General features: G+C 48.1%; 3 protein-coding genes across 4 annotated transcripts; 1 reads left to right on the plus strand and 2 right to left on the minus strand.

Annotated features, from left to right (window-relative positions):
- Positions 1–19,263: 19,263 nt before the first annotated feature.
- LOC112873069 lies at positions 19,264–20,209 on the minus strand. The gene is made up of 3 exons (XM_025936097.1): positions 20,085–20,209; positions 19,572–19,910; positions 19,264–19,387 (listed from the first exon to the last, which is right to left on the minus strand). The coding sequence occupies exons 1-3, from the start codon at positions 20,207–20,209 to the stop codon at positions 19,264–19,266; spliced, it is 588 nt and encodes a 195-aa protein (XP_025791882.1).
- A 146-nt stretch (positions 20,210–20,355) lies between these two features.
- On the minus strand, positions 20,356–20,778 carry LOC112873070. Its single transcript, XM_025936098.1, has one exon. It carries the CDS (start codon positions 20,776–20,778, stop codon positions 20,356–20,358), a length of 423 nt encoding a protein of 140 aa, XP_025791883.1.
- Positions 20,779–30,798: 10,020 nt separating this feature from the next.
- LOC112875641 (thaumatin-like protein 1) lies at positions 30,799–33,538 on the plus strand. 2 transcript variants are annotated; one of them, XM_025939567.1, is made up of 3 exons: positions 30,799–31,086; positions 31,201–31,910; positions 32,893–33,538. In XM_025939567.1, exons 1-3 carry the CDS (start codon positions 31,029–31,031, stop codon positions 33,295–33,297), a joined length of 1,173 nt encoding a protein of 390 aa, XP_025795352.1. In that variant the 5' UTR covers positions 30,799–31,028; the 3' UTR covers positions 33,298–33,538. The 2 variants fall into 2 exon arrangements, with proteins under 2 accessions (XP_025795352.1, XP_025795351.1); XM_025939566.1 differs by having other exon boundaries at positions 31,201–31,897; positions 32,889–33,538.
- Positions 33,539–71,500: the final 37,962 nt, after the last annotated feature.

Below are 71,500 nucleotides of genomic sequence, written 5' to 3' on the forward strand. Positions count from 1 at the left end.
TCTTGTGGAAATTTTTTTGACATGAAAGCAAGCCAGCGCTACATGAGACCACTCATGTGTTGCATCTTATTGTCCATTGCATTTACTTTCTCTTTGTACCTTATTTCTTCCTCAGTTTGAGTAACAAAAGTAACACCTTGAGAAACTTGTACTTGACTCCAATACTTGTCATCGTAGTATCCACGTGGTTTTACCTCCTTAGCAACTACCTCATTGAACACCTCATTGAAATCTTGAGCTGATAGAGTTCCATTGTTCTGCTTCCTTTTTTCTAACTCATCACTAGACATTTCCTATTGAAACAAGTATTTTGGAAGGTCACTAGATTGTAAACTGAATTTCAGATCAAACATAATTAGTGAGGAGCAGAAAATGTACAATTAATGCTTCCACTTTGTTGGTAGTGTATCTGCCATTATTTTTTTTATGAGCCACCTCCCATACTTCAAGCCTATTAACCTTTCTTTTCCTTTCATCTTCCTACACAACAAAGTAATTAGCATATTATTTGTAATCTCTATTAGGTGATTGTGAATATAATAATTAACATTAGATGAATATTTTTCACCATATGTTTTTTCAGCCTAGCATGGCTTTTTCTCCCGGTTGTGTGTGTATTCTTCTGTTCTTTTGCACACCGAGAGTTTATTGCACATATTTTCTGCAAAGATAGAAGAGTAATGAAGCAGCATTAGATATATCTATCACTTTCAAATTAGATACAAATGTTTTGTAAAATGATGTCACCTTATGTGGTTCTTGGCACCAAAATCCAACAAGAGCTCTCCATTGATGTTCATTAACAGTTGGTGGTTTTTCTTTTATGATTTCATCTAGAGACCTCTCTTCACGATTGAAATATTGTTTCTTCAACTTAGATTTGTATGCTCGCCACCTATTGTTAACAGTCCTTAGGATCCAATCCCTTGTAAGCTGTATCGTTTGACAAGGGAAGGCAAACTTTTCCTATACAGAAGAAAGGTAAATCTTAGTAGATGGATGAAATGTGAGAGGTAGTTGCTTGCAATGTATGATAATTTTTACCTCAACATCCTTGATAATTTTTTCCTTGTGTGTTTTGAACAGATCATTGTCCCATCTTTGAATATGTAAAGGAGCTAAAGATTGTTTTTCTGCTATTTGTCCAAGGTGTTGTCCAAGAATGGAGGCTGACCTTTCATTTGGGACACCATTTTCATCGGTCCCTACCATTATCTTTCCTCCCTGTAATTCTAGTAAGTTTGAAACTCTGAAATCACCTAAAACTTGTCTCACCTCTCCATTTGGCCCTACATAAATGAAATTGACTGAGTTGACATTGCATCTGAATATACATGGAAATATAAATAAAACTTACATCTTATCTTAATTGGACTTCGTGGTTGGTGGCGTGGCATGCGGGCTAATAAACCATCGATATCAGGAGGACCCTGAAAGTTATCATCGTTCTCATTGTCCGTTAAATTTTCATGCCCCTCCTGGAAAGGTTCTGCATCATCTTCATCTTCAAGGTTCAAGTTCCTTAATCTTCGAGGTCTTGTTGCCATGATTCCTGCTGCAATAGGCAAGAAGAAAAAAAGACTAGTACCAACATAGTAGAAGAAATGAACCTACTTAGTTTCCTGTAGTTTGAGCTAAGAGCACAAGCAAATTATAGGACTGAATACTAAATAATTGTAGTACATTTGAGGCTGCTTCCATTCAGGGCTGTGCTGTTGGTAAGAATTTATCAGAACAAGGCAATTTAAGTACATTTGAGGCTGCTTCCATCCATATAAAACCCCAGCATATGATTCAAACAGATTCACTCTAATGCAAAACTAAATAACAAGTAAAAAATTAAAGGTACAGGCAATGCTTAAAATGACATGCAAAAATAAAATGCAGCAGACTTTATCTACAGTACATGCAATGAGTCAGACCAAATTAGGCTTTTACTGGATATGCTTTCTTTGAACAGAAAAAAATGCAGCACACAGTATCTAAAATGGCACACGAAACTGCTGTCATGGAACATGATATAGCAGGTTATTTGAGAAGCCATCAGAATTTTGTTGTAACCTTTATAGTTCTTACTGACATGTTAGAATTTTGCATCTATTTTTCCTGTAACCTTGCTACCAATGCCCTTGTTAATACTGTATCTGAATCAAGAAAAACTTACAAACAAGCTTCAAATGCCATTATTTAGAAGAGAGTACCCTAAAGTTTATAGAAACACAATAAAGCAGGTTATTTGAGCAGCACATCAGAACCCCCCTCCCCCCCCCTCCACCTCCCACTCCAATAGAAGGAAACATGAATAATTACATGCTAGAAGGCTAGAACGACACATCCAGCATGGCTAGGAACATAAACACTCATAAAATTGAACAGTATGTAGTATCTTGCCATTTGCCAAGCCTCTACAATCAGATGAATGCAGCAGGCTTCGCTAGCAGTAGACGCTAACATGAAAGCATCATGCCTCCAGAGCAGTAGAGGCACGCACATGGGGACTTTCAGATTGGGATTTGGATTGGGCCAATGCAAACATGCTTGCAGGGGCTTTCAGATTCAGATTTAGAATGACTAGTTTTCGGTGAGATTAACCCTAATTACCAAAGTAATTGAGATTGGGACAGGAGAAACAAGCACGCAGGGGATTGACCTTGAAATGCAGTTGCTGCAGGCAGCCGCCAAGGAAGAGGATGTCGGCACAGAAGAGCTGCGCAGGTGCCTACCTGCTGCAGCAACCACGCTCGCCCCGCACCCCGAAGATCGCGACTGGAGGGCGCCAGGACTGGTGAAGATCAGCACGGTGGTGGGCACGCCAGGGAATCCATCGCAATCTAAGATCGAGGATGCACAGGGAGGAAATAGGGGAGGTACACGCTTAATACGGACGTGGGGAGGTTAACCGCGGAGATTTATTCGCTAATCCCCTGACACTCGGGCCCTTCGGCGGGAAAGGAATGCAATTTCTTGGCGGCAAGTCAATTTTTAGCTAAAAAATCATAGAACGTGCAGGCCATCTATAGCGGTATTTGAATTTTGTCAATATTTTGAACGTGCAGGCTATCTAAATACAAATAGGCCCCCAAAAAAATATCTGTAGGCAAGAATCTCTTTATATTTTACATATTTACTGTACGAAGCTAAAGATCCCATATGTAAGCATTGGAAATATTTTAAAATATTGTCTGACATACATTTAAATGGGGACTATTTGTATTTAGATGGAATCTCTTTATATTTAACATATTTAGTGTAGGAAGCTAAAGTTTCCATTTGTATTTAGATGGAATCTCTTAGAAAGTTGACTAATTAATAAGTTATGATGACCACCTATATCTTTTCAACAATAATTTTAATAATGGTCTTTCTCTTTCAAGTCACAAACTCACTTAGAAGAAGAGTACGAGAAACATATTTTTCAGGAGCAAGTAAGTTGCATTAGTTTGGGTTCGATGTAAATAATGGCCTTCCAATTGACACACTTATTCAAATAAAGAGGATGAGATAGATATATTGATAGAGCAAGTCGCTAGCATTAGTTTAGGCGTGCTGTTAACAAATATCCTTTGAGTGACAAACTAATTTGGAAGAAGAGATGATAAAGATACATGGTGGATGATGCCCATCTGAGATACCAAAATGTAAGTATACCTATTTCATATATCTTTTTTAAGGTCAATACATGTCTTCCAACTATCATTAAACCTTTTTACCTTTATATGACCTATATATCAACCCATAAGATTTCTAGCCCTTGCATGAAACCATATATGTGAATTGCTATTTCAGGCTGACAAAAAAATAATCAAACATTAGATGTATCTCGAAATTGATAAAAATAGCAAATAAAAAATTGGGAAAAAAGAATGGCAAAAAATTGTGCTATAGCACCGAATTGAACCATGACCTTGTGGCCTTGAAAACCTGGAGCTAAACCACTGCGCCAACGATATTAATGTGGTAGATGTTGAACTATTATTCTATTTCTTAGGTGATCTTAACATTGGCCAAGAGCTTGGTCGCCTGCTGAACCATTGGTCCTCCACATCTGTTCTATGTAATATATTAACTTCCAAATGATTTCTAGAACTGGATGCTTCTATTCTGTGTAATATATTAACTTCCAAATGGTGTCAATTTTATTGCAACAGAACCTATGCTAAATGGTTAGGTGCTGGATGATCTGGGTATAATAGTCTCAATTTCTGTAATGCTGCTGGTTCAAATGAACTCTATAGCTCGTTCAAATTATAGCATACACTCTAGACTCAAGACAAATAACCCAGATGATCTCTCTGTCTGTACATATAATTGAGTGTCACTCCATCGAAATTATAGTTTCCAGCTGGATAGCAAAAAGGAAATCTACATTATTTATCTATAGCATCAGAACACTAGAAAGACCAAGGCTTGTCTAATCTTCTTCATCCACCGACTGCTCAGCACCCATGTCAAAAGTATCTCGTGGGCTAACTCTTACCACACATGCCATGCTTCAGCTTTTGGGTCTTGGACATAAAAGACTTATTCCACTTGTGAAGAAAAGACAAAAGGATCATCCTCAATTTTTTCCCCTGTATGAATTTTTTGAGAAAAATTCACAAGGGTGAATCCAAACTCATCTTGCCGTAACCCAGTTTGATGATGAACATCATACCATTCACATTTAAAAATTACTACCTTGTATTCTACGTATGACAATTCGATTATATCTGATAGTCTGCCATAATAATTAACCCCATCATCTGCAATGTTCACAACACCGCTGTTTTGTGTCAACCGTGTAGTCTCTCGGCTCATAGTGTGGAAGCTGAAACCATTAATAATATAGCCACAACATCTCACACCATATCTGTTCGGTTTTGCAGCCAAAGCTCTAACCTTTGTCGTGATGCCTGTTCCATCTCCTAGGACAACCTATATAAAATGAAAAAAATTATATCCATTCCTTGTATGAATGCCATGCATAATATGGAGCAATTTCAGATTGTCACACCTTTTGCTCCAACCAGTCAGGAAAGTGTTCATCGATCAACTTCTCACTGAAAAAAGATGTCAAATTAGTTGAGTGACACAATTTGCTTTTCTCCTCATCCAAGAATTCTCTGCAACAATAGGAGCAATGTCATATCATCAAATTAGAAAATAAATAAACATAGCATGGAGAACTATATAAACATACCTACGAAAATCTTCAAGTTCATCACAATGTCGCAAGATGTACCGATGTGCTTGAACAAGAAGCTTCTTATCGAGGTTGATAGTACTACAATTTCCAATTGGTACACCAACTCTATCAAACAGGTACATATCTTTTTTCTCATCAGAAGGTGCAGGATTCCTGGAATACGCCCTTGTCAAACGTGTAGTTCCTTCTATAAATCTCGAACAAAAGGTCATGCACTCCTCCATGCAATATCCTTCAGCAATTGATCCTTCTGGTTGAGCTTTATTCTTCACAAGTGCCTTTAGCCAAACAAAATATCTAAATGCAAAATCATGGACACATGTAAGTGTTAAGAAATGTTAACAATGACAATGGAAATTTAACATAATTATACCTCTCCATGGGATACATCCACCGGTACTGAACGGGGCCACCCAATTTAACTTCTTCTACCAAGTGCACCATCAAATGCACACTAACAATAAAGAATGATGGCAGGAAAAGTCTCTCCATATCACAAAGTGTCATCACAATACTCTCTTGAAGCTTTACTAGCTCATCTGCATCTATAACCTTAGAGCACAACTTCTTGAAGAAATTAGATAATTGAACAACAATTTTCATGACATCTTTGCTGGGGTAACAGGAACAGAGTGCCACTGGAAGAATGTCATGTAGTAAAACATGATTGTCGTGACTCTTTAGTCCAACCAATGTACAATCTTTCATGTTGACAGATCTAGATATGTTTGATGCATAGCCATCAGGGGTTCTTAGGTTTTGGATTACTAAGCAAAGCATCTCCTTTTGTTCTCTAGACATGGTAAAAGGTGCATCAGGAATTTTCTGCTTTCCTTCATCATCTACAATAGGATGAAGATCATCTCGAATTCCAAGTTCAACTAAATCTAGTCTTGCATTAAGGTCATCCTTTGTTTTACGACAAATAGCTAATAAAGTTGCTATAAAGTTGTCACACACATTTTTCTCTAGGTGCATTACATCTAGATTGTGTCTTAATAAGTTGAGTTCCCAGTAAGGTAGCATAAAGAAAATTGACCTTTTTTCAACCAATCTTCTGGGTTCTTCTCCTTATCACCGCACCCATTTTGTTGCTTCTTTTTTTCTGGTCTTTTACGCTTGCGTTTCTGATCACTAACAACTTCCAATTTCTTGTTCTTATCTTTCTTATTGACCTTCTTTCCCGTGCGCCCCTTTTTTTCTAACACAAACTCTTTGCCTTCTAACATTCTCAAAATAGTAGTGCCACTCATTTTTTCAGGTGCAAGTCCAGTTTCAACTGAGCCATCAAATTGCCTCTTTAGTTTTCGGTATCTATGATTTCTTGGCAGCCATCTACGATGACCCATATAGCACATCTTTTTACCCTTTTTCAAGTGAAATGATTTTGTCTCGGGACCACAAGAAGTACATGCATATGTTCCACTAGTGCTCCATCCATATAGGTAAGCTAATGCAGGAAAATCATTGATAGTCCATAATAGCGCAGCACAGAGAGGAAATTCCTTTTGTGAAGATGCATCAAATGTTTCAACTCCTTTCCACAACTGTAATAGCTCATCGATCAAGGGCTGCAAATAAACATCTACATCATTACCTGGAGAATCTGGTCTCGACAACATTAAAGATGTTTGCTTCATGCATTACCAAGGTGGAAGGTTGTAAGGAACGAGCATAACTGGCCATGCATTGTGCTTTAGATTCTTATTCCCGAAAGGGTTAAATCCATCACTAGCAAGACTAAGGCGTACATTACGAGCATCTCCTACAAAATCATGATGTCTATTATCGAAGTCTTTTCAAGCATCACCATCTGCAGGATGCCGTAGTTTTCCATCTTTTATACGGGCCTCATCATCCCATCGCATGTCATCTGAAGTTTTGCTGGTTGAAAATAACCTTTGGATCCTAGGTATCAATGGAAAATAACGCAAGACTTTTGCAGGTTTCCTTTTCCCCTTAGGTTCAACGGAAGAGGCACTCTTCTTATCAACCTTCCAACGAGAGCTCTCAGACACATGACAAAAATCTTTTTTGGCATAGTCACCTCGAGAAAGCATGCAATCCTTAGGGCAAGCATGGATTTTTCATATAATCAAGATCTAATGAACGGATGATTTTCTTCGCTTCATAATATGTGTAGAGAGATTTGTTTCAGAAAGAAGTGCAGCAGATAATAGCCCCAGTAGTGCTGAAAATGATTCTTGTGACCAACCATGTAGGCACTTCAAATGATATAAATGAACCAAAAATGATAGCCTTGAATATTTACACCCAGGGCGTAACCTTGCATGTGCATCCTTCAAGAACCTTGCATATATATTCTGTTCCCTCCCCAATGCATCACCTTCTATTGGATTCCCATATTTCTCATAGACACTTGGTTCCATATCTGGAATACCTGACTGAAAATCATCTACTACGCCTTCAGACCTACTTGCATCCCTTCCAAATGCAGCATGTAGCAGTTCTTGCATGCCATCCTGACCATCCTATACTGAACCTGAATTAGCCAAATTTCTAGTGATATTTGGCACATCAACAAATGCAATTGTTGGTCTCTCATAATCCTCACCATGATGTACCCATGTAGTATAACCTTGAAGAATACCATCACATCGCAAATGTGTCCTTACTTCATCACGGCTCTGGTTTATTCTGTTCTTGCACTTTTTACATGGACAAAGTATCTCGCTATCTTGTGAAAGATCCTGATAAGAAAAAGCCAAGAATTGTTCAACACCATCTTGATATGCTGACTCACTTCTTGCTTTTTTCATCCAACTTCGATCCATCATCTGTGGTGAGCTGTGCAAATAAAAAAAGTCACCTTTAATTCGTAATACATAGTAGTCATCTGTATGAACATTAATGATATGCTAATACAAGTACAGACATTTTTGCTCTATGAGGCCTCGAAACATTATTCATATAGATATTTAAAAAAATATGCTCACTCATCAACTTGTGTATGGACTACAATTCTAATCAAGCGGATTGTCACAGAATTTAGGTCAACATCATCGTGCCTTACTGGTGAAAAAGCAACATTCAGATTTTGGACCATTCAAAAAAATTAAACTGCAAAACTAAATAATCATTCCAACCTTGAAACTAACATGACATACATGATCTATATAGGTAGCCCGTAGATGATATATATGAAATTATGAGGCTACTCATCCAATTAAGCCACATATCATGATCAGCATATGATTTTGATGTATTCAACAGCACAATCAATTGGTGAACCCCTAAAACAGAATCGCAAAGGCTAATTACAGAGAAGGGAATTATTAGACCTACTTTGTTCTTCCACATATAGAAGGATCGTCCTTGCCGCACCGTTGTTAGATCAGCGACGCTACCGTGCTGCAGCCCTCCAGCAGCACCAGGGAACGGTGATGAGTGCATCGTCAATGCCTGGGCATGCGACAGTATGTACGGGCTGGCATCAGAAGCAGCCTCTTTTCTCGGCGGCAGCAACGGCAGGGGCGGCACAGCTGATGCCGCACCTCCTTTTTTCTAGGTCCGCTGGCGACAGGGGCTTCGAGGTGAGGAGGCGGATGTGAGACGTCTTCTCCTCCGTCAGAGGCGTATCAAAACAAATCTCCGTATGCCTACTGGTACATAAGTCAGATTTCCAGGCCTGGTTTATCTTACTCGTAACGTATACGAAGAAATAGTATACATATTCTCAAAAGCATTGCTAGTGTAGTGGAAGGATTGTTTATTTGGTTCATAGAGGTCACGGTTCAAACCTTTGTAGCTGCAATTTTTTTATACCCTTTTTCCGTCATTTTACATTGTTATTTTGAATGAAACGTATCATTTTGATATTTTATTTGCCTATTTTAGAAATCATGTTTTGTTGCCTATGGACGGTCATTTGCTATGCTTGATAACTGTATCTACATGCGTCTTTAGAATCATGTCAAAAGGCATCTTTATTTGCGTATGGACAATTATCAAATACACATAACAATGTATCTACATGATAGTGACGCTTAAAAGCATATCAAAATCTTTATTAATTTTAGACATTTTCAATAGCATGTTAAAAGATGTCTTTATAAGATTAACAACACTATAAGTGTATCTAATATCGTAACACTTTGACACGTTATTAAAATCGTGTTAAAAAGCATATTTACATGGTGATATAGAGACGCTTTCAGCCTGCGTTTCTAATACTGCGTTTCTAATACAGCGTATCTATAGGGGGGTTTTCTAGTATTGAATAGCCATCACACTTGTGGGAAATATTGATAAAGCAATGGACTTATGACATGTGGTGTGGAACAAGGGGTTAAAAAGGTTTACCAAGCACAATTGCAGCTTGAACATAACACTCACCTAGCACTTTCAATTTTTAGCCCATGGACTCGCTCATCGTGTACTTCTTTACTAACTTCGCCACATTTATGTCTAAATATTTGTTGGCCGCACTTTGCCTAACCTTGTCTCTGCCGAGGGTGTGTCAAGTCAGAGCTTTTCACCAAGTCATTGGTTTTGCATCAGCTTTTCTTTAGCATGTAGCTACTAGCTAGCTGTTTTCCGTCAAAACCGTAAGGTAATCCTCATTTCCCGTCGAATTTTTCTCTAGAAGCCTTTTCTTACCAAATTTTTTAGGGAAATGCTTTTCCTAGGATTTTTTGACCATTTTTCTAGGATTTTGGCTCTAGAAAAACAGATCGATTCCAGTAGTGAACATCTTACAGGAGTATGACGATGCCGCCTTCACCTGAATTGTTTCTGATCGATTCCAGTAGTGAACATCTTACAGGAGTATGGCGATGCCGCCTTCACCTGAATTGTTTCTGTTTGTTTCAAACCACCATGCTCGGAGCAGAGCACACACCTTCATCTGCATTACAGGATAAGATGGTGAACATGGACGCATCAGAAAAGAGGCCGACGGCTAGCTTGCATTGTCTGGATCATGCAGCAATGACCGATATGAATTCATTTCTTCCAAAATCAACACATAGGTTTGATTGTAGTTGTAGATCGGTTAATTATTTGCTTCTTCAAGCCAACATCTCTTCATCGACTACTGTGTATGAGTTGTCCTTGAGCCACGACCGACCTGCGAGTGAGGTTGCATACAACCATACAAGGTGACGGAATACGTAGGTAAGTACGGCAGAGACGGAGGAGCGGGGCACGAAAGAGGCTGCAGGATGCCAAGTGACTCTGAACGGCTACACCCTGCTGCGTAATATAACGTGAGATCATCCTGCGAAAGGTTGCAAGACGCAAGTGCTGCACAATTTTGGTAGTCTATGCGGTAATGCAGCGGTCGGCCCAGGGCGATGCGTGCGTGGTTCACGGCCAACAAAAAAGCAGCAGTGTGCTCGTGCTGTTGCGCAGAAAAAATCAGACATAGCAAGGCAAGAACGGACCGAAAAATGATACTTTCTCTATTTTATTAAATTATATACCTCACTTTTTCTTTGTCCTAAGTAAAATTCTCTAGTTTGAAAAGTTTATATAAAAAATTCTTTTTTAGCGGTGCCGTTGCAACTGCATTTTGCTTTAGAACAGACCGCTGCTAGATGGCCATACGTTGCGTGGGCTCATTGGTAAGTTGGGCTTGGGCCGAATCATAGTTGTGCTTGGCCTCTGGACAGCCTAAACTAGTTTGGGCCATTACGTGAACCTGATCCCAAGGTCTAAACTGGTCTGGCTTTGCTTGTCTAGAAAAACAATCCGGTGAGCTCAACCTCTCAAACAAACCCCCAGGAAAGGAAACGGTAGCAGAAGCTTAAGCCGCTTTATTTTTCCTGAAACAAATAACAGAGATACAAAGGTTTATATATGCACATTCATCCCTATAAATACATATACACACCCTATCCATATGAGCACTTAAGAAACTAGGCTGTCAAATCTTAAGAGTGGCGAAGTCACCACAGACATCTTGATCGACGAAGTTAAATTTTACAATAAATCTAGAAAAAAAATTTGAGCATCTTTCACCATAATAAATCCACAGTCGCTTTAGGTCTCACCACACCGTGAAATAACCCTTGCGCGTAAGTTGTGGCAGTCATTTCGTTGCTGTGGGGGATATGATCGTGTGGTACCTCATCTTTGGCCTACATGGCCAACCCATGATGGGATGGCTCAGCCCGGCCATATGAAGTTAAAAGGCCCACTAAAGATGACGTCTGCATGAAGATAGATTACTACAAATAAATGCTTGTTTGGGAAGCAATATCTGTTGTAACTGATCGGATATGTTTCCATGTTGTCGAGTCTCGAATGGAGTCGGCTTGATTGAAACCCTACCCTTCAGATATATAAGATGGGTAGGGAACCCCCTCAAAACCCTAATTCACCAAGCAATACTATAATCCCCAACTCAGGATGTAGGTTATTATGCTATCAGTAGTTTGAATCGGTCTAAGAATTGTGTCTATGTGCTCACATCTCGCTCCAGGCTCAGCAGATCCCTAATACAATCTACCACCTTGGGTATCCCATCGATGGATTGTCGGTAACAGATATAGACAGTTACACATCCATAGACAACTAACTTTAGTCTTGTGTCGGCTTTAGAAATGGCAGGCAGCTAAATCTACTCGAAGTGTATGTCACGCGTCGTGATTGGAGATAGCCTAGCACACAATGACTCAAGATTTATACTGGTTCAACCAATCATGCCTTACGTCCAGCCGGGAGTCGGTCGGATGTATTGCTTGAGCCCAGGTGCTCGTGAGAGTTTGGGGAGTTACAAGCTTACGAGTGGAGGATGAATCTCTTGGATCTCGGTCCCCTTTCCTAGGTGGTTGATCCTCCCTTTTATATTCCAAGGGGGGCCTCTTTTACAGGGGAACTAAGGGTAGAGAAAGAGACATAGAGAGAGAGAGAGAGAGAGAATTTCTTGCCCCGTCGATCGAGGTTGCCAACTCTGTCAGTCGGAGTCCTCGGACGGCGACCGCCCAAGTCCTGTGTCACGGAGTAGCCGTCTTGTTCTATCCCTGTGCGTTGTGCTTTGCCGGTCGGAGGGGCAGTCGTGCGCTGATAAGCATGGTATGGCAGTCACGCTCCATCCTGAATGTTACGCCCTATCATTCCGCTATGATGGAGGCGTGCCTACCGTGTAGTGATGACATCTTTGTGTTTCGTCCGCTCAAAAGTATGGTCAGGCGAAACAACGCCTCCCTGTCATGGCAACGAGGGGAACTGTAACCCCTGTGGAAGGAGTGGTTGGCCTGTACGGCAAGTTGACTCTAGCAAGCATCCTTATCAGCCGCACTTGCTCCCGGGGCCCGCCAGTACGCAGAGGATGGCTGGCCTCGGCCTTGCCGGTTGGGGATAGTGACACATGTAAGACGGAGCGCTGGTCGGGGACCTCAATTGGAGCCATGGTACGGACCGAGTCCCCGATCGCCTCCTTGGTCGGGGACGCAAGCCATGCTTTTGCCGACCGGCCGGTCGGTCAGGATCATGGGCCTGGGCGGCCTGGACGTAGTCGCGGCCCACGAAGATGGGCATCTATCCCAGGTGATATCCTGGGCTAGTCGGAATGCCAGCGGGAGGCGGGTCCGCTGGGGACCCCGAGTCCCTGGACCCGTCAGAGGCCCCCAAGCGTCTTTATGATTTGTTTAATCATGAAGGCGCTTCTTTCGCTGCGCAGTGTTTCAGCCTTGAGTAAGATGCTACGTCGTGTGGTCTCAATCGTAGGGAGACATAGTGTACGACGGGCCACCCTTGGTGACTGTGGGTCAATTGGGGTTGCTCTTGTCTGTCCGTGAAATGAAGATGCTGCAGCAGCATCAGCTGTCTGTTTTCGGCACGGAATCTCGAGGCCTGCTCGATCTGTCATGTCAGCTTGCTGTAGATGGATACCACCCCTGTTTCCCTTGTGAGGGTTTTTATCCTTTTGAGGTGAAGCCACGTGCCACGCGGCTAGGCTGGCTCGCAGGGTGCGCAGGTGCCTAGCTGGCTATAAATGGAGGCATATGGGGCCTTGTTTTTAGAACTCACCCTGAGCTTAAGTTGAGAGTGAGTCTGGCCTTACACAATGATGTTGCCCCCAGCCTGTGGGCGTCCGCCCGACAAAAGCTGGTGATTCCCTTAGCATCTAGTGCTAGAAGAATGCTTGCGAGCGGTAGGGGATGACCTGCGAGGGCCGATGGAGGTCCAGGCCTCTCCCTTGCCCAGTCGCCCAAGCACTTCTCTCGGATGATGGAGGGGAGTGGGTGCGCAGTCTGGTCACCGTCCCCAGTTGGCGGCAGATGAACTGCTCGTCGTCATCCTCTACCAAGGGTGCCTTTTGGTACGATGTGCAAGAAGAAGACTTGCGAGGTGGAGGCACCTCCCAGTCTTCCCGCACTTGTACTAGCCCTCCCCGAGGCTACTTGTGTTACCACCTTAATGGTGGTAACTGGTTTTTGTACTTTGTAACTGCCATGGGCCGACTGTTCTTTGTAGCATATATTCGCCAGGAATAAAGCGTATTTTACCTCGGAGCGTACCGTGTTGTCTGCGACCGACCGTAAGTTCGGTCGGGGGCTGGGACCTATTATTTTTTCCGAGCAAAGATGCGGCGTCCCAACCTGCTGCACCTTTGCCATTAGGGAGGGCAGTTGGATCGACGATGGTGTGCGCGTACATCCGTTTAGATGGCCCCATCCGCGGTCTCCGCAAAGGGAGGGTTGAGTCGGTGTCACTTGCCTCAATGACTCGAGTGAGGGCTTCTATGAGCTCCTAACGGGTGTGCATTGGTAAAATTTTCGAGCGTCTGAGTGGAATCTGGGCCTGTCGTTCATGACGGGTCGGCATAGCCCTCAGGTGGCATTCCACTGCTCCGCGACCCACCTCCCGGCAGATGCCCAAGTCGTCCGACCAACTCAGGTGGCCCGTTGGCCTCTCCTCGGTGGAGATTCTATGGGTATGGCTCGAGGTCCAGATCGGACAAGAAGGTTGAGATGACCCAGCTTGCCACTTGAGTAGATCGGGCGAGGGCCGCTGGGGCTCATCTGCATTTTCTCTCCTAGCTCTATTTGATGCGAGGCGCCCTCGAGTCCTTCGTGGACCGGCCTTCAAACCTCGGTTGGCCGGGTTCCCTAGTTGGGATCCATTACCACACTTTTATCGACTGCACTACTTTTGTTTTGGTAGTTTTAATGTATTTTATGAATCGAGCAATTAAATGTGATTATTGGCTGGGGATGTGGCGCGTTGAGGCTTACCCGGGAAGTCGGAGAGTTACGCCATTTTTCGTGCCCACATCATGGTCGTGGTGGGCCTCCGTCCCCCGCGCTACATCGTGTCGGTTGGGCTTCCCTAGGGTGCCTCTCTTAAAGGGGATAGCTTGGAGGCACTTGATCTCCTCCGCCTCATCTTTGCCTTGCTCTAGTCACTAGAGCCACTTTTCTTCCTCTGCCCCCTTGCCGCCGTCGTTTCCTTCTCTGCCCTCGCTGTGCCTGAGGAGGGAGAAGGAGAGAGAGGATTATCCGGCTCTTCCACTTTGCAGTCACAATGTCGAACTGGAGACCGTCGATCGTGACTAAGGAGCAGCTGCAAGATTTCATGGAGAAGGGGTTGTTGCCGTCTAAGGAGGTGGCCCACTGGAGGCCTCCCTGGGCAGGGCATGAAGAGCCCCGACAAGAAGACGATGAGATTGTGAGCTTCCTCACGTTCTAAGAACGTGGGCTCGGGTATCCCGCGCACCCATTCCTGCTCGGGCTGCTGAACAAGTAGGGGCTGGAGCTGCAGCATCTCAATCCAAACGGGGTGCTGCATATCGCGGGCTTCGTCACTTTGTGTGAGGGCTTCCTCAGGATAGATCCACACGCAAATCTATTCCGAGCCTTCTTCTACAGATGAGGCCTGTCGGTGAAGGAGGATGCGGAGCTCGCACCGGTCGAGGTCTTTGCCCTACAGAAAAGAGGAGGTCGGTCGGGAGGATACCCGGCGTACACCCCCGCGAAGTCGAACCAGGGGTGGCATGAGGAATGGTTCTACATCAAGAACCGGAGCATATGCTGTTCCCGGTGTTCATCGGAGCACATCTAGTGAAAAAGGATAGTTGGATGTGGGGGTCCTCACCGTGGAGAAGGAGCACATGGGTTTTATCAAGGGGAAGCTGAAGGATCGCATAGCGAAGGGCTTTGACAGGGTGCAGCTTTTTGGCACCATTCTCTCCCGCCGGGTCATCCCTCTGGCCAAGAGGATGACCAAGATGTGGGAATACTACAGCCACACGGATCCCGACCGGGTGTCGCCGGAGGCGGTGCCCGATGATGATTATGGTCGTGGCTCGAGATGGTCCTCAAGGTGGGGAAGCAGCGGGTTGTCGGCAGTCCGCCAGCCTTCGACAAGGGGCACCCTCCAAACTTGGTAAGTTTTTCTCCTTTTCTTCTTCCCATCAGCCTTCAGGCTTCTAATCGTGTTTTGACATTGCCTCGCTTTTCAGGGGCTCGGTGATCCCCAGTCCCGCCCACACCTCCCGAAGGGGGCAGAAAGCACGGCCAAGCAAGTTGCCCAAGTGGAAGCTTCCCGGGCTAGGAAGGAGAAGAAAGCAAGAAAGGCCGAGAGGAAGCTTAAAAAAGAGCAGGAGATTGTGCATTGGGTCCAGATGGAAGAGGACCGCGATGTTATGCAGGAAGAGGATTAGCAGTCAAAGTACGAGGATGTCTCCTCATTTATGGTAGAACTGTGTGACGCCGCGGCGGCGGAGACCAAGAGGGGCCCCGAGGTGTCCTCTAGAGCCCTAGAGGCAAGGAAGCGCACTGCCGATGAGGACGCGGCGCGGGAGGAGGAGGCAAAGTGGGCCCGAGTGGAACAATGCTTGGAGGTGCTGCAGGCAGCGTCCCTTCAAGTGGCGGACATGAAGCAGCGTGAGGGTGGGTTGGAGGAGCGCGCTCGACCGGAGGCACGATCGGAGGCGCGTTCGAAGACGGCGAGCGCGACCGACCCACCCATCGGTCAGGAGGGGGCCGTACGGAGCTCCCTGACTAAGGGCGCCGACCGCGGCATTCCGTAGTCTTGTCGGGGATTAGTGGGGCCAGTCCCTGCCTCAACCAATGTGCCAGGGCTTGGCTCGCGGCTGTTGCTAGGCATCTGGAGGTTTGGGAGCTTCAGACTTCCTCCGATCGGCCGGGCGTCGAGGTAAGGGAATTGTTTCATGGCTTCGATTCCGTTTTTGGATGTTTTTGTTTATTCTATTTTTGTTTCTGTAGTGCCCCAATGGTGATCGGCCTTCAGCTCAATGTTGGGCAAGTGCCGTGGAGGCCCAACCCGGTGCTACTCACTTCTTCCCGAGGAAGGGGTCGGGGAATGGCCTCTGCGGGCATGCCGTCGGTGGTGACAGCGATCCCCACATGACCCGGTGTGAGAGTGACTGTGGCGGTGCCTCCTCCGCCGAGAGCGGGAACAGGGGAGGAGATTGTGACCCTTGTGTCCCTAAGGGAGGGGCGCTCGGTTCACCCACGCGGCTCGAGCTAGAGGAGAGTGAAGGAGCCACTATGGCGCTTACGGATGTGGAGACCGAGGCCGGACTGCTCGCTGAGCCTGAGGAGGCCCGGACTTGGGGAGATGAACACCTCGACCAGGTGTCCGATCCTCCGGTGTTGCAGGTGGCACTGGAGGGGAACCAGGAGTGAGCAATGGTCCTGGCCTCCAGGTCGCCCAAATCTGCGAGCTGGCCGGTCGGTGAGTGGGCCTGGCCTGACCCCAGCAAGCCGGGTGAGGCTCGGTTTGTCCTGCAGGACCGGCAGGAGGAGGAACTTTGGGGCCATCTCGAGCAGAGCAGGGTGTCGGCCTGCAACGACCTCACCGCCGCGGAGGTGGGGCTTGTGGAGATCCTTAAGAAAATTAGACTTCCTCGACGGACCACGTCCATCGACCTGCCAAACTTTGCTCGGGTAAGTCCTCGTAGTTTCCCTTTGCTTCTATAGTTTTTCTTTTTCGATGAGGGGCGATCTGTTTTGATGTTTTTCACTTTCTTGCTCTGAAGAGCCTAGAGGGGATCTCACTGGACAAGTCTTGGTTCCTCCAGGAGGAGCACACCCGACTGTGGCAGGAGGCGGTGGTGCAGTGACGGGTCGACGAATTGGCCTGCAAACTAGAAGCCGCCCGGGCGTCAGAACTCCATGAGCATGACCGTGCGATCATTGCCAAGCAGGAGCTTGCTGCATCCCAGTTAGCTCGGAACACAGAGCAGCTGGCACTAGGAGCGGAGCGGGTGGCCCGAGCTCTTGCTGAGGGGCAGGCTCAGTCCAAGGGGCAGCGAATCACCCAGCTAGAGGCGACGCTGACCCAGAAGAAGGAGGGGCTCAAGATCATTGAGGATGCCATGGCCGGTAAGTAGCTCCTTTTGTCTGTCCTGTCAGTTCTTGTTTCACATTCTGTGGCCTCTAACTTCCCCTTTGTTTGTGTCTAGAACTAGGTGGAAGGAATAGGCTCCTGCGGGATGAGTTGAAGCGGTTGGAGGAAGCCCGCCGCGTCGCTGAGTCCGAGCTGGCGGTCACCAAAGAGGTGGTGGAGCGGAACGCGCAAGCGCTGGTGGATTACTTAGGGAGGAGCAAGGTCCTTCAAGAGGAACTTGGTCAGCTCCGGGGCGTGGCACGGTCGGTGGTCACGGACGTCCTTATTCTCCGCCCAAGGTCGAGCATGCTCGCCGCCAATCTTTCGGAGATTCCGGATGAGGTGGCGGGCCTTATTACCGATGGAGTCGCCTTAGGAGTGTTGACGAAAGTGGCATCACACTACCCGACCCTGGATTTTGAGGCAATCGGGAGAGGCTAAACCACCGGGTGGACCACCGACCAGCTCTGTGAACTCGGAGAGAGCTTGGTGCTGGTTGCAACGGAGATTAAGGAGCCAACCACCACGGAGTGGGTGAAGATAGCTTGACGTGCAGAGATGGAGGTTACCCTGGGTAGCAGTGATGTCCAGGCAACAGGAACCGAGTCGAGTGCTGCCCCTACTTGCGCTGACCTCCGGCGAAGGGGCTCCTCCGGTTCAACCTGCAGCGTGACCCCTCCCGTCCACGTCGTCGGCCAACGCGGAGGGGGTGCCGCAGTAAAAAGCATTGTTGCATAGTTAGTTTTTGTTTTGGAGCAGTTTATGCGGGAGACTTAAAGGGCCCCTGAATGAACAATTTTGATTGCTTGTAATTGCTTTCGGTTTTATGGTTTTTTGGGAAGCTTGTCATGCCCGCATACCTTTATTTCCTGGAGTGATTCTTGCCTTCGCACTTTTCCTTTCAAACCTGCTCATTAACCGTAGGCTGCAGCGTGTAGCCTGGGACTGGCCCGAGTGGCGTTAGCTGCTAGTTCACCATAGGCTGTGATGAGAGTTTGGTAGGTCAGGTGGCCTAACAAAAGTCACTTAGGTCGCGATGGGAGAACGGGTCGCCCTTTTGCTTGGCCAAAAAAGATGCCTTTTGTGCGTGATTTAGAAAAGGAAAGAGGGGGTAACAGTGTGCGTGTCGGTGTACCCCCGTGGGGGCCCCCAAGCAACCCGGTCCGAGAATGCTCGGGCCAGGGTGCTGTAGGAGCTCATGTTTGGATGGAAGTATAGGAAGGGACTGAGTTTAGGGAAAGAAGCGACCTAACTATTCGATATTCCAAGTGTTGGTGAGGATGTAGCCATCGCTGTCCTTCAGTCAGTAGGTGACTGGTCAGACCACCTCCGTAATCGTGTATGGCCCTTCCCTGGGCGGAGTGAGCTTGTGCCTGTCCTTGGTCGACTACGTCCTCCGTAGCACCAAATAGCCAACTTCGAGGATTCTTCCCCGGATCTTCCTCTCGTGGTACCTACAAAGGGTTTGCTGGTAGTGGGTAGAACGAACCAGGGCCGTCTGCCGTGCCTCCTCCAACAAGTCGACCGCGTCCTGCTGAGCTTCCGTGGCTCGGTCGGGGTCAAAGGCTTTGACCCTTGGGGTGTCATAGTCTAGGTCGGAGGGTAACACGACTTCTACCCCATATGTTAGGAAGAACGGGGGTGAACCCCATGGATCAATTGGGAGTTGTCCTCAGGCTCCAGAGGACGACCGGGAGTTCCTACACCTAGTGCCCAGCAAACCTTTTGAGTTGGTCGAAGATGCGAGGCTTGAGTCCCTAGAGGACCATTCCGTTCGCCCTTTCAACCTGCCCATTGGTGTGTGGGTGCCCGACCGACGCCCAATCAATCCTGATCCCGTATCCATCAGCAAACTCCAAGAACTTGTTGTCTGTGAAGTTTGTCCCATTGTCTGTGATGATGGTGTTGGGCACATCGAACCGGTAGACAACATCAAGAAAGAACTTGACGCCTCCTAAGAGTTGGTTTTGGCGATGGGTTTCACCTCAATCCACTTGGTGAACTTGTCCACCGTGACAAGTAGGTGAGTGAAACCATCAGGAGCCCTCTTGAGAAGCCTGACCATGTCAAGCCCCAGACCGCGAACAGCCAGGTGAGGGGGTTGGTCTGAAGCGCCTGCGCTGGCAAGTGGATCTGCCGAGCGTAGAACTGACACTCTTTACATGTGCGGACGACCTCCTCCGCGTCGCGCAGTGTTGTTGGCCAGTAAAAACCTTGGCGAAAGGCGTCGCTGACCAGTGACCACGGGGCTGCATGGTGCCCACAGATGCCAGCATGGATCTCCAGGAGGAGATCCTTGCCTTGTTGGGTGAGGATGCATTTCATGAGCATTCCTACCACCGACGGGCTGCGTTTGTAAAGTTCACCATCGGTGGTGACAAACATCTTGGCGCATCGAGCAATCCTTCACACCTCAGTTCTATCAGCTAGGAGGACCTCGTCGAGGAGGTATGCAAGAAGAGGCACCCTCCAGTTGGAGTCAACTGCCGCAGTGTCGGCCACGGGATTTGTAACCTCCATCGCGAGGCAGTCGGGGCCACCGAGCCCTTGGTTGGGGGACACCTAGTCGGGAGGCGACAGACTGGGGCCCCCGGGCATCGGGTCGGATGGCCTTTGAGGCGAGTCTGGCTTGACGTGGATTGAGGGCGCGTGGAGATCGCTGATGAAGACCCCATCGGGAACGGGATCCCGCTGGGCCGCCATCTTGGCGAGTGCATTGGCATCATTGTTGTCCCTCTGCGGGACGTGATGCAGCTCGACTCCTCAATGTTTGTCCTCTAGTTTTTGCACCTCCTGGCAGTATGCATTCCGGGGTCATACTTGATGTCATAGCCAATGAGCTCGAGTGCCTATTTGGAGATCCGTCCCGTAGCGTCGCGGCTATGGACGACCTCCCCGAGTGGGAATGAGGTGATGACGGTGTCCTCGTGGTCGGTGAAGTAGTGCTGCAGCTTCTTGGTTGGCATTAGTACGACGTATAAGAGCTTCTGCACCTGTGGGTAGCGGGCCTTAGTCTCGGTGAGTACCTCGTTGACAAAGTACATCTGTCCCTGAACCTTCAGTGCATGGCCCGGCTCTTCCCTTTCTACCACAAGAGTGGCGCTGACCATGTGGGTAGTTGCCGCGAGGTAGAGTAGGAGAGGTTCATGTCGCTCGGGAGCGACGAGGAGTGGAGCCGAGGTTAGCAATGCTTTAAGGCTGTCCAAGGCATGTTGGGCCTCCTCCGTCCAGATGAACGTATCTAACTTTTTGAGGAGCTTGTAGAGGGGCATCCCCCACTCGCCCAGTCGGGATATGAACCGACTGAGGGTGGCCAAACAGATGGTGAGCCATTGTACACCTTTTACGTTGCGTATGGGGACCATCTTGGTGATAGGCGTGATTTTTTCAGGGTTGACCTCGATGCCACGCTCGGATACTATATACTCGAGTAGCTTCCCCTTTGGGACCCTAAAAGTGCATTTTTCGAGATTCAATTTGATGTTGTACCTTCTGAGGTTAGCAAATGTGGCGTCTAGCATGCGATCAGATCACCCGCGCGAGGCGCGTTCACCACTATGCACATAGACGGCGACTGTGGGTTTTGACGATTCGAGCTAGTCGGGCTGCCAAGGCGGATTGATCTGATCGGTGAAACATTTTTGCATGCAACACTGGTAGGTGGCACCAGCGTTTTTTAGACTGAATGATATAGTGACATAGCACTACGTGCCAAATGGGGTGATGATAGAGGTCACGAGCTGGTCGAACTCCTTCATCACGATTTGGTGATAGCTGAGTAGGCATCCAGAAAAGAGAGGATTTCACATCCCGACGTGGAATCGACTATCTGATCTATGCACGGCAAGGGGAAACGATCCTTGGGACACGCCTTGTTAAGGCCAGTATAGTCAACACACATTCTCCATTTTTCATTCTTCTTTTTTACAAGGACGGGATTGGCAAGCCAGTCGAAGTGAAAAACTTCCTTGACAAAACTAGCTACCAGGAGCTTGGCGATCTCCTCGCCTATGGCCCTGCGCCTCTCGTCATCGAAACGGTGCAGGCGTTGGTGCACGGGCTTAGAACCTAGCTTGATGTGGAGCTCGTGCTTGGTGACCTCCCTTAGGATGCCCGGCATATCAGAGGGCTTCCATACGAAGGCATCACAATTAGCGCGCAGGAAGTTGATGAGCGCACTTTCCTATTTGGTTGGAAGCTGGGTCCTGATCCGCACGATCTTGGTCGGGTCATTGGGGTCAACCTCGATCTCCTTGATATCCTCGGTCGGGCGGAAGGCGCTGGATGGGGTTCGCTCGTTGTGGTCGACAGGAGGCACTGGCGGTGGGGGATTCTGAGGCTGGAGTGTTGCTCTCTCCGTGTCATCCCCCTCATATGTCCAAGCTCAGCAAGTGGGACGGGTGGGTTCTAGCGGCTAGGCTCACCCTCCTCCATGTTGCGGGTGTGACGAACCATCTGCACATGTAAGCAGGGAGGGAAGGCTGTTAGACAATTTAGTAGGTGCATTTTAAGTGGCAATTTTTTTTGGCCATGTCTTAGTTGCATTTTAGTTGGTCATTTTTAGTATATATATAGGAGTGCTCTGTTATTATTATTACACACAAGACAGACAATCACCAAACATTGCTAGCAATCACACCAAAAATTCATTCATTCAAACAAGCGGGTACAAGGCACATAAGGGCATTCGTCCCACGGCCTGTCCTTCTTAGGAATCAGCTAGGCCTTCTGCCTGACTACAAGGTACAACAGCGGCATCACCGGGATCCTCGTCCTCGGTCCCGCGGGGTGATACTGGGGGTGTGGCTGGAACATCATCGCTAATTCTCTCCGAGGGTTGGACAGGTGGAGTATTGGAACTCCTTCCCGGACTAGCAGCTCGGTCAACGTCTCGGGGCGGTCTTTGCGCTTGGCCCATTCTGCGAGGTGGACATCCCTGAGGAGTTGGTTATAGCGCTCAGTTTGCTCCTTGAGGTCTAGCTCCGTGAGGGCAGCACCGCTTTCAGCACTAGCAGCGCGAGCCTCTGCCTTCAACTTTGCTCGCGTGGCCTCCAGCCACAGGTTGTCATTGAACTTGATGCGCGTGACAGGATCCTTCACGTGCTTGTTCAGGGTGTCACACAGCTCGTCCAGGCTCAGCAAGTAACCGAACATAGCGACAAGTGTGGGATCATTCTCAGATGTCCTGAGACCTCCCAAGTTGCGGATCCTTGCCGCCCATGCAGGACGACTGCGATCTAGCGGTGGGAAGTACCTCATGGGAGTCGAACCCAGATGCCAGTCGTACATGTGACACAGGTATCTCAAGGCCTTGCGAGCCGCAAGCTGACAAGTATCTTGCATGCGATGGCCCGTAGTTGTGACACTCCACGGCTTCATCTCCACGAACTTGTCACTAGGGCCAATGTGCACCGTAACCTCACAACGTTCTACGCAGCTCTCCACATACTCGCGTCCAACATATTCTGGATGATCCAGAATGCCGAGTCGAACCATAGCGGCATAAAGCACCTTGGGAAACCCATCGTCGTTGATGCAGTATGTCGTGACATAGTCGCCAGCCATCTGAAGCAGTAATAAGGATTAGGCAAGAAAGCAAGTCCTATTAGTAAGGCACTATGGCTCCATGGGTTTTTCCTACTGGGGAATTATCCTGTGGACTTCCTACAGTCACCTACGTCCTACGGAACGCATCCTACAGCCAAGTATGGCTTTGATACCATTTGAAGCATCTCGATCCGAGAATCGACACTAACAATGTAATTCTGCACCAACACAAGTCATCGGCACAACACAATTACATTAATCAAGTAGAACCACAGTCATACATAGCTTTAAGTCCAAGTACGATGCAATACAACAATAACTAAAACTAGAAACAAGATGATAAATGGTGCGGCTACAAGAAACTGACAATCGGTCAACATGCAACTACACATGGTTCCACTAAGCCACTTGGGTGCGGACGTGTTCGGACTACTCGCAATCCTCTAGGATGAAGTCTGGATCCTCTATAGATAATCAGCAACGGGTGAGCACAAACGTACTCAGTAAGTTCCACCTCGCCCGGAGGGAGGGGAATATGCAACAGATAAGCAAATGCAATGATTAACAAGCTATAACGGTGCACAACAAATGCAACAGAAAGGTGACAAATACCCATGTACCATCTAATATCCCACCCATGACATCTCCATCTGGGTGGCTCACTACGAGCTATGACCGCACAGTAACCTGTCCTATGACGAATACACGGCCTTCGAATGGATTAATTACTCTACAGAGTTTGTACGCTACACCCATACCCACAATACTGTCCGATGACAGTGTCATCATAGCCGACACCCAGCCATGGCGTCACTGCAACTAGTCGACCACAACCCCCAGGTCTTGACCACTCTCGGCCTCCACCCATCGTTATCCAACCACCTCGGAATGACTAGCGGGTTAGCCAGTGGGATTAGACTAAGCCCATCCCATCTCGGGAAGTATGGTCGTACTGGATATAAGCTAGGTGAGATGTCATAAGTCGGATCGGTTCCTAGGGCTCACCAGGGCAGCCACAACCAGTACCAACCCTCGCATCTCTACCACCATGGTAGCGCACGCCCATCCATCCTCACATGCTGCCACTGGCCTCAACCTCCCAACCATATTAACAACAAGGCATCCTCATCATACCTCCAACTAAGCATACATCAATATGACAACAAGGATTAACCACGGGTAGCTCTCATTCACTCATCTATTGACATCATCATCTCATGCAATCTACAGCTCTACTTTAACCTCACATAGGTGCAACATGATCAAACCGGCTCCGATGGAACTTACCCTCACTCACGTACGCGTCGTCGACAGCGTCGGCCTCCTGGTTCACCGGCTTCTCGAGTGGCTCCTCCGGCACGTGGTCTGCTCTGATGTTGATACACGCACATAGCCAAACAAGCAAGGCAACATACATCAATACATCACACAAGTATTGTTTAGATGTGAATGAGTTAGAAGAGATGGAGCGCGGCCAGAGCCGGCGAGCGTGTGCTATGTGTGGTGCTTGCCACACCGTCAGATGGTGCGACAGGCTAAAAGAAGAGGAGAGGGAGGAAGCTCACCGTCAAGCGGTGCGGCGTGGCTGGGAGATGGGAGGGATAGGGGTGGCGGTGTGTAGATATAAAGGTGTGGGTGTGGTGCGCCGCGTGGCCGACGGCGTGGTGTGCGGCATAGCGCGCGCACGCGTGCCTGGCTAAAGCTGGGTCTCACGCGGTCCGACGGGGCGAGGCGTCACCTCACTTGTGTGATTAAGAGGGCGCATGGCCAAAAGCCAAAGTTCGCACATGTGCAGTGCAAGTGTGTGCGTATGTGTACATGTGGCTCCTAGCTGGTGCTCTCGTGGTGAAGGGATAGAGAGAGGCGTAGGAAGAAGGGAGAGTTGTGGAGCTCACCTTTGAGCTAGCTGTGCAAGACTGAGCTGGGCGGCCGAAGAGCACAAGGGATGGGTGGCTGTTTAAATAGAGAGCATGCAGGTTGCTATGCGTGCGCGTGTTCAAACATGTCACGACACCGGTCTTTGGTCAGCTCACACTCGTGCTCGGTTCAGCTGTGAAGGCGTTGGTTGGTGGCAGCAGGTGTGCTATGGTCAGGGTGACCAGCGGATTGCAGCCTGTTGCGTATAGAGCCACTTAGATGTTCAAGCTATGGGTGTGCTGTACACGAGTGGCATCGAGTCAGGTGGCAATGAGGTTCAGCAACATTTAATTTGTCGAGCTGTCCACGCGGGTGGCAGTGGCAATCAACGCAGCATGCATGGTAGTGTTTATTGAAGGGCAAGCCGTTCGGCTCGGTTTATCCATTGCTGCCGTGTTGGAACGTGGGCGTCGTCATGCCATCTAAGTGACCAGGGCGTTCAAGCTTGCTTCAACGGAGTGAGCGTAGTGTGCAGCGGTTCAGCGGCGAGGCTTGACCACGAGGGCGTGGTCGACGAGACTGGGACGTCGGTTTGTGGTTTATTATGGTCGGTGAGCAGTTGCGATGCGTAGCGGCCAGCATGGTCTGGCTTGGGTTGATGTGGAGCTCGGCGCGATGCTCGGCAGCAGCTTGCTTGGGTCAGGAACGGCGTCGTGGTGCTGGGTCCGTGTACAAGGCGCGTGCAGCACTGCTCGAATGGTTTTCTCACTTGTATAGGAGCGTCGGCTTGTACTTGATGGCTGCCAGTGAGGTTGGTATGATGGGGCAGGGTCAGCAGGGTGTGGCCTTCGAGGTGCCTGACCGAGGGCGGGATCGGCGAGGCGTCGCATGATGCTCGGCGCTGCAACAAGGTAAGCGAAGCGACATTGGTGCCGATGCATACAGGCATGCTGTTTAACCAGAAGTAGAAGAAGAAGCTAGCAGCTGGGCTTTACGTGTGGAATTGACCTTGGGTTGGGTCACGTGCAAGAGCAAGAGAGAAAGAGCAGGACTGCTGGCCATAAGAGAGTCACAACCCAAGGGCTGCTGGTTGTTTTATTATTTTCCATTTCTATTCTCTTTTACTTAATTCTGCTAGTTAATTTACTACTAATTAAATTATTTATGGTACTGATCGATGTTTTATCTTGATGTGAAAAATAGACGTTACATCCCCCCCTGGCGTCGGCCCCCTCGCCCCCCCCCCCCCCGCTCGGCACCGCCCCTCTCTCCCTCTCGCCCCGCCCCTCGCCGCACCGCTCTCCTTGCCGTCGGCAGATCCATGACTGATGCACTGCCCCCTCTCTTTGATTTGTTCAGTGTGTGATTTGTTTTCATCTTGGCAATTCGCAGGAAGAAGTTTGGGTGGAGGAACAAAGACAACGTGTACGCCGACATAAGGTTACAACTACTGACTATATGCCTTGTGTGATTATTTGTTGTGCCTTAATAATTTTTTGATTTTATCTTTGTTCTGTATAATTTAGATGGATAAGAAGCAGCAACTTTTAGTTTACACAGCTGCAGCACATATGTTGCTTTCAATGATGGCCATGGTTATTCAATCTAGAAAAAAAAACACCATGAACCTGTAGAAACAATTACCTATGCTCCAATTGAGGAGAGGGATAGAATGAGAATTGAGTATCTGAATAATAAGATATGGAAGAATGATGTAACTTTTGTCAATATGCTTAGACTTAATAGAGCATATTTCTTCCGATTTTGTAAACTTTTTAGGGACCGAGGCCTTTTGCAAGTCACCATATATTTGTGTGTTGAGCAGCAGGTTGCAATGTTTTTAAACACAGTAGGTCACAATGTTAGGAATAGGTTAGTTGGCACCAATTTTGATAGGTCCGGTGAAACTGTTAGCCGCTATTTCAACAAAGTAATTCACGCTATTGGAGTGCTACAAAAGGACTTCACTACGCCACCATCGACATCAACTTCAGCTAAAATTGCAGGAAACCCAAGATGGGATCCTTACTTTAAGGTATGAGGCCTATCTCCCCTTCATTTTAAGGGTGGAGTTCAGATTGTAATTTCTGATATTGTTTGCATTCTAATTGTATAATAGGATTGTATTAGAGCAATAGATGGCACACACGTGTGAGCTTCTGTTCCTAAATACAAGGAGGCTTCCTTTTGTGGTAGAAAGAGTTATGCTACTCAAAATGTCATGGCAGCTGTAGATTTTAATCTTCATGTGTTGGCCGGTTGGGAGGGAAGCCCATGACGCTCTAGTCTTACGGGATGCTTTAGAGAGGGAAAATGATCTTCGTGTTCCTGAAGGTAAAATGGTGGTGGCCAAGAAGGATATTTTCCGGTATCTAGGATCAATGCTTCAGAAAGATGGAGACATTGATGAAAATGTTAGACATAGAATTTCAGCTGGTTGGTTGAAGTGGCGGCAGGCTTCGGGCGTCCTCTGTGATAAGAAGGTGCCACAGAGGCTAAAAGGTAAGTTCTATAGGACGGCGATTCGCCCGGCGATGTTATACGGTGCCGAATGTTGGCCTACAAAAAGGCGACATGTCCAGCAACTGAGTGTAGCAGAGATGCGTATGCTGCGTTGGTTCTGCGGGCATACAAGAAGGGATAGAGTCCGGAACGAAGAGATTCGAGATAGGGTCGGGGTGGCACCTATCGAGGAGAAGTTGATCCAACATCGGTTGAGATGGTTTGGACATGTACAACGGAGGCCTCCCGAGGCGCCGGTGCGTAGTGGAGTTTTAAAGCGGGGCGATAATGTTAAGAGAGGTAGAGGTAGACCTAGACTAACTTGGGACGAGACAGTTAAGAGAGACCTTAAGGAGTGGAATATCGCTAAGGAATTAGCTATGGATAGGAACGCTTGGAGACTAGCAATTAACGTACCTGAACCGTGATTTTTGTTACTTTTTGTTTAACTCCTAACTCTTCCTTTGGCTTGTGCCCTTTTTGTGTTTCTTATTCTTGTTTTCTGTGGGTTTCATCTCTAGCCTACCCCAACTTGCTTGGGACAAAAGGCTAAGTTGTTGTTGTTGTTGTTGTTGTTCCTGAAGGTAAAATAAAACTTGTGTAGCTCATTATTTTAGTCATGAAATTTAATACCTAGTGTAGCTTACATACATATCCCTTGTATGCTAGACAAGTTCTACCTAGTTGATGCGGATATGGAGCCAAACCTGGATTTCTGCCCCCTTTTCGTGGTGTTCGGTACCACTTGAATGAGTGGGGCAACAATCCTGTGCAAAATGAGAAGAAATTATTCAATCATAGGCACTCATCTTTGAGAGTCACAGTTGAGCAGGCATTTGGTTCATTGAAGAGGAGATTTAAAATTCTTGATGATGCTACACCACTTTCCCTTCTCTACACAAGTAGAAATTGTGGTTGCTTGTTGTATTATTCACAATTGGGTTATACAAGATGGAGGTGATGACTTTATCATTGCTGAGAGTGAGGAATTGCCTACCATTAATCATCAAACATCTTCTCATGGACAAGCAGCAGAGCATGCCTTTATGGTTAACTTCAGGTAGGAACTTGCCAATGCCAAATGCCATGTGGGAAGACTATCATGCAAACAATATATGATTGTTATGTATTTCTTTTAATGTGCCTGTGACTTGTATGGATATGTAGAACATGTATCGCGCATGTTTGTTGCTGAAATATGGACATGTACTTTGGCAAATTTGCTGAAATATGGATATGTACTTTGGCAAACTATCTTTCTGAATTTAATGTATTTGTTATCATGATTTAGTGTAGGGGATGGACACGGAGGCAAGTGGTGCAAAAGCTGGTGGTGGACTGTGTCAATGGACTCCAACTTAGTCTACATTTGTGCTCACCTTTCTTAGCAACATTGTAGCTGATGGCACTAAGACCTCTACCGGCTTCAAGAAAGTTCATCTCAACGCTTGTGCTAAGACTCTCAACGATCATTTTAAACTCACAAAGACAGGTGATCAAGTTAGTAATCACTTGAAGACATGGAAGAAGAAGAAGTACACTAGGATCAACTATCTTAAAAATTTGAGTGCAGCTCCTTGAGATGAAGATGAATTCATTGTTTCTCTAGATCATGACCATTATAAAGGATATATGGCGGTATGAATTTCACTATCCTTTTGTATTTGATATATGCTGGATATTGTATTTAATTAGTGTTGCCCTCACTGTTAGGATCCAAAAAACAAGGCTGATGATGAATATTTGAACAAACCTCTTCCATACTATGATTTTCTAGCTATAGTTTTTGTCAATAGTGTTGCTACCGGTCAGTATGCAAAGAGCTCTAATAAACCACTTCGGATTGATAAAAGTGAAGGGGTGAGCAATGGGGCTGATGGCATTGCAGAAAGTGATGGGCTGAACCATGGTATTGATAAAAGTGTTGTCAATGACGATATATCTTCATCAGCTAGGCTAGCCAAGAGAGCCAAGACTATTGATGATACCGGGAGAAAGACTGATTGCTTGGTTGAAGCATTTGATCATGGCAGCCAAAGGCTAACAAAGGCAATAGAGAAAGCAAGCAATGCTTTACAGATGGTTTGTTTGAAGCCGTGGACAGTCTCCCAGGTTTTGAGCTTGACCACAAGTCTTGATACTATCATCACTTGGTTAGGCATCCTAATGATGCCCGTGCTTTCGTGAATCTACCATTCGATTGAAGCTATCGTGGTTTTCGAGTTTTGTTAGTGATCACTTCTAGCTTGTGGGTCATGGTTAGTGTCATGGTGGCTGCTGCCCTTATATTGATTGGTCTAGTTATTTTGGTTGACTTGAATTTAATATATGTCATGGCGATACGAACTTATGTATGCGTTGTGCTTTTGCCTGTGTCCTTGAATAATGTACTTGGGATTAATTCTATATATTATGTCATATTAAAATTCAATTAATTATATTGCATAAGTATATGGACATGTATTATAGTATGATGCATTTTAACTGAAATATGGTGGTAAGTTCACCCCAAGAAGAAGGAGGTAACCACACTTGCCTGACTCTCCAACCAAACACAGAATGGAATGGTTCTACTCTAACGCACTCTCCAACCAAACAAAAAATAGAGCGGCTCCGTTCTGCTTACCAAACATAGAACAAAGCGGCTCCATTCTCATAAATTGAAATAGAGCCATTCCAATTTTATTGTGTGAGCCTGGCTCCCAAAAATTAAAATCGACTTCCCAACCAAATATATCCTAACAGCATACATCCCGTGAGCCTGGCTCCCCGAAAACCCGGGAAACCGACTTTAATCTCGTTTCCAGGAGCCATGCTGGCTGGCTGCTTTTGCATGCCGCCGACCAGGCTCACGCCTCCGCCCAGGCAACCAAACGTTCAGCTTCTGCATTTGCGCCATAAATTTCTCCTTCGGTGGATGCATAGATTAATTTTTAATGCGGATCGTATCGGATGTTTCGGATATTTAGATACTAATTAGGAAGATTAAATATAAACTAACTATAAAACTAATTGCATAAATGGAGACTAATTTACGAAATAAATCTATTAAGCTAAATTAATCCATCACTAGCACATGTTTACTGTAGCACAACATTATCAAATCATAAACTAATTAGAATAAGTAGATTCGTATCGTGAATTAGTCTCTGTTTATATAATTAATTTTATAATTAGTCTATATTTAATAGTTTTAATTGCTTTCTAAACGACAGGGGCTAAAGTATTATTAAAAAAACATAAACAGTGAAAGCCTCTCCAAGCTTTCTCTTTTACCCAGGAAAGAGGGATCACAACAAAGGAGAAAAAAGCGAGGTAATAAAGTGATTTGGTGCTATAAGTACAGCCTTAGCGCCTCCCCAAAGATTCCCTCTCCTCCGCCACTCTGTTCTCCGCTCCGCCATCTCATCCCTCCATCCGAGGCTGGTGGTGGCTGCTGGCTCCCCCAGCTCTCTCCCCCTCTCCCCTTCGTCAACTGAAACGGTGACGTTACCACACCACCGGTGCAGGCAGTAGTAACTGCACTGACACAGTGACACTGAGCACGCTTCTTGCTCGTGGTCGCAGTTGCTGCCGCATCCACTACCCCGTCACTGCATAGCCTCGAGGCGCAGCAATGGCGCTGCCAAGATCCGTGTCCGTCCTCGTGCTCGTGTTCTTGGTCTTGTGGAGAGGTAATCCATTTTCTTTTTTGGACAAATCGATTGATGTTTCTTTCTTCTTCGAGATCTCGCGATTTTGTCAGCAATGGTGGGTAAACAAAGCTGAAGCATTTCTGTTTCCTGCAGAGGGGGAGGCGTCCACGTTCACGTTCGTGAACCGGTGCGCGGACACGGTGTGGCCGGGCATCCTGTCCAACGCCGGCAGCCCGCGGCTGGAGCCCACGGGGTTCGAGCTCCCGCCGGGCGCCGCGCGCGCGGTGCCGGCGCCGTCGGGCTGGTCCGGCCGCATGTGGGCGCGCACGGGCTGCTCGCAGGACGGCGCCACGGGGCGGCTTGTCTGCTCCACGGGCGACTGCGGCTCCGGCGCCGCCGAGTGCGCGGGCGCGGGCGCCGCGCCGCCGGCGACGCTGGCCGAGTTCACGCTCGACGGCAGCGGCGGGCTGGACTTCTACGACGTCAGCCTCGTGGACGGCTACAACCTCCCCGTGCTGGTGGAGACCTCCGGCGGCGGGGGCTTCAGCGGGCCCGCGTCGTGCGCGGCGGCCGGGTGCGCCGCGGACCTGAACGCGATGTGCCCCGCGGAGCTCCGGGCCGGCGGAGGCGCCGCGTGCCGGAGCGCGTGCGACGCGTTCGCGCGGCCCGAGTACTGCTGCAGCGGCGCCTTCGCGTCCCCGGCGGCGTGCCGGCCGACGGCCTACTCGCAGGTGTTCAAGACCGCGTGTCCGCGCTCCTACAGCTATGCATTCGACGACCCCACCTCCACATTCACCTGCGGCGGCCGCCCCGACTACACCGTCACATTCTGTCCTGGCGCCACCCCAAGGTCCGGCCATTCTGTCCATCCCCTCCATTGCCCCAAATAATTTGGTCGCTCACATTGCAATTTGCAAGTTCTATCTAGTAGAGAGAAAAAGTAGAGACATGGTTCAGGATTTGGCACTGTGCTTCCGCCAAGCTGGTCTGGATCTTGGCTGGTTCTTGGCTTGTCTTGTGAAGGGGGGTTGATCTGCTTGCTTGCACCCCTCTCCTTTTACTGCTGTGGGCAGTGTGCTTGCTAGTGTACACAGACAGCCAGCTGCCATGCCAGCCTCCCTTGCTTCCTCTCTAGGGGGTGTTTAGATCGCAAGTCTTTATAACATTTGGAACTTTTTGCTACTGTAACGTTTTCGTTTGTATTTGACAAATTTTATCTAATTATGGACTAACTAGGCTTAAAAGATTCATCTCGTGATGTACAATTAAACTGTGCAATTAGTTATTTTTTTTACATATATTTACTGCTCCATGCATGTGTCCCAAAATTTATGTGATGGAGAGAGTGTAAAAGTTTGGAATTTGAAAAGGATCTAAACGGGACCCTAGTGTCCTTTAGCTCCTCTCGTCACTAAAATTGTCAAAGATATCTGACATTTTACTGCAGTAGTTTGAGCCATCAACAATTTACCTATTGGCTCGTCTTGTCACAAGATTGGCATTGTCAGATATTTCCTACTTTTTCTGTGTGAGATAAGTTAAGCAATTAATTAAAGTCATTATCTTATCTGATAACGTAATCTGTTTATCTTGTGTGAGTGGAAAGGGGAAAGGCTAGGAATATTGGTTCTACAAGATCTTGGCATGAATGATCTTTTTATCTCTGGCTTAGCAGCACATAGGATGAAAAGAAAAGAGCACAGCCAAGCTTTTTCTTCGCCCTTGTTTTCTAGTAGTATTTGTTCGCAATGCTTTGTCCATTTGTTTCGTAACGTGCATGTGAGCGGAATAACTGATGTTGCGCTGTTCTTGTTTGTGCCCGTGACGCCACGTGAGCGCAGCCAGAAGTCGACGACCATGCCTGGCGCGACGCCGACGCCGGTGCCCGGGACGACGACGACTACAACTACGACGGTGCCGGGCGCCACCCCCACGACGGTGCCTGGGACGACGCCGATGCCTGGCGCGACGCCCGCGATGCCGACGGGGACCATGATGCCCGGCACGACGTTCACGGACGCCACCCCGGATAGCGCGATGCCGATCGGCGGCGGCCTCGGCATCGAGGGCGGCGGGGTGCAAGGCAACGTGCTCCTCGGCGGCAGCAGCAGCGAGGGCGGCGTCTCGTGGCTCGTCAACATGGCCACCGGCGACGCGTCCGCCGCCGCCCCGCTGGCCTCCTCGGCGAAGCTGATGGCAGCGCCGCTGGCGACGCTGCTCTACCACCACTTGCGGCAGCTCCTGCTGTAAGCGGTAGTGAGATTAGAGGAATTCGTTTGCAAGTCGGGGGATGGGGATGCTCCGGAGACGAGGATATCAGGATAGACTGTGCAAGCAAGCTTGTAGCATGGTGGTCTCTGTAGATGATTATTGATTGATGTCAAGTTTAATTTAGATAGTTGTGGCTACTAGTTCAAGTTTTAGTGGAGAAACGCATGAATGTGTAGCTTTTGGTTAAGTTAATCCTTCTCGTACTAGCTGCGATTTGTTCGTTGTTGTTTAATTATGCTGTTCGTGGCTCGAGGGTGCCTGGGAACACGGCCAGGGGGGCATGGGCTGCCTAGGCTCTGCCTAGGCTCTCGACTGTAAAATACTGGTGTAGGAGTACACAACAGTTTTACTGGTAGTAGTACTACGCCACGATTTACTACGTACAGCACGTCTAGCGTGCTGCGGAGTAGTGACGGAGTGGTCTGTACATGAGCCCGGCGACGCGGGTATCGAGGCCGCAAAGACGAAGTAGGAGGACCCCACACACCCGGAGGGCCCCTCTGCTTTGGAGCCAGTCGAAAGGAGATTTGTTGCGACCTGCGACGTGGTGGGGGTGGGCATCGCCGCATGGGCCTGCCTCTGTCCGTCAGTCTGTGAGGCCAGGACGCTCTTCTTTTTTTCCCCCTCCCCCAACCGCTCTGCTTTTCCTCCTCGGACCCCGGCCACCGTCCTCGTGTCCCCGCGAAGGTACGGGAGGGACACGGTCGAGTCGTAGACTTATAGTTGTACCATCGTTTACACCCTTTATTACTTACTTCACTAGTAGTGAATAATCTGCTACTCTTCTTCTGTAGGCCTCTGTCTACGTTAGAGTCCGCTAGGCGTCGTAAATAATGACCATATATATTGAGGTCAAAAAAATATTTAACATGCAGTGTACGCGAAATGCACTTGGTGAAAGTTCTTATTTGAGTCTCATGCAAGTCAACTTTTTTTTTTACATTACAAACTTGGGGAAACATTGTATCCTAACAAAATGAGATGATCGTTTGTACGGAGCATTAGTGACAACATGTCTACATGCCAAATGCTTTTTTTAAGGGGGTCTACGTCAGCAAAACGCCTAAACAGTTTGTATTGATATATAGTATTGTACATACAAGATTTACACAAGATTTACAGTATGAGAATTTACGTGCCAAATACTAACAAGTTCATACAATAAGAGAAAACGTGTTGAATTGTATCCTTTTTCGTCTGACATTTGGAGATGCACAAAATAGTCATACGGTTAACGGGTTATGGTGAAGCACAACGTGTCAACATGAAATTTGGGGTGCTTGACGAGGTGTATTCAACTTTGTAGCTTAACGCCCTATTCTTTAAAAGACTTTTACATTGCCAAGTTACTTGTCTCAAATTATCTAACAAAAAATGAAAATAAAAAAATCCGCATTGTGATCAAACAATGTGACTTTTTAAGAACCATGGGAATTTATTGGGTTTATTTTTGTGTGTGCACGCGCAGCGCCAGGAGGGGTTAGGGGGGATTTATGTCTCTCAATGTTATGAAATGAGAGGAAAGTAATATCGTTATAAGTTTTTTTTATATCCAAATGGATTACATTGTATAGATGCGTAACTTTATTCTTTTTTCCCGAAAATAATAGTCAACTTATCCTTTTTTGCGTGAAAAGAAAAATCCACTTATACAGTTGATAATAACTTCAGCGATGGTAGCTGCCCTCGGGACCTTGGTCGTAAATACCAAGAACGGTGATAAAAGTCCTAATTGTATATATTCTGATGTGCAGTACATTCGGCGATGCATAAATTGTTTGACGCGACGAACAACATTGCCGTTTATTTATTCCACAGAAAACGAAACGAAGACCATTGTCCGCGGGTGAGGCGGCCAACAGCGACGGAAGCCAAACATTGGGACTTGGACACCACTACGTCCGAATCCAAATGTTATATGACCAACACCATTGTCCTCAGGCATCACGTACGTTCCCAGCCTCCCAGCACGGGCGGACGGCGTCGCCAGGACACAAGAGACCATGAAGCACTGCCACAAGTTTAATGGTGTCCGCGTTGTGACCTAGGGCCTGTTCGTTTCCTCCTATCTAAACTTTAGACCCATCACATCAAAGAGAATCTTGCTATTTAGAAGTACTAAATAAAATCTGTTTATAAAATTTTTTGCACAGCTAGATGCTAATTCGCGAGACAAATTTAATGAGCCTAATTAATCCATAATTTGCCACAGTGATGCTACAGTAATTGTTCGCTAATCATGGACTAATATACCTCATTAGATTCGTCTCGCAAATTAGCACTAGGGTTCTGCAATTAGTTTTGTAATTAGACTTTATTTAATATTTCTAAATGATAAGATTCTCTTTGATGTGACCCCTCTAAAATTTAGATACCCGGAAACGAACACCCCCTTACTCGTGGATGGAACAGATGCGAGTCGAGCGAGGAAGGGCACAGGATCCAGCATTCCATCCGATGCGGGGGGACGAGCGAGCAGGCAGCGAGCATCTCTCGCGCCTTTCCTTGCTCACCCCTGGGCCCCGGCGTCGACGCCCGCCATCACACAGATCTTGACTGCGCCACACCCCCCCCCCCCCCGCAGCTCCATAACGCCATGCTGGTAGTAGCCTGAGCGTGCTTGTGGACTGTGTGGTGATGTGGAGTTCTCAGATTCACTCAACGTGCCCGTTCGTGTGGGTGGGGTAGGGATGACCTAGCGCCCCAGCACGGGTATGGAGTGATTGCCGCCGTGGAGCGGAGTTACCGCGGACGTAAGAAATACCCGCGTACCCGCGGATACTAAACCCGACGGATGAGGATACGGGTCTGAATATGTACCCACGGGTACAAGCGCGGGCATGACTTCAGACCCGACAGGTATTTGCTCAACGGTATAAGAAAATAATATCCGCACTCGCAAATCCGCTAAACCCCCTTTCTAGCTGACATATGGATCCAAAACCCCCTGGACTATAAACCCCGGTTAGGGTTTTACCCTTATTCCTCTCCTCGTCCCATATCGCCAGACCTGCCCGCCGCCATCCTCGTGTACGCCGCTAGGGGCGCATTCTCCCCACTTGGTTCCTCTGCTCCTTCCTTGGCCCCGCCGTCCCTCCGCCCCGCTCTCTCGACTGAGTACACAACAGCTAGCCATCCGCCTCCTCCTCCCTCTCAACAACCAATTGTAACGCCCGTATTTTTATCTTATTTAAATTGCATTACCAATCACTCGCTTAAAAATCTTTTAAACCTTTTCCGCCGCTCGAGCTCCCGAAGCCCACCTCCCGATTTTCCGCCGTCCCAACATCGCGCAGTCTCTTCCTCTTTTCCCGCGGAGCCGCCCGTCCCTTTTTCTTTTGCACCGGCCCCGCCGTCCCGTCGCATCACCATCGTGTCGCAGTCAGCCGCGTGCGCCTGCCCGGCCGCGATCGTCGGTGCCGCACGCGTGTCCCCTCTTTTTTTCTCATATTTTATTCAAATCCATTTTATTACTTTCTTCTAACTCTTTTTTTTCTCCCATTTCTTTTTCCTTTCTTTCCCTTCCTTCCTTTTCTTTCTCTTCTCCTTTCTCTTTTTCTCCCGGCGCTGGTTTCCTCTTTCTTTTTCTTCCCTGTGCTGCCTCGCCTTGCTGCTTGCGCTAGCGTTGCTACTCCCTGCTCCAGCGCTTAGCACTGCATCTCCTTCAGGCAGGCACACATGTGCTACCTGCTGCCTGCCGTCGCTGGCTTCTTTTCTTTTCCCGGCGCAGCACGCACGCGTGCTCCCTTTGCTGCCTCACTTGGCTCCTCTGCGGGCCTTGCTAATGAGCACATGCGTGCTGCCTGCTCGAGCTGTAGCCCGCTCCTTGCATGCACGCGCGGGCCAGCGCATGACTCGCCGCTGCCCTCGTTGCTGGCTGTGCACGCGCACTCGCATCACGCCGCCCGCGTCACGCCACGGCCGCTGCTGCTCGCTGTGCCGCTGCATGCTTGCTACCCGTGCACGCCAAGCCGGCGTGCGACCCGCTGCTGCGGCGGCCCATCTCTGACCCGTCCCCTCGCCCTCGCAGCTTGCGCCTTGTACCCGAGCATCCCGGCCGCCATTAATAGCGAGGTTCCTGTACTGCCCGTGACCCTCCCATGCTGGCCATCTCCCCTCTCGCTCTCGGCCTATAAATCAGCCCCCGAGCCGCCCCTTACTCCGCCCATGCCGCCCCAGCACCTCCCCTCCTCTACCTCGCGCTGCAGCTCACCGCCGCCGCGCACCATTGCCGGCCACCACCCATCTCCGTGGACAGCCCTCCGTAGACCGTCTCCACACGAGGTGAAGCCCGGAATCGGACCTCCTTGGCCTCCTCTCCATTTTCCCCTCCTCCCTGGCGTCGCCATGCACCAGGGGATCGGCGCCCATGGCCTGGCTGCCCCCCATCCTACCGTTCCCCTCCCCCACCTTTTCTGTCTCGAGGAAGAAGAAAGGCAGACTTGTGCATAACCCCCTCCACTTTTCCTTCTTATGCAGTCCGCAGCCCTCCACCTCCCTCTCTCAAATATTTAATCAGAGCTCTTTCTATCTCTTTATTTCATTACAAACAGGTCCTCGTTCTTTTAAACTACTCCCTAAATGACCTTTAACTCATCAGTTCATGCGACATTTTGTTCCGAATCGATTCCAAACTCCACCACGCATCATCTCCAAATATTTTCTCCAAGTCTCAGGATCTACATCCGACAAATATAATAGTCTTCTCTATTTTTTTTAATCGAAGCTCCCTATTTCCCTCTTTTTTTTAAGCTCATCGGCGTACCTTGTTTTTATTGTGTGATTGTTTGTGTTCCGTAGCCGACGGTGTGACCGAGGAGGAGCAGTACTGCGAGCCGGAGCCTGAAGATCCGTACCTCGAGGAGGAGCTTCTGGAAGGCTTTGAGGACGGCAAGTCCAATCCCATCCTTTGATACATATTTATCTCAGTTTTATAAACATAACCTATTGGCCTGGTTTATAAAATGCATTATTTTATTGCAAGACATGGTTGGATAGCCACCCCTTGATTGCTATGACTATTCCTTGATGATCTAGGTTAATGTCTATATAGGATTTGCTCTGTTGGACGTTAACTACTGCTAGAGATGCTTAGAACCTTTTATTCCCTTTATTATATTTTAATCATGACCACAACGCGCTTTATCAAAAATAAAGGTGTGAGTGTTTTAAAAGATAAAATAGGATTTTGAAAAAATAAAAGAAAGATATAACCTGATGAGATGGACGGTGCTTCCTGTGTGAAATGTCACTGGTGAGCTTGTACCTTTGTGGTTGAGCATGGTTGGGAGATGTCCGTCTTGTCAATGTAAGGATGAACTGAGGTGTCATCTTGCCTGACCCACTTATCGTACAACCACTCGACCGTTGTGTGGGCAACGGCTTAGCATAAACCCCACTAGTTGTTCTGCTAGCCAAAAGGAGAACTGGTGAGCGACGGGAGATCATGGAGAAGGAATACGATCTGTGTGAGTTATGTCCCGGTTATGACTTTGTTGATAGATCATTAACCCCATGGTTGCTTCCGTGTTGGCTAGTTAGATTCAGCTAAGGTGGGTAATGGCTTTGTTAGAATCCGCAGCGACACTAAGGTGTTCGTAGTGCGGTATCCTACTTGTGGGTAAAGTGTACAACCTCTGCAGAGTGTAAAATCTATTCGAATAGCCGTGTCCACGGTATTGGACGAGTTACAGCATGGTCACTTTAATAGATATTTTGGGATGGTTGGTTTTGTGGCGTGAGTTGTTTTGAAAGTGTCCGGCAGTTGTGCCGTGAGCGATTGTGGATTTGGAGTCGGGTAGCATTAAAACTTGGATCCTTTGTGTAGGATCAACCCCACTTATTATTCGATTACTACAGAAATGTTTTGAGAAAACTCTTTTATTAAATGAACCCTTGCATGTGTAAAACCTTACTTTATCGCAAACGAATCCTAGCCTTATCCTTGATATATCCTGTGCATGATCTTTATTACCCCCTCTGTGGGTGTGGTTGGACTTGTTGAGTACGTATGTACTCGCTCTTGCTTAGTTTTTATAGAGGAGGATCCGAACTTCGTTCCAGAAGATGTCGAGTAGGTCGCCATCCTGCACCCAACCTTGCCTGTGGTTCAGGATCTCCACAAGAAGCTTACCATGGCGCGAGACTCTGATGTTATTTTTGATTTTGTTGGCACTTTAGTTTGACTTTTTGTCTTTATGTTGTCCCTCTTGATAGTGGTGCTTCAGTGCCCGCTACCTCGATGGTTTGTATAGTAATGAACCATCTGATGTAATAAATGTGTTATCAGCCTCCTAGGACTGATATTTGTATTATATTTAGTCACCACTGATGAGGGGACGCTTCAGGTGGTATCAGAGCTGTAGGTTGGCCGTAGGACGCGACCCTTAGGACCGAGGATATTTTCTAAGCTGTTTCCCATAGATCTTTCCCCACTTAACTCACCTTTCCACACGGCACTTACCTTTGGCCCTTGTCTGGTTCCAGATGGCTGACAATGGATGGAGTGACGGAATCTACCCCGCAGAGCCTGGCCTCCCTAAGTTATTGCTACGCAGCCTGGAACACGTCGGAGTGGTGGACCCACCGGAGTACACCTACCGGGAGTACAACTTTAGAGGCACCCTTCGGTGTGACCTGATGATCTTCGTGGGAAAAAGCACACTCTACCCCGACGTGGATCCCTGGTTCATCTCCACCACTGGCTTTGGGTTCCCAGACACCTACCGAAAGGCTACCCGAAAAACCCTACGATGCCTACGCATGGTCTATAAGCATCATCTTCAGCGAACTCCTATGGGATTTTTCCCACCTGCTGGAGGAAGAGGACGCTCATGGATTACCCGGATGAGAGGATTGGGATGGGAAGAAGAACTAGAAGATACGGTTCCCACCTGTCCATTTACCTCACCGGCCTAGGCCAACTTTACCGCGAATAGGCAAAACAACTGAAGCACCAAATCCGCAGGGCAGAAAAGGCAGAACAAGAGTTGGAAATACAATGGAGGAGAACAATAGAAGCTGAGGCACAAGCTGAGAGTTCTCTAGCCTCTCTCCAAGACATATGGTGAAGCAACGCTCGAGAAAGGGAACGTATCGAGGCACGCAGAAGAGAAGCTGGATTACTGGAAGGAGAACCCGAAGAAACCCATTGGGATAAGGGCACTCAGACTGAAGATGAGGTATTGGAGCAATGTCTTCCACCAAAGAAGTGCCCTAACCGGATCGAGGAAGAATCCCCTTGGGAAGAGTAGAGTACCTAAGCTAGAGCTATCATCCTAGTAATAATGTATCGTTGGGAGATGTACCCGACCCTGTTGAAAAATAAAGACCGTCTATCCTTTTTGTACCCTACCATGTGTGCAAGGCTTGTTCACTCTACCTTTGTTTTCAGATGGCTGAGAATGGTTGGACCCAAGGCATTTGCCAAGGAGAGCCTGGTTTCCCCCGCCTTTTGATCAACTCCCTGGAGCGCCTCGGTGTTACTGAGTGCCCAAGGTACTACAACAGAGAGTACGAACACCTCGGCACTCTTCGCTGTAGGGTGGTTCTTTCCATCGCCAGAAGCACCCGCTACCCCAACATCGAGCTGTGGTGAGTGACTGCCATAGGATTTTAACATCGGGATGCCTATCCCTTGGCCATCAGAAAGGCTCTCCGCTACCTGTGCCGGATCTTCGAGGAACACCTCATTCCCACACCGATGAGGCTTTTTCCCCCGACCATCAGGACGCAAGTCTGGCAGGCCCGCATGAGGAACTTGGAACAGCGCCGCCATCAAGAAGACCTTTTGTACCATGTGGTCGCCTACCTCATCTCCTTGGACAAGCTCTTCGACGAGCAAGCCCGATTCCTAAGGGAGCAAACCCACCGGGCCGAGCAAGAAGAGCTTGCAGTGAGGATGCACCAAATCCTAGTGGCTCAAGCCAAAGCAAGAACCACGACCGCTATAAGTAGTGAAGCCATCGCTCATGAGAACCTTAGGCAGATCCAAGATCGGCGTATGCAAGAATGGACCAGCAGTGGAATGCCCGTCCCGGCAATTGGGGAGACCCAACTCCTAATTGGAACACCCATCATTGGATGGGGAGGACTTTTTGGGACCCCGCAAGCTCCACCCGAAGGTGCTGAAAGGTCAGCTGCAGCCGCAGAAGAAGAAGCTGTCGAACAGCCCCGAGAAAATGGGATCCTCAAGGACAACGAGGAAGAGCTACTCATCCCACTGGAAGTGCACTCCGCCCCGGAAGATGGCTCGCCCCGCGAGTAGCATGCCTCAGAGATGCCCTCACGAATGAAGCCGTCCCGGCCTCAAGCTTAGAGTTGTGCCCCTCCCATCTATTGTGCCCTTTGTACCCGACCGTGTAGTGTGTGTTTTGGCTGTACCCTCCCAAGTGTTGTACCCCAGCTTAATAAATAAAACTGTTTGTGCTTGATGCTTGTTAGTCTGTGTGCTTGTCGGCAGGAGGTGGATTCTACCTTTTCAAAAATACGAAAGTAAATAACTTAAACATCACTTAATTCCAAATCTAAGTCTCATAAAAGTTTTACCCAATCCACAGATAGCCTCCAGACGTAACGCCAGGACCTCCCAAAGTCAGGCACGTATCACTCCAAGTGTGGAGAGGCAACAGGGTGTGCAAGGACAAGCCCCCGGCCATGAAGATCAGGAAGATCAGGAAATAAGCCAGCAGGGAGGAGAAAGCCAAGTGGGAGCACGTCAGGCCCCACCCCCACCGGCCATTGACCTGGTGCAAGTGTTGAACAACCAGAACCTCCTACTGGAAGCTTTGACCAATGTCATCACCAACCCAAGGCCCCATGAGCAGAGTACAAATGACAAACTGACAGCTTTTCTGAGGACCAAGCCACCCACCTTTGCAGGATCCAACAACCCCTTGGATGCAGATGACTGGCTGCGTGTTATCAAGAGAAAACTCGAGCCATTTGAGCATGGAGACCGTGACAAGGTCCGTTTGGCTGCTCACCAGCTCACTGGAACTGCTTTGGCTTAGTGGAAGAACTACCGTGCAACTGCTTAGGATGCCTCCACTATCACTTGGAAGGAATTTGTGGATGAGTTCTGTCGCTATCACATCCCAGCATCCACCATGAAGCGCAAGGCAAATGAGTTTCGTGAGCTGCAACAGGGCAACAAGTCCGTTGAGGAGTACACATATCAGTTCATAGAACTAGCTCGCTATGCACCGGAGGAAGTAAACAAGGATGAAAAGAAGCAGGATATGTTCAGAAAGGGTTTGAATGCAGAACTTAAGAAGCTGCTTTCCCCGTGCATCTACCCAGGCTTCAACACACTGATGAACATGGCTATTATCAGCGAGAGAGCCATGGCAGAGGAAAAGAGAGACAATAAGTGTAAGTTCCTAGAAACCAAGGCTCACCAGTAGGACCGTTTCCAGAAGCCGAGGCACTTCGGCCCTCCAGTGCCTTGGTCCCAAGCCCCTATGCAGTACAGGATCCAGTCACAAGCTACTGGCTCTCAGGCCCCCAACACCCAATTCAGGCAGTTCAAGAGCCAGAACACCATGAAGGTCCCACAGAGCAATGCAAGCCAAGTTACTGCCAGCAACAATGCTAGAGCATGCTTTAACTGCCATGAGACAGGGCACTTCATTGCCAACTGTCCATATGCCAACAACAAGCCGGCAGCATCAGCCTTCTCCAAGTCGGTGGATGGACCAAAGCCAGCTCTATCAGGAGCCAATCGTGTACCCATCCGCAGCAACAACACCGGCAACAACAACCAGCAGATGAGGCTGCCCCAACAGTCCTTCGGATGAGCCCGCGTCAACCACATCAACGCGTAAGAGGCTCAGGATGCTCAGGGCGTAGTGCTCGGTGAGTTTCTAGTCAACTCAGTTTTGGCAACAATATTATTTGATTCTGGAGCATCACATTCATTCGTATCCTTAAGTTTTGTAGAAAAGCACAATATACCTACAGTACTACTAAAAACTCCCCTATTAACCCGAACGCCTGGAGGTGACACTAAGTGTCAACTGGGTTGTTCTCGGGTAAGGATCATTTTAAGTGGGCTAGAGTTCCTAGCAGACCTAGTAGTACTTAAGTATAAAGGTATAGACGTGATCCTTGGAATGGATTGGCTAACCCTGCACAACGGCCTTATAAGTTGTGCTGACAAGGTGGTACACCTAACCAACCCAGAAAGAGTACAAGTAACCTGCCATACTCGGGGAAGTGGATTGGACCTAATGGTTTTTAGTATGGAAGCTACATCCTTGGAAGAAGTTCCAGTAGTAAATGAATACCTAGATGTTTTTCCTGAAGAACTCCTAGGAATGCCGCCAGATAGGGATATAGAGTTTGTCATTGACCTTGTCCCTGGAACCTCCCCTATAGCTAAGAGACTCTATAGGATGGCAGCCTCTGAATTGGCAGAACTAAAGAAACAACTGGAAGAGTTACAACAAAGTGGTTTCATTAGACCAAGCTCATCACCATGGGGAGCTCCAGTCTTGTTCGTCAAGAAGAAGGACGGAAGCATGAGGATGTGCATGGATTACCGTGCACTAAATGAAGTCACCATCAAGAACAAATACCCTCTTCCCAGAATTGATGACCTCTTTGATCAGCTGAAGGGAGCCAAGTACTTCTCCAAGATAGACTTAAGGTTAGGATATCATCAGCTCAAGATTAAGGAAAGTGACATTCTGAAGACGGCCCTCGTCACCCGCTATGGGCAATATGAGTTTACGGTGATGTCCTTTGGACTCACCAATGCACCTGCTTATTTCATGAACCTCATTGATAAGGTGTTTATGGAAGAGTTAGATAAGTTTGTCATAGTTTTCATTGATGACATACTTATTTACTCTAAGAGTGTCAAAGAACATGAGCAGCACCTACGAGTGGTTTTGGAAAAGTTGAAAGCGCACAAGCTCTACGCCAAGTTCAGCAAGTGTGAATTTTGGCTTGAGAAAGTAGCATTCCTTGGTCATATCTTGACTGCAGAAGGAGTAGCAGTGGACCCCGAAAAAGTCGAAACAGTCTCCAATTGGCAGCAACCAACCAATGTCAGTGAAATCAGGAGCTTTCTCGGTTTAGCCGGATATTACCGGAGATTTATTGAAGGATTCTCCAAGATAGCCTGACCCATGACAAAACTACTCAAGAAACAGAAGAAGTTCACCTGGACCGAGTCGTGTGAGAGAAGCTTCCAGGAGTTAAAGAGAAGACTGCCAACCGCCCCGGTATTAACCTTGCTGGATATTCAACAAGACTTTATTATTTATTGTGATGCATCCCGTCAAGGATTAGGATGTGTCCTTATGCAAGATGGGAAAGTAGTAGCATATGCTTCCCGACAACTCAAGCCTCATGAGCAGAATTACCCAACCCATGATTTGGAGTTTGCAGCCGTAGTGCATGCCCTCAAGATTTGGAGACACTATGTGATTGGGAATAAGTGTGAGATCTACACAGACCATAAGAGCTTGAAGTACATCTTCACCTAGCCAGATTTGAACTTAAGGCAAAGAAGGTGGTTAGAACTAGTTAAGGATTATAATGTGGAAATTCATTACCACCCTGGTAAAGCAAACGTGGTAGCAGATGCCTTAAGCCGGAAATCTTGTGGACCTAAGGATGCCCACCTACAAGAAGAAATGGCACGATTAAATATGCACATCGCCCCCATGGTTCCAATTGCAAGTTGAGTGTTCAACCCACTCTGGAGGATAAGATCAGAAAGGCCCAAGGTTCAGACAAGGACTTGATGAAAATCCGCATGCATATTGGAGAAAACAAGGCACCGGATTTTAGAGTGGATGATAAAGGAACCTTATGGTACAAAGATAGAATTTGCGTACCCAAGGAAGGATACTTCCGGCAGACTATTATGGATGAGGCCCACAACTCGGCATATTCCATCCACCCAGGATCCACCAAGATGTATGTGGATATAAGACAAAAGTATTGGTGGAGTGGTATGAAAGCGGACAATGCACGGTTCATCGCCCATTGTGATACTTGTAAAATTATCAAGGCCGAACATCAGAAGCCAGCAGGATTATTGCAACCTTTATCCATCCCGGTTTGGAAATGGGATGAGGTAGGAATGGATTTTGTAGTGGGTTTACCCAAGACACCGAAAGGACATGACTCCATATGGGTGATAGTGGACCAGCTCACAAAAGTCGCTCACTTCCTACCCGTACGGACCAATTATGGTGGAGAAAAGCTAGCCCGGCTCTATGTGGACAACATAGTAAAACTGCAAGGTGTGCCTAGCAGAATTGTTTTGAATAGAGGAACCCAATTCACCTCTAGGTTTTGGAAAAGTTTGCATAAGGCCATGGGCACCAAGTTGGATTTTAGTTCGGCTTATCACCCACAGACCGATGGTCAAACAGAAAGGGTGAACCAGATTGTAGAAGATATGCTAAGAGCATGTGTCCTTACTTATGGCAATAATTGGGAACAAAGTTTACCCTATACTAAGTTTTCGTACAACAACAGTTATCAAGCAAGCTTGGGCATGTCACCATTTGAAGCTCTCTATGGGAGAAACTGCAGAACCCCCCTGATGTGGTTAGAAGTTGGAGAGCGTGCCCTAGTTGGACCCTCACTCATAAAGGAAGCGGAAGAAAGAGTGGCTGAAATTAGAGAAAAACTGAAGGCCGCCCAATCTCGACAGAAGAGTTACTCAGACAAGAAGAGACGAGAAATAAGCTTCAATCCAGGAGACTTCGTCTATCTCAAGGTTTCACCTATTCGAGGGACTCGAAGATTTCAGGTACATGGGAAACTAGCCCCTCGGTACATTGGACCGTACCGAGTACAGAAGAAAATTGGAGCCGTAGCATACCGTCTGGAGCTACCAGAAGTAATGACTGACATACACCTAGTATTCCATGTATCCTAACTGAGAAGATGTCTGAGGGTACCCGAGAAAGAGCGTGTGCCGGAAGAAGAAATAGCTTTACAGACAGATCTTCGGTACCAGGAAGTACATGTCAAGATTTTGGACACTATCACAAAAAGGACAAGAAACTCCGAAGTACGGATTAGCAGAGTTCAGTGGAGCAGACATGGAGTGGAAGAGGCTACATGGGAACGTGAAGATGCCCTGAAGAAAGAGTTTCCCCATCTATTTAGGAGCTAGCCGAATCTCGAGGACGAGATTCATTTTAAGTGGGGTAGGTTTGTAACACCCATATTTTTATCATATTTAAATTGCATTACCAATCACTCGCTTAAAAATCTTTTAAACCTTTCCCCCGCTTGAGCTCCCGAAGCCCACCTCCCGATCTTCCGCCATCCCGACATCTCGCAGTCTCTTCCTCTTTTTCAGTGCAGCTGCCCGTCCCTTTTCCTTTTCCACCGGCCCCACCGTCCTGTCACATTACCATCGTGTTGCGGTCGGTCGCGTGCACCTGCCCGGCCGCGATCGTCGGTGCCACGCGTGTGTCCCCTCTTTTCTTTTCTCATATTTTGTTCAAATCCATTTTATTGCTCTCTTCTAACTCTTTGTTTTCTCCCATTTCTTTTTCCTTTCTTTCCCTTCCTTCCTTTTCTTTCTCTTTGTGGCAGAACCAACCTAAATTATACCGGCTCAAGTACATGAGTCCATTCCTAAGGGCTCCAACGTGCTTCAAACGGTATAATCCCTTGGCCTGTCGGGTAACGTCCCGATAAACCACCGATACACAGGATCAAATAAGTTACCTCACACGAAGGTGAGTCCAGAGATACAGTCACCATCATATTTTACATCAAAGGGAATTACATTACAAGAGGTTACAAAAGTAGTACGAAGTTTCAAACTTAGAGAAAACATTACAAACTGTTTAAGTTATGATTTTTAGCAGCGGAAAACATATGTGACGATTCACAACACGTCGTCCTGACGGATGTCATGTTAAGCCCTGACACGACATCACTCGAGATCACCAATGTTGGCCGGGGACGGATCCCAATCCACGGACCAACCTTCTGGAAGAGCACAGGGCCAAGACAGGGGAAGAGTAGGGTCTTCAAAAACTTTACCTGAAAACATGTAACTAGCAAGACTGAGTATACTAATACTCAGCAAGGCTTACCCGGGATTGGGTATACTTTAGCCCATAACTAAACTCATGAAGGCATTGTAAAGGTTCTGGGTTTATTTTCAGCTGAAAAGCAACCAAGAGTATAACTTACTTTCAAGTTTTAGCTGTCAGATTCTAGCTTGATTAGCCATTCTAGGTAAGCACCTATACTAATCAAGCAAGATAGATATTATCATCCATCAAGATTATTTCATCAACAATTACACTTTTTACTCTATGTGGTAAAAGGGATAAGCAGTCTCATTCATCGTGAGAGGCGGACGATTCCTGAATCGAGATTCAACCTTGCAAGGTAAACCCAACACACACGCTTGGAACATCCAACGATAGTTCCGAAGCAACCGTTTGCCTTTCATTCCGGGTTGTGGACAGGGCCACCACAAGCGACTGCAGGACCATACGCACACCCTATATGTGCAGGACGTACGTCTGTAGCGCGACTACGACCCGTACTCCTGGTTGCCCTTGCAACACGTATTCCCACACGTCGAATCAAGTAACCAAAATAACCAAATACATGTGGTGGTCAGTATGTCCACTTGCCGGGCCGATTGGTTACTAGGCTTACCGCTTACCATATTTCGCGGTATGTGGTTAGTACTTTCAAACGCTTAGCCACCAGTACCACACATTTCGACCTTAAAACTTTTATCAAAACAGACAGGGTAATCTTCAGGTCATGATACAGCACATGACCCTGTCCATCATCCTTATAGTGATTACAGGAATGTAAACTTACAATTCCTATATCGCGCGAGTGACAGGAAATCACCCGACTTTTACCGGTCCTATTAGCAGAGCATCTAAGCGATAAGGACTCGGGTACAATACGTTGGATTCCTAAGATTCATGCATCTAGGGTTTCATTACAACTCCTAGACTTAATGCAAGATATAATATAAATAGACATAGATTGCAGTGTAAATAAAGTAGTGGGATATGTCCGGGGCTTGCCTTTACTGGTGGGGCTGAAGTCAGAGATGTCAATATCTTCCGAACTTTTGTTCGGGGCTTCAGTTAATTCCTTGGTGACATTCACTTGGTCTTCAGGAACATCCTCTGCAGACTCCTGGGAGATCTTGTAGGTACCGTCTATGGAAGTAGTCGTATCTACAATTGCAATCTAACACTCATTTAACATATTATTCACATAACAATCAAAAAGGTCAGAAGCTAAACTAGGATAGAACCTTAGGGGGACAACTAATTAGGATCGGCTACTTGTTGAAGATTACAACAGAGCCGTTTGGAACAACAGGGGTTTAGCCGATTGATGAGTATATCGGGTTCCTAGATGATCGATGAAAGCATCGATTACTTCAGCAGAGGGGTGACTCCTAAAGCAGTTGTGTCTTAACTGAGATGTGCTTAAGTGTTATTCTAAGTAACTAAATGTGGTTGTATTGATTCGATTACGTCAGCACAACTATTGAGTGACGTACAGCCGATTCGAGTGTGGTTGAGGGTGTGTGATTGATAGGCATATAGCCGATCTCTCAGTCGATAAATCGGCTGATAAAAGTGTGTGGATGAGGATGGGGAAAACTAAGGATTGATCGGCCACATTTGATCGATATGGAAAACAACTAGAATCGGCTTGGATTGGCCGATAACAAGAATCTTAAGGTCGTGCGTGCAACTTCGATACATCGTCTAGGTGCAGCCGATGTAGGACAGAACAAAGGAATTGTATCGACAGTAGCCGATATAAGAAGGATAACAACCGTATCAGCTAACCAGCCGATGGTAGAAACATATCAAAAGAAATGTATCGGCTGACAGCTGTTACGCAGAAATATCATAGGCTCAAAGAAAACAGATGCTAAGTGGCTGGGTTGATAACCTGACACTGAGGCATAGCTGTCAAGAAGTATTGGCTAAGCAGCAGATACATACAAAGTAACAGGGATCCTTTTATGAAAAGGACCTTAAGGAAACGACAATCAAGACAAGGACAATGTCTTGAGGACAAGGATATGAGCACTTCGTGGGAAAGGATTAACTAGATATCGCACCTTTCTGCCTAAGACATATATCCTATGATTACCCCTTTAGCTACAACACATGCATACAACTCAAGGTACAAATAAAGCATTCATTTCTTAGTATTCAACCTAGATCACAATTCAAAGACTTTCCCTCATATAAAACTTGTAGATTTCAACCTAGGGTTTCAAACAAAACTGATTTTGTATTTTTATGAACTCCTTACGAAAATCTATAAAATGTAGAAGTTCATTGATTTGAAATAAAGAAAGTTCTGGAAATCTTACAGAAAACACCCTAGAACTTTTTAAATCAAAGAAATTAAGTCCCTGGTCGGGGAAAACAAAGAACGGGAAGATAACGACGAGATTCCGGCAAAAGGGATCGCCAGTATTAGAAAGATTCGGTGAATCAGAGCAAACCTTGGGGTAGCCTTGGTTGTAGAGGAGAACGGGTGAAAAGTGAATTCCCGTGGCGAACAGGATCAGCGAAGAGAAAAGCTCGACGATGATGAGATTTCGTGGATGACGAAGGAGTTTGCCGGGAAGGGTTGCCGTGGGTGGAAGATGGCCGAAGGAGTAGTCTCCATGGTGACTCGTGGTGATAGCGGTTGAGCGAGCCACGAGGGATAAGAACTGTTGGATGTCGTGGACCCTAGGACGAGACGACAGAGCCGGATTGGTTCGCTAGGACAACTCCTCCGCGAACCTCCAGGGTCCAACTGCTCACGAGCTAAGCCTTCTTTTGCTCACGCACGTGTGCCACTAAAACACGGCCGGCACACCCGCGTAGCTCCCTGCAGGACTGCCGCGCCCGGTCGTATCTTCTGCACACTGTTCCTGTACTGCTCTCACACCACTGGCTCTTAACCCGCTCACGCGTGACCTGTTGCTTTGCACGCACACTCGCTTGCGGAATCGAGCCGAGCCGGCCACTGGCAAAACTCTTCCGCTCGCACTAGCGAACGCGCCGGTTCAATTCCGCTCGGAGCTCCGGGTTCTACAACTCCGTCGTTCTCGCCACCTGTTGTGACGCTATTAGGGCCGGCCTACCACCACCGCCGGTCATGCGCTGCGCGTCAAATCTGCGCTGCTGTTTCCGCCTCGACCGCCTCGTGCTGCTGCTCCTCTGTTCCCTTGTGCGTGCCTCTGTTGCACGCACGTCCACTCCTCGCTACTCCTCTTCCTCCTCATCTGCTGGACCCGCGTCGCCCCGGCCTTGTCGCGCCGCACCTGCATACCGTTGCCCTGCACAGTTACTTCTCTTCTCCTGTTGCCGGACCCACGCTTGCTCCGGCTTTGCCGTGTCATTCCCGCGCACGCCCGAACCGCGTGCGTTCTCGGCCCGCGTCACGTCTTGGTTACACCGCCCGTCTTCTGCTCGCACGCTGCCACACCGGTCCTCTTCTGCTCGCGCGCTGCCACGCCGCGAGCTTTGCTCCAGCGCCGCCTGGCTCGCGTGCCGCTCACGCGTTTGCTCCACGCCTCCCGCATGCCCGCGCAGCGCTCGCGTCAGCCGCTGCGAGTTCCTGCGCTGCCAGTCCCTTGCCGCTCGCCTCCGTCCAACCCAGCGCCGTCCCCTAGTGCTGCCTCCGTGCTCCAGCTCCGTTCAAGCTGCTCCTGTGTCGCGCTGCTAACTCCCGCGCTGGACCCAGTACCTGCCGCGCCACCACTTGCCACGGCCTTGTTCTGGCGCCGCACCCACACGCCGCCGGTGCCAGCCCACAGCTTCTGCGTCTGCACAGCCCGCCGCTTGGGTCTGCTCTGCTCCGCCTGCTTTTCCTCGCTGCGCGCCGCCAGCACCTGCGTCGCTCCCATGCCGAGCCACCACCCCGCGCCGCCGGCACCCAGTGCTTGCTCCAGCTCGCACCATGCGCTCGCCCGACCTGCCGCGCTCACGCGCCCGCTCGCGCCAGCTGCGCGCCCCCGCTCGCGCTGTGCCGCACGCCGCCAACTCAATGGGAACGCGCGCGCCTGCTCCTGGGCCGAGCCGCGTCCACCTCCTGCGCGCCAGCGCGCCTCCGCTCGCCCGCGCGCGCTCCGCCCAGCCGCTGCCGCCAGCCACCCGAGCCCGCGCTGAGCTGCCGCCGCTCGCCTGGAGCCGCCTGCTCCCGCGCGCCGAGCCGCTCCGTTTGCTCCCGAGCCGCGCGCTGCTGCCGCCCTGCGCACGCGCTGCGCGCCTCCCCGCGACGCCCGCGCGCGTGCTCCCGCCGTCCGCGCCACGCGCTCGCCCGCGCCGGCGCCTGCTCGCCCGAGCGCTCCTGGCTGTGCGGGATCCTGAGCGCCCGCGCCTGCCCTGCGGCCGCCCAGCAGAGCCATGTGAAGGAGGAGAAAGAGAGAGAGAGAGAGAGAGAGAGAGAGAGAGATGGATAAGAATGGAGGTCAAGAGAAAAACGCCAACGGTTGAAACAAAAGGAGGTGCCAGGGATAAGAAAACAGAGGAGAAGGGGAAAAGAGATTTCCCAAGGACTTATGCGCAATTTTAGAAAATTGCAGGGACTTGTTTGTAAAGTAAAATTTCCCGTTGATTTAAAACGCTAATGAAGAAATGCCCAAAACGAAAGTTGGAGAGTTTTTCAAACTCTACAACATTGCTTTAGGGCTCAAGTTCAAAAACCCAAAACTTACATCTTTACATATTAAATTTTGAACAAAAGTTGGATTTGAATTGCTTTTGTCCTAAAGAATGAAACTTTATAAAATTCAGGACCTAAATGCAAGAAATTATGACATGTCATGATGACTTGCACCTTTTACACTTTAGTCCTGAGTAATTTTGAAAGTTACTTTGTAAATCAATTACTTGCATAAAAGGACTTGTACTTTTATAAAATCATATAAACACCCTTATTTTCACAACTTTACCCAAAATTTTTACACACTTCAACACACACATTTCAAATGAAACTTTTGGATAAAAATAATATATATTTTTTACAAGGGATAAAATAAGAAAAACATGTTTACAAAACCACCTTTTACTTATTTTGAAATTACCCTAATCCAAATACTTTTTGCAAAAACAACCCTAGGTTTTTCTGTAATTACAAAAATACCCCTTTTTACTTGCACTTTAAATTTTCAAAAGCTTCACATAACATACACAAGCTTTACACTAACAAACACATACTTCACACTAACAAATTATATGCCTAGCATTACAAATACACGAACTGTCACACTCTTCTCCTTTCTCTTTTTCTCCCGGCGCTTATCAGACTCGGGACTACGGGATTGTGTACATAACGTAGTTCATACAGGGATAGGGGATAGGACATGTCCTATACCTTATCTATGTTGTACTCTACTCGCATGCGAAGTAGGACTAGCCGGTGCAGAAGGAACTACTCGAGTTGTACTTGAGTACGGTTCCTAGGCTAGTATCAGACTAGGATTCATGTAACCCTGTCCTCCCGGATATATAAGGGCGGGCAGGGACCCCCTCAAAACATCAATCAACACCCAAGGTAATACAAACTACCATATAGGATGTAGGGTATTACGCACATCATGGCCTGAACCTGTCTAAACCTTGTGTTGCTTGCACCTTTGAGTTCCTGATCTCGATGTCACCCTACCTAAAACTTACCACCTCGGGTATACCACTCGGTGGGCAGGCGGTAAAACACCGACAGTTGGCGTGCCAGGTAGGGGTGCGCATCGAAGATCCACCGGCGAACTCGATGGCATCGTTCAAGTTCACCAGTGCCGTGCCCCCTCAGGGCACGATGTTAGTTTTCGGCTCGTGGGTTTGCATCGCAAATGGGCGGGTAATTTTCATTGATTCATCATCGGCATGAAGCCGAAAACTCTCGCAGTGAGTTTTCATAGCGACCTCAATGAGTTCGTCGACAATCTCGATGACTTGCCAGCCCATGGTTCTGCCAGGAAGACCGTGGAGGAGTCCGTTATCAATGTGACTCCGCCCAGCTCTGCAACAACCTCCCTCGGATCGAACCCGCTCCAATCTGAGGACTTGCGTAACTGATCGCGACTCGGTCTACGCAATTCGGCCACTGAACATCAGGTGGCCAACAACTCCGAGTCCCTCTCTGCATTGGAAAAGGATTTGGACTACTTACTCCAAATCGGAAAGCCCGAAGCCACCGCACGTCGGGGGGCTGCGGGTTGTCTTGGTGACAACGGTCTGATGATCACCTCCACTCCAGAGGGCCGTTTCATGCATTGGAAGGGCATGAAACTCTCTGATCTACTCGAGAATGAAGACCGACTTGTGGCACACCTTGAGCCCTTGCCTTTTCAGGAGGGCAGGCCATTAGCCACCGTGGCAGAGGAGTCGACCGAGCTAGTCGAAGCGAGCTCTGATGAGCTCATATCACGCCAGGTGCTGATGACGGAGGAGGGCGAGGATGATGGCATCGCACCCAATGACGCATTTGACATGATATCCGAAGATGAGGCCACAGCCAACACCGGTGACGAAAACAACGCCGATCATGAGGCATGAAGGGCCAGGAACAGAGCCCGCGCAATCCGGCGAAAGAGGGTCAACGAGCGCTTGCGATCTATGCATCGTGAGCTAGATGCCGAATTCTTCGCCGTGAGCGAGCAGGGCTTCAGAACTCCCGTGGCCAACATCGCCAGGGTAACTGCCATACTGGAGCGCAGTAACAATCCAAACCTGCGTCAAGCACTTTGCTACGTGCAGAGGGCATAGATTCAGCTCGATCAACAAAACCCGGCGTCTACCATCAGAGAAGAACTCGTGGGCGAAAGCCGCAGCCAGGCTCACAGTCGAATGGCAGGCGGCCGTCCTCGACTTCAGCATAGCAATAACAACGACAACGCTCGCGGGAGTCAGGCCACTGTTGGGAGGCAGCAGCCACCTCCGGGAGGCAACCTGCGACAGGCCAATCATCGAAATCCTCTGGAAGACCTGCGCCAGAGAATCAATGAAGGACGCGATGTGCGATCCATAATTGATTCCAGGCGCAGAGAGCGTGAAGTAGCCGAGACAGAGGGTACCGACTGCAGTGATTATTTTACAGCGTTCACAGCACGGTTCAGCAGTTATAAGTACCATGAGGGCTTCAAGCCGATTGGGATCACCAAGTATGATGGCAAGCAAGCTCCTCAGCAATAGCTACGTTGTTACTCCACCTCCATTGAAGTCGCAGGAGGCTCCAACATCACCAAGGTCATCTACTTCCCGATTGCATTGGACCGTGTGCCGCTCACGTGGTTGGAGAGCCTCAGCAACAACTCGATCGACTCCTAGGAGCAGCTCAAGAAAGTCTTCATCGACAACTTCCAGGGGGCGATTACCCGTGCAGGTACTCATCATGACCTTGCTCAATGTAAATAGGAACATAACGAGCTCCTACGGTCTTATACATGCCGTTTCTTCGACGTGCGCGCCACCATTGTGAATATCTCGGAGGAAGACATTATCGACTGCTTCTACAATGGCATCACCGACCCAGGCATCTACAGAGACTTTGGGTGGAACAGACCGAAAACTGTTGCAGGACTTCATGACATGATGCACGACTGGTCCGAGCAGGAGGAAAAGATGCGGGAGCGGTTCCTGAGGTGCAATGACAGCAACCTGAGGCGCTCAAACGACAATCGTACCGACAAGAGCCAGCGGGACTACTCGCGTCCATCCCGAAAGCACAAGCCAGACGACCTCGTCGCGGCTGTGGATCATCCTTCATGAGGCAGGAAGACTACGACACAGGAGGAGTTTGAAAAGCTCCTGCAGAAGAAATGCCCATGGCATCCAGGTGCTAATCATGCGGCAATTGATTGCTACCACCTCCGGAGGACATTCAGCAATCCCGATGGTGGCAAGAAGAACAAGCCAGCGGACAAAGAGCCCGAAGAGGACGACCAGGGGGACAAATCGAACAACGTGAAGTTCCAAGATGCTTCTAAAACCATCAACATCATCTTTGGAGGTGATGAAGAATTCAATTCCAGGAGGGAACAGAAACTACTCCTCCGAGAAATCATGTCCGTTGAGCCGGTGGTACCACGACCACTCTGGTGGTCGGAGGTCCCCATCTCATTTTCACGTGATGATCAGTGGATAAGCTTCTCAGAGTCCGGCAAATTCCCCCTGGTTCTGGACCCAGTGGTGGCAGAAGTCAAGCTCACCAGAGTACTCATCGACGGCGGAAGCGGTCTCAACCTCATCTTCGCCAGTACTCTGAGAAAGATGGGCTTGGACTTAATAGACATGCTCATCCCAAGCAAGTCTCCTTTCTACGCTATTGTCCCAGGTAATGCAGCGCACCCACTTGGCACGGTGGTCCTTCCAGTCACCTTCGGCACGAGGGAGAACTACCGCACCGAGTTTATCAAATTCGAAGTTGCCAACTTCGAATCTTCTTATCATACTATATTGGGCAGACCGGCACTGGCCAAATTCATGGAAGTGCCGCATTATGTTTATTTACTTCTCAAGATGTCAGGACGAAGTGGGGCACTCACTCTCCAAGGTGACTTGAAGAAGTCATATGATTGCAACCAGGAGGCCATCCAGTATGCTTCGACTACGCGTGTACTAGATGCTTCAGGAGAAGTACTCGTGGCCGCGCAACAGCTCTCCCAAGCTGGGCTGGAAATCCCTATGAGGAAGGCCAGTAAGTCGAGCATCCAATTGACCGGCGACGTGGCCCTCAAGACGATCCAGCTCCAGGAAGGCGACTCATCTAAGACTGCCAACATCGGTGCAGGCTTAGATGGGAAATAGGAACTCGCGCTCGTCAGTTTCCTTCCGGCTAACAGAGACACATTCGCATGGAAACCAGCGGACATGACATGGTTGCCCAGGGAACTGATCGAGCATAGTCTAAATGTACACGCACAGGCTGTGCCTAAAAAGCAACGCCTTCGAAGGTTTGCTCATGATAAACATGAGGCAATCAAACGGGAAATAGATAAACTCCTCGCGGCTGGCTTCATTAAAGAAGTAATCCATCCAGAGTGGGTAGCTAATCCTATCCTTATAAAGAAAAAGAACAATGAATGGAGAATGTGCGTTGACTACACCGATCTCAACAAGCATTGCTCGAAGGATCACTTCGGGTTACCGCGCATTGATTAAGTTGTCGACTCGACGGCGGGTTGTGTACTTCTCTGCTTCCTTGACTACTATTCAGGGTACCACCAGATCACGCTCAAGGAGGAAGATCAAATAAAAACCGCGTTTATCACCCCGTTCGGGACGTACGCCTACAAAACTATGTCTTTCGGGTTGAAAAATGCAGGAGCAACCTATCAACACGCAATCCAGATGTGCTTTGCTGATCAGCTGCATCGGAATGTTTAGGCCTATGTGGATGACGTGTTCATCAAGACCAGGAATCCTGATGACCTAATTGCAGACTTGAAAGAGACGTTCAGCAGCTTACGCAAGTTTTGGTGGAAGCTCAAACCAACCAAGTGCGTTTTCGGAGTACCATCAGGGAAATTGCTCGGGTTTATCGTCACCAACTGGGAATTGAAGCCAATCCTGTGAAGATCATGACCATCACTTGTATGGAGGCTCCGGCCACAATCAAGGATGTGCAGAAGCTAACAGGATGTGTGGCAGCTCTGAACAGGTTCATCTCCCAACTCGGGGAGAGAGGACTACCCTTCTTCAAACTCCTGAAATGCGAAGACAAGTTCCAATGGATGGAAAAGGCCGAGCGGGCCCTGCAAGAGCTGAAACAACACCTACAGTCACCTTTGGTCCTTACAGCACCACAGCTGGGAGAAGATCTACTACTTTACATTGCGGCGACAACTCATGTTGTTAGCAGCGCCATTGTAGTCGAGCGCAGCAAGGAGGGCCATGTGTTCGGAGTGCAGCGGCTTGTGTACTTTCTCAGCGAGGTACTCTCCGAATCTAAGGTATGATATATGGTAGTTCAAAAACTTTTATATGCAATACTGATCACTTCGAGAAAGTTGCGCCATTACTTTGACGAGTACAAGATCACTATGATTACGGATTTCCCGTTGACAGATATTCTTCACAATCAAGATGCCACGGGGCGTATATCAAAGTGGGCAATGGAACTGGGGGCTTTGTCAATCAACTTCAAGCCACGCACTGCAATCAAGTCTCAAGATCTAGTCGATTTTGTGGCCGAGTGGAGAGAGAATTAAATTCCAACCCCACTCGACAAGCCAGAGCACTGGACCATGTATTTCAATGGGTCTCTTAAGCTCGATGGCGGCGGTGCTGGAGTCTTATTTATTTCTCTGAGAGACAAACAACTGAAGTATGTCCTCCAGATCCTTTGGGAGGTATCCAATAATGAAGCTGAGTATGAAGACTTGCTTCACGGGCTACATTTGGCGATATCACTAGGCATCAAGCGACTACTTGTATATTGTCACACCCGATTTATAAGAACATAAATCGAGCAATCATATATGCGCCAGGATCAAGTCACGCATATATACAACAGATCATCAAGATATCACAACACATGTCAGGAATAACATTAATATAAATCGTAAATGAATCAATAAATGAATTATTTTATTACAACCGAATCAAGAATCGGTTCAAGAGTGCGGAAGCGTAAAAGAGATACATAGAGAGCTGGGCGCCACAGGGACGTCGACTGGGAGACAAACGCCTAGAAGTCGTCGAAGCCACTGACGTAGTCCTCCACGCTGCCGGGCACTGAGCAGCAGTCGAAGATATCCGGAATAGAACAGAAGAGTAGAGAGGCAAGTGTGAGTACAAACTCGTACTCAACAAGTATAACACGAGCATGAGGCTCTAAGGTTAGCTGACTCAACTGCATTAGCTTTTAATCTTGGCAAATTTTATTAAAGCTAATTACTACAAGTGGATGAATTACCATAAACCCAATTGCAATAATAAATTAATCAGTATTAATTAAGAACTACTGAGAACCATCCAAACCAAAACCACCCGGGGAATCGCCCTCGTCAAAGGTTGATAACCCCACTAATCAGACGGAGGATCTGGGCCGCTCATGACTGTGAGCACAGCTGATATATCAGTTTTACACTCTCGAGAGGTTGCACAACTTTACCCACAAGTCGTGGGCTACGCTAGTTGTTCATCACACTTCCTTAGGTGAGATGGCTAGCAAGCACACTACGAGACCGTTACAAAGGACCACGTTGGTAAGGTGTAACCGCTAAGGATTCTGGATCAGCGACGATGGGGCCCACCTCCGGGGGTACAAGACACACAGCACAGACCAAGCCGGAGGAGCAGGGACCATTGAAGCTTACCACCCCTCTTGCCCACGCAGGTAGGTTACTCCCGAACCAAAATGACCTAATTAGTAAGTCAAGACCGTCCCATACCAGTCTTGTGGTTGCGCGGTTGTCCCAGGTTGTCGCTCTATGAACCGGTCCTTATGGAGAGTGGCCAACCAAGCACTAAGCACCGTGCTGGCCCCCTAAACCATGTTTCTACAAGAACATATTTTAAGGACGCACAAACCACTCAAGCACACAGCACAGAGGGTCGGCTCCAGAATTAAGTTGCGTAAGACCATTAATCAAATTAATTACAAAGGACCGAGATTTGTTATAGCGCAGCAACCTAGCACAACTAACCAAAATGCAACCCAAAGGATATATATAAGGATATAAAGTGGCTAGGAAATCCTTATAGGCATACAGAATTAAAATGCAGTATGAAATTGTATTTAAAAGTGATAGGAGGTTCATGTTATACTTGCCTTCCTCGTACTCTCCCGGCTGTTGCTCAAACTGCTCGGAAGACGGCTGCTCCTGGTACTGGTCCAAAGGCTCCGCGTCTACTCATGATCGTAACAACAATACATGGGCCACACATGCACACACATGCAAACAATAGCAAACTATAAGAAAACAGTACAACATTACATAGAAACAGCACACCAAACTAGTCTAAAGCTATCCTACGCGTTACAATGATCGCGTGGATATAAAGAACACCTAAAACGGAGCTAAAACGCGAAAACTACGCTTAAAACAAGTTCTAGGGACCTATTTGTAAGAAAAACCTAACTTCCAGGGGCTTCTGCGCAAAAAACCGAGAGCTTAAACGTAAATAAACCCTAGACTCGGGGGCTAGCGCGAGAAAACACTGGATGCGGACTGCGGGCATCAAAACCCGAAAGCGCAGGGGTCTAAACGAGTAAAACAGGGCCTGATTGTAAATACTTTTGAACTATACGGAAGCGCGGGTTTATTCCAAGGAAGTTCAGGGGCTCTTTAACAAAACTGCCACAGCTGAAGGGGTACGCAGCTTCTAATCTGGGCGGTTGGATCTAAATCGAACGGTTCGGACGCATTCCGGTTCGGACGGTCCGATCTGAACAGAGGGGTTCGGACCGGTCCGATCTGGACAGAGGGGTCCGGACGGTCCGATCTGGATCGGACTGGTCCGATCTGATGGGTTCGCGGGGACGGCGGAGGGCGGCCGGGGCTCGCCGGAGGGCACGCTATCGGGCGTTTCCGGCCACTATTCGGGGTACGGCTGGCACTGGGAGAAAGAGAGGACGACGGCGAACCCATCTAGGCGGTCAAGGAAACGGTTTTAGGGTTTGGGTTGGGGTTCCCCACGGCAGGGGCGGCTCGGGTTCGCCGGCGTACCGCGTGATCGCGGTTCCGACCCCTGGGGCGGTCTACGCCCTACGGCACTGGGCGCAAAACGAGCAAGGGAAGAGGGTAAGGCATCACCGAAGGGCCGTGGAGGCCGGAGACGCAGCGGAGCGAGGGAACGACGACGACCGGCGGCGGGGAAGATCGGGCTTCCGCGGGGAGGGGTGTTGCCGAGGGTTCCTGGCCTTCTGATCACCGGGGATCGTCGCGTGGAGGCCCTGCCAAGGTGTTGCATGGGTTAAGAGGGAAAAAGGAACGCCGGCGGCGATGAATTGGACGGCGGGGGCGGCTCACCGGCGGTAGCCCCGTCTCAAATTATCCTCGGTGAGGGGGCGTAGGGCCGATTTGCTGGGCTCGGGAAGCTCCTGGGTAACGAGGCGAAGCTGCCGCGGGCTTGGCCGGGGCTGAGGCGTGGAGGAGTAGCGGGTCCGCGGCGGAGCAGAGGCGCTGAGCGGAGGCGCGGGGCGGCTGTGGTGCCGGGCGTCGGTGGCGGCTACGGTTTAGGGTTAGGGTGCAGAGGGGCGTGGGGTTGCTACTTGTAAGGCGGCGGCGCGACCTGGCGTGCGGGCCCGGATAAGGAAGCTCGCCGGAGGTTTCGGGGAGGGAGGTTGCGCCGGAGGAGAAGGAGGAAGAAGGGGCCGACAGGTGGGGTCGAGCTGGGGGAATGACCGAGAAAGAAGGAATAACTGAGGAAAGAACGAGAATGACTGAGAAAAGAAGGAATGACTGAGAATATAAGGAATGACTGAGAGAAAGGAAGGAATGACTGAGAAAGGAAAGGAATGACTGAGAAAGGAAAGGAATGACTGAGAAAAGAAAGGAATGACTGAGAAAAGAGAGAATGACTGACTCACTTTCCTGCTTCTTCCCTTTTCTTTATCAACCCAACTCAATTCTATTTGAATTCAACTCAGATTTGAATTCAACTCATATGCACTCAACCAAAAACAACTTATGCACCAGCATGAATGCACAAACATGTTGAACCTAAAATGAATTTTAATTCTTTGCGAATTAAATTATAAATAAATGCAAGCTAGGCAAAATAAACCCTTGGAACAAATCACTGGAGCCCAATTAAATTCATTATAAATCTCGAAATTTTACCTTAGGGTGTTACATATATGGCGATTCACTTTTGGTCATTCAACAAGTCAATAAAGAGTGGGACTGCAACAAGAAGATAATGGACGCCTACAAGAAGTGCGCAAGCTGGAAAACAAATTTTCCGGCCTAGAGGTTCATCATGTGATACGGGAACATAATGTTGGCGCATACATACTATCCAAGCTAGGATCCACGCATGCACAGGTTCCAGCGGGAGTTTTCGTCCAGGAGCTGAAGCAGCCATCCATCAAGTCTTCACATCAGATAACCACTGATACGGGCCTTCAAAAGCCCGATCGGGAGGTTATGATGCTTGGGGAGGACTGGAGAGAAACTTATGTCGACTTCATCCGGGACCAAAGGCTACCAGCGGGGATGCGTCAATAAACTCTACCGCCATGGTGCACGTTCAGGTGTGCTCATAAATGCGTCACGGGAGAAGACGATTATGACATACTGCGGGAGATACATGAGGGCGTATGCGGCAACCACGCAGCTTCAAGAACACTAGTGGGGAAAGCATACAGAGCTGGTTTCTGGCGGCCCACCGCAGTATCCAATGCTGAGGACCTCGTGAGGAGATGCCAAAACTGCTAATACTTCGGCAAGCAATCTCACGTCCTAGCTCACAATCTTATCACCATACCGCCATCCTAGCCATTTTCTTGTTGGAGCCTTGATATGATTGGGCCCTTTACAACGGCGCCAGGTGGTTTCACCCATGTATTGGTGGCTATCGACAAGTTTACCAAGTGGATCGAGTACAAGCCGATAACCAAGTTCACACTAGATAGAGTCGTTTATTTCATCTTCAACATCCTGCATCACTTTGGCTTCCCGAACACCATCATCACGGACCTGGGATCAAATTTCACGGCTAACCAGTTCTGGGAGTTCTATGAAAATGCGTGCATCGAGGTCAAGTATATCTCCTGTGACACTCAGGTATTTAGGATTTAAAACACCCCAAATTCTAGTATAAGTTTGTGTGTTTGATCTTTTTTTTGTATGTTTAAAAACTTTAATGTAAGGCAAAAAGGATCTTTTTGTAATTCTGGAAAATTTAGGTCCTTTGGTGCAAAATGTGTGAGAATGGTAGGTGAAATCAAATTATGTAAAGGGGTTGTTTTGTAAGAAGCAAGTACTTACTTTTAAACCACAAATAGAGGTGAAACTACCCTAAGGATTCATTTGGAGCGTAGATTTTAAATAGGATTTCTCCGAAGTTTAAAGCTTTGCCCAGTTTTAAATTAAATTCAAATTCTTAGCTCTTTTGAAGTTGAAACTTAAAGCAAAGTTGTAGATCTTACTAAACTCTAAATTTTTTCTTTTGGGCACATTTTCATTTGAGCTATGGTTTGAAAGTTAACCTAGCTTTACAGTGGAGTCCCTGTATTTTTAGAGATTTGCAGACAGGTCCCTATCTTCAACCTCCAGCCCCTCCTCTCTCTGTTCTTCTCTGCGCCCGACCCCACCGCCCTTGCTGGCCGTTTTCCCGAGCTCCAGCTGCCCTCGCGCCGCTCTACTTCGCGCCACGTGCCCTCCAGCACCCGTGCCCGCCGCTTCCCCGGCCTCTGCTGGCCCTATCCTCGCCCCTCAACGTCGCGCCGCCGCCGCCCGAGCATGCCACGCACCCCGCCGGTTGCCAGCAGCTGTTCCCGCACGCCTGTGCCCTCTTCTAGACCTAAAGCACGTCCCTGAGCTCTCCACGAACTCACTCTTGCACTCACGCACTTGCATTTCCACTGCCTTTCTTCTTCCCGAGCACGACACCCCGCCGGAGCTCCGCCACAGCTCCTGCTCGCCGTCGTCAGCCACCTCTGCCGTCTCCCACCCTCGATCCAGTGCTCCAGTAGCACCGCCACCACTCACTGATGCTCACAGACCCGCCCAATTTCACTCTCCTGTGCTAGAACAGCCGGACCACCGCGCCGGTGAGCTCAAGCTCCGCCACCGCCCGGTCTCGACGTCGTCCCGACGCTCCACCGCCTCTCAACCCCTGCCAAGCACCCCACCAGCACCACATCACCCCAAGGAAGCTTTCTAGCTACTTCTCCACCACCCTCCGGCACTCCGGCCACCGGAACGCCATCGCCGCCCCTCGGAGCCCCGCCGTCCGCCCCTGTTCGCTGTCGATACGCCGCCTCGGCCCCTCCCTTCCTCAACGCCGGCCACCCCCGTGACCGCCGTGAGCTCCTGAACCTTTTCCCCCACTTGCCCCTCGCCGCCGGTGAGCCCCCTCGCTGGAATTTGATCGCCACCGATCGGCATCCCTTTGTAACCCGGCCAAGGACCCAATTGCAAGGATTCAAATATTTCCGGGGGCCTTTCTGTGGAAAAATCAGAACCCCCCTCATTTCAAATCAGCCAAATTTGAAAATCCATAAGAATTTGTAGAAAAATCTAAAAATTGCCAAACTAGTTTTGTTGTACTCCAAAGGTTTAGCTCTACAACTTTGGTTATTAGAGTCTGGTTTGAAACCAAATATTTTTTGAGTTATTTTAAAGTTTAGCAAAAGGGTATCTTATGTGTAACTTTTGCATGCTAGTTCTATTGCTTGTGATTTTTAGTGTGTAGCCTATTTAGGGTATGTATGAACTTGTGTGAAAATTTCATTGGTAGTACTAAACCCTAGCTTGAAATAGATTAAACTTATGCAAATCAAGCTTGAAATGGTTTAAATTTATTCAAGCCTCTTACTAAGGTTTTCCTGCTTAGATATTTTTACCATGTGATGTAATCTGATTAACTAGTTCATAGTAAATCTTTCAAGAATTTATGGCACTGTTTTGGCTAAGGTTTGAATTTAAACTTCAAATTTGAACTTAATTCAAATGCTTTAGTTTCTGTTTTTAGAAAATTATGAAAAATTCATAGAAAGCTTATCTGCTAGAAGTAAACTTACCCACAAAAATTCAAGGCCATAGCCTTTGTGGATTTCAAAATAAAAATCAAACTTGTTAACCTAATTCAATTAATTCAACTAATTATGATAATTGAATTAAGATACCAATAGTAGGATTAAATTCAAATTGCTTGTGTTTTGAAGTTGTGTTTATCCATTGTTAGATTGCAACTTTATCATGAAGTAAAATTCTTAACTCAAGAACCACCTAATTCAAATCATTGCATATCATGTAGAGTCAACGACACTCGACGACGGAGTCTACGAGCTGATTCCGGAGCCCGAGCAAGGGTTTTCTAAAGATCCTGCGAATGTCGCTGAGGTTATAACTGAAGCTCCGAACCAAAGTTCGGAAGTCTTTGATATCCCTGACCCTAGCCCCGCCCAAGAAGGCAAGCCCCGATGCATAACCCAGTATTTTAAATTACTACACTTGTATAGTTTTATACTTATATATCTATATTATGCATTACGTCTAGGAGTTGAAATGGAACCCTAGATGCATGAACCTTAGAAACCTATGTATTGTACCTGAGTCCATTTCGAATAGATGCTTGGCTAATAGGACTGGCAGAAGTCGAATGATTTCCTGTCGCTCGCGCGATATAGGAGTCGAATGTTTACTATTCTGCAATCACTATAAGGATGATGGACGGGATCATGTGCAGTATCAGGACTTGAAAGGTTACTCCGTATGTGTTGATAAAAGTTGATAAGGTCGCAGTGTGTGGTGGCTATGGTTAAGCGTTTGAAAGTACTAGCCACATGCCGCGAAATATGGAAAGCGGTAAACCTAGTAACCAATCGGCTCGAGGAGTGGACATACCTCCCACCACTCGTAATTTAGTTTTTCACACATGCACCAATGTGCGGGAGTACGTTCCGCACAGCGGACAGGAGTACGGTCATGTAGTCGCGCTACAGACGTACGTCCTGCACATTGGATGTGTGTATGGTTCTACAGTCGCTTGTGGTGGCCCTAATCCATGAGTCGGAATGAAAGCCAAACGATTGCTTCGGAATGATCATTGGATATTCCAAGCGTGTGAGTTAGATTTACCCTTGCAAGGTTATGAAAACTCGATTCAGAATCGTCCGTTTCTCGCGGAGATTGAGACTGCTTATTCCTTCTGCCACATGGAGTAAGAACAATAACTATTGCTGGAATAATTATGATGGATGCTAATCTCTACCTTGCTTGTTTAGTATAGGTACTTACCTAGAATGGTTAATGCAACTAGAATTTGAAAGCTAAAACATGAAAGTTACATCATACTCTTTGTTGCTTTTCAGCTAAAATTAAACCCAGAACCATTACAAGCCTTCAGAAGTCTAGTTACATGGCTAAGTATACCCGATCTCGTTTAAGTCTTGCTGAGTATTAGCATACTCAGTCTTGCCAGTTTATCTTTCAGGTATGGCCTGTGAAAACCAAACGGATAGTCCCACCTGGCCATTCTCTGTTCCGTTTGGCTGGTCCATGGAGTGGGATCCATCCCCGGCTGGCAACGACCCTCCGGAATGTCGCCATGTTTCGGGCTGAGTGTGGTGTCAACTTTCGCGACATATGTAGTTGCGTGCTAATTTTCTTCCGCTATGACTCTGGCACAAGCTTGCATAGCTTGTGGTTTGAAACAATGTTTGTATAAGATTACTTTAAGTTTGAAATAGTTTGCAATAATGTTTAATATTCCTATAAATTAAAAGTTGGTGAGTTGTCGTGTGATTGTAAACTCGCCTTCGCGCGAGGTAAACCTACTTCGATCCTGTTGAACCGTGGTGGTATCGGGCGGAGACCCGACAGACCAATGGGTTGTTCCGTTTGAAGTGCGTTGAGTTAGTATCATCTGTATAGCGGTGACTAGTGCACTTGAGCCGGAATAATTCAGGCGGTTCTGCCACAGCTCCGTTGCACACCCAAGGGCCAATGGTCAAGTCGAGAGGGCGAACGGCATGATAATCGAGGGCCTCAAGAAAAGACTCTATGATGAAAACAGCAAGAAAGGAGGAAAGTGGATACACGAGTTGCCACATGTCGTCTGGGGGTTCAGGACTCAGCCATCCAAAGCCACAGGGCAAACTCCGTTCTTTCTTGTCTACGGCTCCGAAGCAATCTTGCCGGCTGACACCATGTGGAAATCCCCAAGGGTTGAAATGTACAATGAAGGTGAGGCTGATGAGGCAAGGCAGCTAGAGCTCGACTCTGTTGAAGAGGCTCGCTGCACCACTCTTGTTCAGTCAGCACGATACCTATAGGGGATCCGGCGATATCACGACCGCAACATCAGAGAACGGTCGTTCAGTATAGGCGATTTGGTCCTACGACGCATTCAAGATGAATCTGGCTTACACAAGCTCAATTCGAGGTGGAAGGACCGTTCGTCGTCAAGCAGATTATAAGACCGGGGTCATTGACTACAATACCCCGAGGGCCAGGACGTCCCAAATTCTTGGAACGTTCAGAACCTGCGCAAGTTCTACCCATAATAAGATGTGCAGGGATAGCTATTCTCCGAGCGCCTAGGCGGTTTTCCTCCGATTCAATTTGGAGGCTATGTGCCACAGAATCCAGAATGTAAACTTTCTGTTAAAATACGGAGACTGTAGCCACGTTCATGTTTTATAAGAATCGACTTCTTGCCATGAGCATGACAGTCGTTGCGATGATGATCACATTTTTTCCTAACAGGTTAGATCCTCCCGGTCGGGTTCTATCTAACTTGTTGGATGGGCTCACATGAGGAGCTATATCAACTACTCCTAGAGTCGCTGCACTCGGGGTAGTTTCGACTTCTTGCCATGAGCATGGCAGTCGTTGCGATGATGATCGCGTTTTTTCCTAATAGGTTAGATCTGCCCTATCGGATTTTACCTAACTTGTTGGACGGGCTCACATGAGGAGCTATATCGACTACTCCAGAGTCACTGCACTCAGGATAGTTTCGACTTCTTGCCATGAGTATGGCAGTCGTTGCGATGATGATCGCGTTCTTCCTAACAGGTTGGATCCGCTCGATCGGATTTTATCTAACTTGTTGGACGGGCTCACATGAGGAGCTATTTCAACTACGCCTAGAGTCATTGCACTTGGGGTAGTTTTGACTTCTTGCCATAGGCATGACAGTCACGCGATGATGATCGCGTTCTTTTCTAATTGGTTAGATCCGCTCGATCGGATTATATCTAACTTGTTGGACGGGTTCCTATGAGGAGCTATTTCGACTACTTCCAGGGTCGTTGCACCCGGGGTAGTATCTACTACTTAGCCTATGAACATGGATGACAATCCAGAAGTCACAAGGCAAATATGAGTATAGACGTCAATGACAGATATATTACAAGGAGAAGAGTACTTGTTTTTACGACATCTCAATCCTGTATTACACTTTCTACTATTTCTTCAGCTACAGGTCGGGCTTCCAGGAGGTATTCGCTGAACTGCTCTTCAGAGCAGTCTGCAGCCGCACCCTGTGCTTATACCTCTAGTCGAGCCTGAGGCCAAAAGGACTTTACAAAACTTAGCACGTGGCTGACACATGTGGTGGGGGCTTCGGTGATGAAACTGAGGACTTTCTGCGAAGCTCCGAGGAGTTGCTTCAGCAGGGATCGCCCGTCTGCTTCACCACCTTCCTGCGGATCCACCATGTCAACAAGCTGTTGGGCGGCCCTCCTAAGGTTCTCCAGCTCCTTCTGGCGCTGCTCCTTTTCTTCGACCAGCGTCTTGATCTGCTGAAGGCAGTCGACGAACTGTTGTTCAATGTCGGCGATCACCTTCTGCATCCTTTCGACATCATCTGTACAGTGATACAGCATATTCTTCACGTCAGTAAGCAACTCTTCTTTATATGTTAAGATTTTCCTAAGCTCTGCGGTGAAGACAGTTTTCAGAATTCCAGACAAACTGCTAAGAGAAAGTACTCGGGGGAGCAAAGGACTTGCCTTGGTGCGCTTTTTTCTGCTCCTTAAGCTGTTCTTGGAGCTCGGAGTTGGACTTCTCAAGATTGCGAAGATCGTTCTTGAGAAGCCGTGTTTCTCGTGTCCGCTCCTGCTTCATCTTGTAGAGTTCCCTCTCAAGATACATGTTCTTCCGGTGTTCTTCTGATATACGTTGATCCTTCGCGCGGAGTTCCTGGAGGCCACTCACGACTGCTTCCAGCTTCTCGGATTTTTCATGGGAGAGTTTGGCCACATCCTGCATAAGGGGAATGACTAAGACAAGCACCTTAGCAAAGCATAATGGCAGAAGAGCAATCATGTCGTACCATGGTAAATTTGTACATCTCCTTGGAGATCTTCTGGAAGTATCGCATGTTGTCGACCGTCAGGAGAGGATCATCCACTAGATCTTTGCTGATGATGTTCTTGTATCCACTTCCGGACACCAGCAGATCTTCAAGGTTTCTTGAGGTACCCGCAGCTTCTTCACTTGATGGTTGTGGGGCACCTGCAAGTCGAAGCGCATTTAGTACATGAACTCTGCGGTCTAAGCAGTTAGCCATGGGAGGTCAGATGCTTACTTGTGCCATCCGCAGGAGTGGCATTAGTGGCCTCGACTTGTTCATCACCACCGGCGCTGGCTTCCGGTTGCTGGGGCTCGAGTGGTGGTGGGTCGGGCAGCGTCGTGTCCTCCTCGGGGGCTAGAGTAGCCGAGACATGCTCTAGCTTAAACCCCAAGGCAGATGTAGTTCTAATGAAACAGAATCAGTTATATCATTAAACAAGTTGAAAAGAACAGAATATGCATTATGAAAAAGGATCTGCACTTACAACGAAGATTTCTTCATGGCGGATTTCTTTAGTCTCAAGGCCCGTGGTTTTATAATTACGGTACTCGTTGCCGGTGGCGGGGTCAAACCAGCTGATGGTGAGGTACTCACCACGACAATGGTTACAATCCCTACTGAAGTAGTCGATGGGTCCGTCCCAGCAGTTTCTGCGGCACCACCTGCTGGAATATCATCCCCAGTGAATTCGGCTCCGATCACCTTTTGGCGCTTGGGGTCAGGAGGAGAAGCAGAAGGACTGCAAAACAGACAATGTAAGCATTCAACAACTCCAATATTTGACAACTCTACAGAACAACCGCTTCATACCTGGGGGGTTCGACTGCATGCGCTTTACGTCTGCGCACTACTCGACGACCCCGAGGGACCAATGGCAAGGTCTCAGCCAACTCCACGGATGATCCGGGGGAGTTGTTCTTCTTTGCCTTCCCTTCGGTTACCCTTTCCGCCAGGGGGCTCCCGCTTTCGGTTGTCTCGCCACCAGGTAGAGCATTAGATGCTTGAGCTTTTTTCACTTCAGCCGCGGCGTTGGGAAGAAGGTGGTCCGGTTGGGGATGTCGGGTTGTGGTGGATAACTCTGGTACAACTCTGTGTGTCCCTGCGGAGGATTTTTCAGTCAGTGGTTATAGAAAAACAGAACTTATTCCGAAAAAGTCGAACACTTACCGGCTTTGGAGGATTTTGTGCAGAAAACAACTCCGGGATGTAGGGAACTGCGTTCACGTCCAGTAGCACTCGCTTGACCCGGATGAGCGCGGCATCGTCAGTCAGCTCCTCTGCGCACATCCGAGACGGGTCTTCAGCACCTATGTACTCGAAGCCTAGCGTATGGCGCTGTTGGATTGGCTGGATCTGGCTTTTGAAGAAGGAAAACATTACGGACGCGCCAGTCACTCCTATTTCTTTATGGGCTGCTATGATGGCTAGCAACTCGTCGACTTGATCCATGTCCCCTCTGGAGAGTTCGGTGTTTCACTCCGGCCTCACGACAGGGGGTTTCCCAGATCTTTCACGAAATTGGGGGAAATGGTTTCCGATGTAGAGCCAATGGCTTTTCCATCCAGGAATATTGGAGGGGAAATTGTAGGATAGGTATCTGTCGCCGGCTTGTTGCCTAAGCTGGATGCCGGCTCCCCTTACAACGGATGGATTTTTGGAGGTGGGTTCTGGCTTTACCCGGAAGAGATAGCGGAAAAGATCCCAATGGGGTTCAATTCCAAGAAAAGCTTCATAAAAATGGATGAAGATAGCAATGTGACAGATTGAATTTGGGTTGAGGTGATGGAGCTCAAGCCCGTAGAAATAAAGAAGGCCCCGGAAGAAAGAGCAAGAGGGGAGAGCCAAACCCCATTCAGAAAAATGGTAAAATGAGACGATTTCGTCCATATTTTCCATGGGAAGAAGTTCGCGAAAAGAGGGGCGCCAGTTGACAAGACCTTTCTCCTGAAGCAAACCCTCGGAAACAAGATTCATGAGTTCGTTGTTGGAGCACTTACGATGGCGGCTGCGAATCTTTCCCCTTCCCATCCTTCTCGTTGGATCTCTTGGGTGATATTTCTAGATCTGCTTGCCACGAGTTGCTCGGGGGCTGCAGAGAAGGGGCGGAGGGATTCGGCTAGTTTGGGGGCTTGACAAAGGGGGTGAAGGCGGAGCACAGATCTGACTGGGGATTCAGAAATTTCTCAGCGGATAGAAGATTGGAAGCACGGATTTTACCTTAAGTTACCGCGGGGTTAAATAACCAGCGGCTGGATACAGGTTTACTGTTCCGAAGTTGAAGAGTTGTCTCAGGGAATATTCGGAAGATGAGGGGTCATTTGGTGGATTTTTTTGATAACTTATTCGATTAATCATTTTTTCAGGGTTAATTATCCCGAAAAAAGGGGTTTTTCGAATTCCAAATCTAACTTCCATCATCTGTATCATCACACCAATTATCTCCCAAGGGATTTTTTTACTGCATGCCACGACTTTTGGATCCTTTTTTCCAAACCTGAGAGATTTGGATTCAAAGCTCGGGGGCTGCGGGATACGTGGCATCGACTATTTATTTTTTGAATTTATACGAAAAGTAAGTGAGGAAGATTCAAGACTACTGTGACCCTCAGCCTGATTCTTCAATTCAACCTAAGGCTCGGGGGCTACTCCATATGGAGTGCGATCTTTTATCGCACACCATATCAAAGAAGTAATTCGGGGCATGAGCACCTCATAGCTTTGATGCAGCCAAGGAAGTACTCGAAGAAGAACTTCAAGATGGAGCTTCAGAAGAAGCTGAAGACTACTTCGGAAGTACTCGAGGAGCCTGCAGTACTCAGCTACGAAGAGCTCGGAGGCTTGTCAGACCCGGGACTACGGGACTGTGTACATAACGTAGTTCATATAGGAATAGGGGATAGGACATGTCCTATACCTTATCTATGTTGTACTCTACTCGCATGCGAAGTAGGACTAGCCGGTGCAGAAGGAACTACTCGAGTTGTACTTGAGTACGGTTCCTAGCCTAGTATCGGACTAGGATTCATGTAACCCTGTCCTTCCGGATATATAAGGGCGGGCAGGGACCCATTCAAAACATAACATCAACACCCAAGGCAACACAAACGACCATACAGGACGTAGGGTATTACGCACATCGCGGCCCGAACCTGTCTAAACCTTGTGTTGCTTGCACCTTCGAGTTCTTGATTTCGGCGTCACCCTACCTAAAACTTACCTCC

This window comes from Panicum hallii, chromosome 9, assembly GCF_002211085.1.
Source record: "Panicum hallii strain FIL2 chromosome 9, PHallii_v3.1, whole genome shotgun sequence".
Classification (NCBI taxonomy): domain Eukaryota; kingdom Viridiplantae; phylum Streptophyta; class Magnoliopsida; order Poales; family Poaceae; genus Panicum; species Panicum hallii.

What these genes read in the sequence shown, in the direction of transcription:
- LOC112873069 (XM_025936097.1), bottom strand. Translation starts at nt 20,209, where the DNA reads ATGGCGGCCCAGCGGGATCCCGTTCCCGATGGGGTCTTCATCAGCGAT. An exon ending in ATGCCCGGGGGCCCCAGTCT is followed by an intron (nt 19,911 to 20,084) that starts GTCGCCTCCCGA and finishes TGAGGTGTGAAG; the next exon opens with GATTGCTCGATGCGCCAAGA. An exon ending in TTCGCGGTCTGGGGCTTGAC is followed by an intron (nt 19,388 to 19,571) that starts ATGGTCAGGCTT and finishes AGACAATGGGAC; the next exon opens with AAACTTCACAGACAACAAGT.
- LOC112873070 (XM_025936098.1), bottom strand. Translation starts at nt 20,778, where the DNA reads ATGCCCCTCTACAAGCTCCTCAAAAAGTTAGATACGTTCATCTGGACG.
- LOC112875641 (XM_025939567.1), top strand. Translation starts at nt 31,029, where the DNA reads ATGGCGCTGCCAAGATCCGTGTCCGTCCTCGTGCTCGTGTTCTTGGTC. An exon ending in GTTCTTGGTCTTGTGGAGAG is followed by an intron (nt 31,087 to 31,200) that starts GTAATCCATTTT and finishes TGTTTCCTGCAG; the next exon opens with AGGGGGAGGCGTCCACGTTC. An exon ending in CCCCAAGGTCCGGCCATTCT is followed by an intron (nt 31,911 to 32,892) that starts GTCCATCCCCTC and finishes GAGCGCAGCCAG; the next exon opens with AAGTCGACGACCATGCCTGG.